The following is a 72,089-nucleotide window of genomic DNA, read 5'->3' on the forward strand; positions in this document are numbered from 1 at the left end:
CAGAGCTTGTGATTTCATTGAGCTTGGCTAAAGGGCATCGTTCAGAGGGGTTTTCCCTCAGAGTCACACGGGATCTTTCTCAGACAGACAGATCACCACATCTATGTCTCCAGATGCAAATGTGAGCGACAGGATTAGAAAGGCCATTGGGCCCCACTTGTGCCAAGTGTTCAAGAGACAAGTAACACACAAAGGCACGGTGATGACCAAACAAACTAGTAACCCCCAAGGGTCAACTATACCGAGGGGAACTACTAGTCATTCCCGCTTCAAGTTCACAGTGGTCTTGCACGCAGGATGTCGCTGCCAACCTTATTTTGTGGGCCAGAGATAGAAAACATGAAGCTATCGAGGTGGCACAGATAGATGGAGCGGAACCAACGTCTGGATTCACACGGGCTTCCCTGTAGTGCACTGGACAGCATCTGGTTTGGTCTAAGACTCACGTTAGCCCTTGAACGTGAAAATGAGAAGTCATGGAGACTTCTCCATATTACAAGATGGAGATTGGGTGGATGGACACGGTGCAGAAAAATACGTAAAAGGCACAATGAAAATGCGCAGCACCACAGCATAAAATTTATCATCAAAGTTGGGAGTAGTGACTCTATGGTTACTCATACAACGGCAAGACTCATTGCTGCTTACAGAGAGGTGACCTCCTTCCTCTATGCTAACCTGAGCTAACACAGAGAAAACACTAAAGAGGTGTTAGTACAACCTAATAGGACCTCCCCTGCTGTTTCTGGTTGGCACCCTCCCAGCACCTCCATTATTCCTGATTTTATCCTGTCAATGAACCTAGAGTTGAGAGAAACATTGTAAACCAAGCTAAGACTGTAATTACAATCATTATTAGCTTATTGGCTTAGAGCACAAAAAAATTGTTCGGTCTCATTATCTTGACTCACCATGGTGGGTGATAAATATTGTTTGGCATACGGAAAGTCACATTTATATCATGATTCCTTTTCAAAATTATTGAAATAATGTAAGATTGAACTCAAAATGTATTCAAAGTATCTTCATTTTCTTAATCATAGAAACATCCATAACACTTTTCCCTGTGCTCTGCCTCATGGGAAGAAATTGTAGGTAGCTCATGAGAAGTATCTGGCTATTTTGTTCACAGACCAAAAATCCTCATTTTAAAGAAGAAAAAGGGCAGAGGTCTTGAAGACTGCCGATTCTTCTGTAGAATGGTGGTGTGGTATAGGAGGCAGAGCCAAGTTGACATGCAGCCCTTTCCTTCTGGTTCATACACAGAAAACTCAATGGATCTATGAGCATGTAGAGAAGATTCATCAAAAATATACAAATTTTAGCATTCATCAAGTTCTCAGCTGAGGCAGGCACAAACATCTCACACAGTGCCTCATTTAATGCTTACAGCGTGATCTGATGCTATCACAATTTACAATTTGAGATCATTGGGAGCACTTCCTTCCATGTTTCAACACACCTAATAAACGACGGAGCCGAGATTTTTCAGTTTTGTTTTCACGGAAGTTTCTCTTTAACCACTTTTCTTCACTGCCCTTAACAAAGATGTGGAGTCTTTTCCACTGGCCAGCGCCTCAGAACATAGAAACAATGTGAGAAGTGTCAGAGAAACCTGATGTTAGTACAGGCCATGAAAACTAACAGTATTTGACAGTACTTTTTTTCTTTCCAGCCAAATTACACTTATTGAACAACACCTATAATCAGTAGTCTGGACAGGGCTCAGAAAAGCACACTGTTAGAATCTGAGGAATTTCCCTGTCTTAGGGTTTCCATTGCTGTGAAGAGATGCCACGGCCATGGCTACTCTTACAAAGGAAAAGAGTTTCAGAGGTTCCGTCCATTATCAGCATGGCGGGAAGCATGGCAGCATGCAGCAGACATGGTGCTGGAGAAGGAGCCGAGAGTTCTACATCCAGATCCACAGGCGGCAGGGAGTAAACTGACTTGAGCTTCTGAGACCTCAAAGCCCACCCCCACGGTGACACACTTCCTCTAGCAAGGCCACACCACCCAATAGTGCCACTCCCTATAGGCCAAGCATTCAAACACAGGAGGCTATAGGAGCCATGCCTGTTCAAACCACCACATTCCCAGTGTCTCCAATAGACATGATTGAAATGTAAGTTATGGGCTGGCAAGATGGCTCAGCAGGTGAAGGTAGATGCCACCGCGCACGGTGACCTGAGTTCAGTGCCCAGGGGGAAGGAGTGAATGTATTTCCACGGGTTACCTCCTGACCTTCACACATGTACTGTGGCAAGCACTTCAATATACATATGCTTTCAACACATTCACATAAATAAATAAATTTATTAAATTACGTAACTTTATATTTAAGCAGATTTTAGATTTATGTATAAGCTGTAATTGTTCTGCCAGCCCTTCCCAGACTGGATTAAAGGAGAGAGAGATAGAGAGATAGTGAGGCAGAGACAGAGAGAGAGAGAGAGAGAGAGAGAGAGAGAGAGAGAGAGAGAGAGAGAGAGAGAGAGAAGCACCAGCACTTCCTCTGCTTCCTGGGGATGCAATGTGACTGGCCACCCACCGTAAGCACTTGTCACCACACTGTCCCCACCTTGACCAGGAAGCTCCAACAAGCTGAGTCAAAAACAAACCTTCCCTTCCTTAAGTGGCTTCTGTCAGATACTTTGTTGCAGAAACAAGAAAAAACAATGAATACAGAAATTAAGATGAATCATCTAAACCTTGTTTCTTATTCATCGTTCTGTGTTTATGGTCACCTGGGCCCTCTTGGGGCACATTGAATATTTGCATACATGTGTCTCCTACAGCTGCCTGGTGTTATATCTGTAATCAGCCATGATGGTAATATCTGCCCCTGAAAGCCAGCAAACAATGTAAACAGAAGCTTGACATTGTTTTGTTGACCACCTGATCTTAAGAACGGGATGGAGGAAATGTTACTAAGTCGCAGTGAACAAAGAGTGCTGCCTTGTGAGACACAATGGTTACAGAAATCCTCCAGCATTTGAGCAACAGCAGGCAGGGTCCTGGTCATTAAAACAATGCTTCTGTAGCTGCACTGCGGCACCTCCTTCCAGCCAGTGTGACTCCACTTCCAGAGAGTTGTCCTCCAGCTTGGAAAACAAGCCTTCTTTGCCATGGGTAGACAGTATTTGCCCAGCCCAACAGACTCAAGGATGACATATAAGCACAGAATATCCCCGAGTCTGGCTTCATCTCTGTCTTTGATTATCTACATCCCAGTCACCTCTGCCCTTTTAATGCCAGGGAACACTCTAAATTCAAGCTTGTATTACTTTGGGGTGTTCACAGAACTGGGGCTTGGTAGGTGAGGAGAGGGTGAAGTGGAGTGGTGACTGAGGAAACACTCTGTGGTCACCTACTAGTGCCCAGAGCAGCTCCTGATTTACTTTTCTGTACCAACTTAAAGATCATAGCTTTGGGTGTGAAAAACCCCAAATTAGGTCAGTCCATTTGCTCAGTGTCTGGTGAGAGTGTGTGGCAGTTGTCTTTATAGTGGGAACCCAAGCAAAGGCCATCATATGGGGAAGGAGAAACAGGACCAGAGAGCTGAGAGGTCAGAAGCCTGAGGCATCAGCTCACTCTCTCTTAACCACTGGCTCTTGCAAAAACAACTAGAGCATGTACTAAAAGAGCATCATTCCCTTTGGACAGAATTCTCAATAACCAGCCCCCCCACCTCCAAGACCCCACCCACGCAGGGTCCTACCACCTCAGCATTGCTGCATTTATGACCAGCAGGAACTAACAGGGCCTAGCTGTCTCCAACCCAAAGTAACATTCTTAGTATCAGTGATGTGTATATAAACGCGTGTGCACACATACATGCCCAGCTCTTCCTGATAAGTCCCCTGCTCATCTTTTAACAGTACGCCACAACATTTGTAATGGCTGAACTCTTCACAGTTACCACGGTCTCCTCTCACAGGGCACGTGATCTTCAACTAGCTATAGGAATCTCAAATACTCACCCGTCATATATCATGTGCTCGGGGGTAGTGAGAGAAAGTGGCGTATAAAGCAGCTGTCTAGAGCCTTAAAGGTGGTGTCAGCAATCCTCACTCCTTTTTTTCCTGCTTTGAGCTTAATCTGAGATGAATTCTTGTAGAAAACACTGAGGTGGTTATGTGGGACCTCAGAGAATCACCGAGAATTTCTCTTTGATCCCCAGGAACTGCAGGGGTGGGGGAACTCTCTCATGTGTAAGGAGGACAGAGACTTGTTCTGGCAACATGCTGCCCCAGGCGGCCTAATGTGTGGACTGCTGGCCCTCCCTCTACAGCATAAAAAAGTAATTTTTTAATTGGACGCTCTAAGTTTGTATTTAAAGCAAAATGAAATGTTTCTGTTTTTACAGGGTAGGACTCTGTTCGCCTCCACACACTGGGATTCAACATGAAACAAAACATTTTACATCACCCAGTCTAATCGGTTTGCCTGAAGACGGAGCTAGAAAAAAGCTTGCAGGTCTAAAGGTCATAACTGGTTAGCATTCTCCAGCCCGGAACTTAATTAGCATAGATGCAAAGCTGCAGGCCTAGCTCGTGAGGTGATCTTTACCACAGCTAATGGCAAGCCTGTGCTGAGCTATCTTAGGACCATGTGGGAGCAGACATGCTTGCATGACCTTGCCTTCTTCTTCCGCACAGAGGCGCTTCCAGCAGGAACAGGGAGTGGGCCACAGTTCCTCTGCACTAAAGACATCACACACAGAGCACCGTGCTACACTGACCGAGTGAAAGCTCCCCAGTGCACAGAGGCCGCAGTGATGGTCAGTTTATGAGGGGACCACACCGGCGGAAGGGTTAAAAGGTGACAGCACAAAGAGACAGCTGGAAGCCACCTGCCAGCACCTGAAGGATGTTCACAGTGAAGTGGAACAATCGGAACGTGTGTGGCTCCACGTGACAAAGACCAGAAAGTGACCACTTGGGACCTTCCAAGAGTTCACATTCTGCTGGAAAGTGAAAGCGGAGGAGGTCGGGGCAGGTTCTCTGCAGCAGTCTTGGCTTCTGCCCTTCTAATCCACCTCTGTAAGGGAGATCAGCAGAAACCTGACCATTATTTTCTGAAGGCCTCAGAGACTTGAGAGATGAACCAGAAAGTCTGTGGTCCTTTCCATAGTCTAGGTCTGCCACTGATTAAAACCCTACTCAGACATTAGGACTCAGAAATGATCCCAGTGAGAGAGGGTGGTATTCCAGCTTGCTTCACTGGAAAGTTGGTATTGAACAGTGGAAGACAGAGGTTTGCAGAGCATACAGAGAAGTTGGAGGGGCTCGGGGTGGGGGAGAGAAAGACGAGGCCATAGTGAAGCAGACATTGTGGTATCCTGAAAACCAATGTTGAGAACCAGAGAGATGAGGCTATGAGGAGCAGCAGTACAGGGTTATTGTTGTGAGAGGTGGCCAGTGGCTAAGAGCTCACACTGCTATTGCAAAGGGTCTGGGTTTGGTTCCTAGCATTCACTGTATGTGGCTCACAGCTGCCTGTAACTCCAGCTGTATGCGGGTAGGATGCCCCCTTCTGGCCTCCACAGGCATCTGCCCTGCTCACCTACCCACACATACACACGTAAATTTAAAAACAGTGAGAGAGAAAGCCACAAGACATCCCTGCCCTAGTGTATAGAGCAATGGACCTTATTTAAAAGCTGGTTATGCCTTCTCATCTGCCCTCTGCTTGCAGATGACCCCTGGATGCCAGGCTCTGTTGGGATGATTCCTTATAAGAAAAAAAAAAAAAGATGTCACTCTGTACAAAAATAGTTGTTCCCCTTGAGTTCTGGCAACCCTGAGGGATCATCCATATCAAAGAAAAGAGCACACCGAAGTCTGAGTCTTTGCTGTTTAGGTGTGTGGTTTTCTCCACACACTGGGGGGCTTTCCTGTGCAAGTGCTTCTGCTCCCCCTTCCTGTGTGGTGTACCTTGTAAAGGGGGACTCTTCAGTTGCATTTTTTTCTGTGTGCATCATAACTACTTCCTCCTCATCTTCAAGTCTGGAACCCCCAGGGATCTCTGTCACTGAAGAGTTGGACATATCACCTCTTTTTGTTCTGATGTGGAACCCTGGCTTTTCTGGGTCATAAATCAGTAAAATGGGAAACATTACTCATCCTACCTGCGTCTTTCACCTAAACAGTGGCGTCTTGCATGGCATCTGTGTCTTGCACCTACCTGTAACTGTGTCCAACTAGCTTATGAGTACTCTACTGGGCTAAGGAAAGGAGTGAGCAGGCCTCCTTTCTCAACCTTTGTCAAAACTTGAGTGACCAAAGAAAAATGATGAGCAAACCACGTGACAAAGACCTGTCCATGGGCAATTCTAGATTGTAATACATTGGCCATTAAACTAACTACACAGGTCCTTGTTTAGTAGGGAAGGAGTGTTGAAGTATAAAGGTGTCTAGGAGCCTATCAACATTTCCTGCTTCAAGATATTTGGAAGTGTGACTGACGTGTAATAGAATATGTTCTGAACAATGGAACCACTGTCCCAAACTCTATGAAGACAAAGGTGACCCCTGTCTTACTGCTTTGTCACCAGTGTGTGTATGTGATAGGAACACAGTTGACTTATCCTTCATAAGTCAATTCATGGTATCAGAAAAGGGGCAATGTTCAGAAGAGCTGAACAGGAGGGCATTAAGTGTGAAACCTTCTCTCGTTTTGATTCCTGTCTATTCTTCTATATTCTGAAATCTACTTTCCTTGAATCCAGCTGTGACAGGGGGCCTGGAGCCCCAGGAGGTCAGGCCATTGGTTACTCGTGTGTTCTGTTTTTCCCCATCCTATCAGAACAAACTTCATGTTTGGATTACTTCCTGACATGAGGACTTTGGGAGAAGGAGCCTCTGTTCTCAGGTCCTCAAGCGGTCATAGAGCATAAATGCTCCCATCAAGCAATTCTCAGAACCAGCGTCAGTGATCCTGAAACAGGAGACTTCCCTGGGTATCGTGTTGTGTAGGACCTGAAGAGCAGCAGCTACTCATAACATATATGAGTGGTACATCAAAGACAATGTCAGAAAAAGGAGAATGTTGATGGAGAATTTCTTTCTCTCCAGCTCCCGCCGCCAAGTCCCGCCAGTCCCGGAGCCCACTTATAAAATAAACACACAGACTCTTACATTATTTAAACTGCTTGGCCATTAGCTCAGGCCTACCATTGTCTAGCTCTTACTCTTATATTTAGCCCATTTCTATTAATCTTTACTTTGCCACGTGGCTTGTGGCTTACTGGTACTTTACATCTTCCTTGTCCTGGCTGGCTGCGGCTCTAGGCAGTCTCTCCTCTGCCTTCCTCCTTCCTCAGTTCTCCTCTCTCCTTGTCCTGCCTATACTTCCTGCCTGGTCACTGATCAGTGTTTTATTTATATAGAGCGATATCCACAGTAGGAGAAAATAGAGACGGGGGTCACCACTTAACCTGACCTCAAAAGTTGACCCACCTCTAGACGTTCATTGACGTGAATACATCAGAGAAAATATCTCAACTGTTTCCACTTCAGTATGTCAGTGCCAAAGCATAGCCTGACAGTCATAAGGACCTATCTTTCTTCCCATCTCCATTTTTAACTAAGTACTGGAGCATGGAAACACATCTAAACTATTTGAGTTTTCTAGAGCACTTCGGGGATCATTTGCTGATGGACAGATCATTAACTTCTGGAACTTAGATTAATTCTCCCAAGATTTCAACATTAGTGCCTATTTAACTAATTTTAAACTCACAGTGCCAGATCTGCCTCTTCATTTTATAAATGTATCTTCAAATAAAACATTAAATAGCATTTGTTTGTCTCAATTCAGTAAATGTGACCTACCAACAAGCCATATTTATTAATAAATTTGACATTTTTATTTCTTTACATGCATAGGACTCACATTAAGTGATAAAAGATTGAATGAACTCATTCAAAACACCACATAAAATTAAGTGCTACTTTTAAAAACGTATTACTTAGATTATCTGATTGTGTGAAGGCTCCAGTCCCATATTTGTCTGATATTACCATGGCAAAAGAGTGTACCATTGGACTCTAGGTGGTTACAGAGCACACAGGCTCTCTTTTACATGGCTGGACAAGGTCTTTTGGTTATATGTGGGTGACCTCAGTGTAATACGAAAACCAAAGGGACAAGTCACCCTACCTGTCATAACTGTAATGTATGCAGTTGGTGCCCAATGTGTGAGCATTTCTTATGAGGATCAGAGACTTAATAGTTGGTAAGAATTATGCAAATGTTAAGGTGTTAGTACTAGGAGTAATGACCTTGAAGAGGCTAGAAAAGGCCAGGAAGGACTTGGGAAGGGCCTGTCTTAATTTTCCAGACCTTCCAGGGTTGGCAGAAGAGTCTTATCTTCTTTCACGCCACACTAGACCACAATTACTGGTGACCCAAAATGTCCCTTCTGAACCTTCAACTGAGCTCTACACTTTGTAAATATTGAGGTTTTGAATATTCCACAAAATTATAACAAATATACACACACCTAACACTCACTGTCTTGATAAACACACACAGGCAATGGACTCATTCAGATTCATTGAAGTCCTTGAGTGTAAAGGATGGAGCATATTTTTTAGATGGTATGGTTCATTTATTTGTTAATGGTTCATATAATTCATCTTATTATATCTCTCCACCATGAAAATCATTCCAGTCCCTTTCCCTAGATAAGAACGTTGTGGGAAGATCTCAAATCCTGCCTTTCAGCTCTGCTGGTCTCCACAGCCTCCTCCTAGGAGCAGCTGATGCTTGTGGGCAGGTTAAGAATTGAGTTGATCCCTGTGCAATCAGAGACAGTTTTCGTGACTAATGTAAAGATCACATCTGACAAATCCAGAGACTAAATAAATTTAAGGGGGAAAAGTGTCTTTAAACCATTTTGTTCAATGGTGATATTCAAACTCTCCCATGAGAGAAGCATGTCATTATGAAATCATGCGTTCGTAACCTTCTTACAAGCCTGCCTCCCTCCAGGAGCTGATCCACCCTCTTCCCCACTGTGTACAAAGCTGTAGGAAAGGGGAGGTTGGGGGATGAGGGATGCTGCAGACAGATCATTTGCATATCCTGCAGACAGTATGGACCTCCCTCTCCTGCAGACAATCCTCCTACATGACACACTGGCAGACATCAGCCACTGGGCTGGCCTTGGTCTCACTTGTCATGGAACAGCAGCAATGATAAGGAACAATAACCAACAAAAGCCTCACACTTGCTTTGTGTAATTAAGTAAAAAGCTATCTCATATTACTTTCTCTTCCCAACTTGAAAGAAATCAGTCTCGCCATCTTAAAGCACATATGAGGGCTCATTGCAAGTACACATGACAATTTGCTCACAATCATCCTGGAAAGTGGACGGTCACTTGCATTGCTGATAAAATAGGTCATTCTTTGCACAAATGTCTCTTTCCGTTGTTGAGTTCATTCTCTCAGAATGCAGCATTTTTTTGTTTTGTTTTGTTTTTCTATTTAGAAAATGTATTCATCTTTTACATGATAAGACACAAAAAGTCACAACTTCTTAAAACTTCAAAAGAAAAAAATATAACTCTGTAAGCATCAGCGGCAGTTTTCAAAGTGTAGAAGTGATAGGGAGACCCAGGGACAGCCATGAACTAGGGGCTGCTCAGGCTTGAGCCCCGGGTAGCGTCACTGGGAAGGGGCCTCCGTGGAAGGTGTCGGGCTTGAGGGACACAGCACAGGCACTTCTGTCAATCACCAAACACAATCAATGGCCAGGGCAGGGGAGGGGGGCTGCTTTGATTCAGAACAGAGGATCCAGGGCTGGAAGGGTAGGGTTTTCCAAATACAGACAGAAGCTCAGACAGCTGTGCTGTGGCCTATTATTCTAAGGTGTATTACTTTTGTTTCTATTGAATTTGTCTAGCTCTGGGAAGCTGTGTTACTGTGTCTGTCTGAAACACATGATGGTCTAATAAAGAGCTGAATGGCCAATAGCGAGAGAGGCAGGAGAGAGAAATAAATAGGCAGAGCTGGCAAGCAGAGAGGATATATAGAGGGAGAAATTTGGGATGAAGAAAGAAGTAGCCAGAGGAGGAGGAGAACTCCAGGGGCAGCCACTTAGCAGCATAGAAAGCCATGAGTAAGAGTAAGATTTACAGAAGTGAGAAAACAGGAAAAGCCCAGAGGCAAAAGGTAGATAATGGGATAATTTAAGTCAAGGAAAGCTGGCAAGAAACAAGCCAAGGTAAGGCCGGGCATTCATAAGTAAGAATAAGCCTCCATGTGTGATTTATTTGAGAGCTGGGTGGTGGGCCCCCCAAAAGAGTAAAAAACAACAAAGCTGGGTGTCTCAAGCTCTGTAACTGGCCTTCATGCCTGCCCTTCCCCCACAAGCAATCTGTGTCCAGGAGTAGGGCTCAATCAGAAGAGTTTACCAGGCTGGAGAACTAAATTATTGGACGGGGTCCACAGGAGGCCCGAGGCACACACAACACAAGAGCATAGAGCATAGAGTGCCTCACTCTGTGGAGAAAGGCAACTGTGCTCTTAAAGGCCCATCCCCACGCAGCATGGCCAGCTGACTGTTGGAGGTTGGAGGTAGCAGCCTGTCCCACCTCAGGTACACAAAGACCTCGAACAGTGTGCATCCCACATGGGGTGCCTGCGATCAGAACTGAATGGGGCAGCACACCCAGCCTAGGAATCCTAGCCTAACATGAGGATGGAACCCTCCAGTCCTCCTGTAAGGCTGGCTGGGAGGCAGAGTGGGGTCCTGGCTGAGGCAGGAAGAAAAGCAACTCATGGGCAGAAGACAGGCAGAGGCAAATGAGCACAGTAAATTCAATAAATGTGTGTGTGTGTGTGTGTGTGTGTGTGTGTCCCCGTCCCATTTGTAGACCAGGAGGGCCTCAGAGACCAGAGGACTTGAGGGCCCCAGCCCAGAGACCAACTCTTTGTCAGGGGGTGTTCAGGCCAGGTGGGAATAGGTTGGGGTACAGAGATGGGACAGGGCTGGCTCGAAGGGACTAGCTTAAGGAATGTACAGATTTCTGTGTTTTCTACACAAATAAGACCTTGATTCCAAATTTATTTTGTCCCTTCAGGACCCCATGGGGGTCTATGTGTGCACCTTCCACATGGACCCTGAACCCTTTTCCTGCCTTCCTGCTTGATGGGGAGGGCTGGGAGAGACAAGACCTCCTCAGGTTTATGCTGGTCACAGTGTTTTGGCCCCAGCGATGCCCAGGAAGTAGACCATCTGGGTGATGCCAAACAGTGGGCCAAGGACCAGTGCACAGAAGTATGCGCCTTTCAGGAAGGCTGAGGGGCTCTTATGTCTCCAGATCCTCTGGGCACAGTCTACAAACACCGACTAAGTGTCCTCATTGACGCCTGACAGGAAGGACACGCAGAAAGGAGACTTCTTAGAATATGGGTCACCCAGCTGGTTCAGGTTGGCAAATGGGGAAGTAGACATCAGAGAAGGGGGCATTCCTGAGCAGTGTGGACCCAGTCCCTTGTAGAGGCCACCAATGCCATGGTTCTGCATCAGGTCATGAGGTGAGCTAGGAGGCCATGGGCTGAGGAGTGGCTGGAACTTCTACTGAGGGCTGGGTACCTCCCTGGCTGACGGCTGAGCCTGGGTGCCAGAATCCTCCTCCGAGCAGCAATGTGGCCTGCATCTTGCAACTGGATCTTCAGCATCTCCAGCGGGGTGGTCACAATCGCCTGGCAGGTCCCAGCTCTGCAGCCTGCCAACATTTTCTTAGGCAGGGTCAGCTTTTGTCCATCCTTAGAGATCTGAGGTCTGAAACAGTCATTAGCTGCCAGCTTGATAGCCTTCTCACGGGTGGCCAGGGTCAGGTTTATCGCTGCTTCCCTGTATGTGCCGAAGGAGTCCTTTGAGTAGATGGTCTTGATGAGGCAATTAGACATGCTGGCATGTATGCGCTGGCCAGTATGCTGGTTCTGCAGCCGAGACTTAGCCTGGTCAATGAGGAACATGACGTTGTTGCTGATACCCTGTTTGGGAAGGATATGTGGGATTTCTTTGCTGCATTCCTGTCTTTCTACAATTACCTGAACAAAACATTCAATCAAAACTGAAAGGGTACGAATCAAGTGGGGTGGATCCTAGGATATTCTAAAAGAAGTCATGTTTAAAAGAAGAACCAGAATGCATGTTGTGTGGCTTAGGAGGCATGAGGCAGAGAGCAGAGCCATCTGAAGATGCGCTGTGTTCAGTAGCCAGGGGCAGGGCTGACCAGCAAGCTGGAAACAAAAGGATGAGCCTGACAGAGGTCCCTGGGTGAGTCTCAGAGAGCAAGGAGACAACACCAGAGAAGTAACGTGTGTTTTGCTTTATTTTTCTCCACTGGCAATTTATTTTAAGGCAGTCGGAGTAAGACAGTGAGATGAGTGTCTTTCTATTATCCCTCTGGCTTCAGAGTCAAGACTGGATGAGAAATCAGGGAATTGGGAGTGGGAGGAGGTTACTTCAGAAGACAGAGCAATCAGCAGGGGAGGCCTTGAGAAATGAGACAAGAGAAGTGGGGGGGGGGAAGTAGACTAGGGAGGGAGGTATTTAGAAGCAAGTGAAATAGATTTGTAGGTGAATGGAAAGTTTTGTTTATTGGTTGAAGGCTGGTAACGTTATTTATTAAAAACAGAAATACCTTAGAAAACATGGGCATCTTGGGGCCACTGCCTGGAAAATTTTTAGTGTCTTCAAGGTGTTTTAAAGTCAGTTTGCATGCTGAGTCTAAATTTTTTATTTCAGTGGGCAAATTTCTTCACAGCAACTCTTCTGGAGTTCTCCAAGTCCTTCTCAGAAAGATGATGAGTGGGTCTCTCATCTTCATCATCCACTCAGTGATGCCAGAGCAGGCAGGTCGCTGGTCCATGTTAGAGAATCATGGGATGAAGGAGACAGCTGCCGGGTTGGCACGGGTGGGAAGCTCCTGAGATGTTACTAGAAATCTCACTTTGTAATATGAGGGAAAAGTAGGTGTCACACAGTGTCCCCTTTAATTGTGGATAGTGTACAATTATTTAAGACTGACCAGCTACCTAAAGTTCCTCTTCTAGTAATAATCAACTTTTTTCAGAATATTGAAAATTTAATACCTTTCTGTCTCAAACTTTGGCCATTCCTTTAGTTGAATTATTCATGGTCCTTGCCTCCCAGGCTGACTGTACTTCAGTGTTTTCCTTGGGGCAATCCACGCACCATGTACCATGGTAATACTTTAAGTAGGACTCCAATAGAAAGTCTATAAATTTTAATACTTTCATGGAAATACTGCATAAATTTTGATACATGTTAACCCGAAGCTATCAGCCACCTTGTTATGAGTTTTAAAATAATTAGACAGAAGCCATTGCTATACATAAACAATGGCACATGCTTCATTTCAGGCTCATAAACTAGACACACACACACACACACACACACACACACACACACACACACACACAAAATAAGCTTTGATGTCTTATTCTAATCTTAAGCGCCTGTTCACAGGGTTCCGACAAATCACATGCCAGCATTTTTGCCTGCCCCTGTCTTTGATAAATGCTCTTATGCACCTTGACCATTGTTCCTAAAGTGTCATAGTCGACCCCATGGGGCAACCCTGCTCCTTCCATAACCAGCTTCTCCTGGGTTTTCAGGCCTCAAATTAAAGAAGAGCAAAATCAGATATGCAATAAACTGCTTAGCATACACCACTATCTGTCTATCAACACATCTTCATCTCTGTACCTATCTGCTATCTACGTCCATCTATCTATACTCCTATTTACTACCTATCATCTGCCCATATCTGTCTAACATTTATCCATTTATCTATCATCTGTGCATCTCTTTACTGTCTATCATCTATCCATTTATCTATTAACTATATTTATCTGTCTATCTACCTATCATCTATTGTATTTCTTCTATCCATCTGTCCACCTGTCACCTTTCTACTTTATCTATTTATTATCTATCATCTATGTAACTATTTATCTAACCATTTACCATCTCTCTACCCACTATTTTTACCTGTCTTTCTATCATCTATAAACTACCAATCAAAATACTCTACTTTGCACTGTGAAAACACAGACATGTTCTGTTTTCATTCTTCTCAGCGTTATACCCTGTGTCCCCCAGATTTAAATATGACTAAGCTGTTCAAATGTTAAACACCAAAGAGATGATATGAATAGATTAAACCCGTGGTTCTTCAAAACTTAGGCATGATTTTAAGTATAGAATGTTACATTCCAATGTGGATTGAACTATTTGAATGGAATAGATTTTCTCTTTTAGTCAAGGGGAAAACACAGAAAATAATGTTGTTGGCAGCTTTTATATTTCTAAGAAGTTCAAAGAAAATTATATGTGCTGCTTGCAAGTTATTACTCCCAAGAATATCAAGAGCCACCAGTAGCCTGTTTTCTTATGCCTAATGTCACAACGGCACCTCTCATTTGGTAGGTGGTGGTCTGCAGAATTCTAAGACATTTCTGGGGCTTTACCCTTGATGAAGCTACCAGATTATATGAGTGTTTCAAAGGGGGACTTGGCAGCTATAATTAAGGATATTAATAATCTAATACTGACACCAGAGAATATTTCAGACCTAATTTAATCTCCTGAGCTCATGGTAAGCCTGGAGGTTTGACTGAGTGGTGATGGGGCCGGGGGACTTCAGAGCACAGAGATGGTATGTGTCATGTGGGATGTTTTGGCTAGACACAGAGGAGTCATATGATAAAGAATGGGATCTCTGGGCACTGAGGGCACCAACATATGAATCAGAAAAAGCCATGAGGTACTAACTTTATTCAACAACCTGGATGAGTTTAGAAGATGGCTGAAGCTGCTGTTTGAATGCAACCCACAATGATACATGAGATGCTGAGAAGACCTGGAGTTGAGAAGCTCGCCCCAGAACTATGAGCAAACAGTTGTCATATTTGGGCGTTAAGTTGGAGCAGTTTGTTAATTACCAATCGGAAGGGCATGCGTAGTTTTAGTAGTGAGCCACATGTCCTGCCACTGTATTGTCACAAGCCTCACTCTTCTCTGTTCTAAAACTGGACCACTATTTTATCCTCTCATGAGCAACAGCACAGATATACTGTGTTCTCACATCACACCGAAGATTCGTGGCAGTTACACATTGCAAATGAACTTCTGAAATAGGAACTCACACAAAACTGTGGCTCAATTTCAGGTGTGTGTGAGTTTTGCCTGTATGTATTTATGTGCACTGTGTGTGAAGTGCTCGTAGAGGGCATTAGAGCCCTGGAACTGGAGTTAAAGACACGTGGAGCCACCATGAGGGTGCTGAGACTTGAACTCAGGTCCTCCAAAAGAGTGGCAAGTGCTCTTAACCCCTGAATCATCTCTTCACCCCTGTATCACCATCATTAAGATTTTAGTTACATTTGATGGTTCCTAATAAAATCCTACACACTTTGGTAATGAAGTTTATTGACTTAGGAGTTTTGTAGTTTGTAATTCATGATTCTTAAGTGTCTTCACGATATCATAGGTCAGCATCAGCATATATTTTCCACCATCCAGGAGCCGTCAGTACTTTATCGACTTTCAAACAACACGAACTTTTAAAGAAAACTTTCAGGCAAGGAAACAAATGCCATGTATCTTGGGCAACTTTGAAATGCTCCTACCTCTGTAGGGAGCCAGAAACAAAGACAACCATCAGATCAGATATGAAGATTAACAAGGCTACATAGCACAGCCAAGTGGTATAAGCCACATGTGGAAATAAGATTACACCTTATCATATACAAAACATTATAATCTACAATGTACAAATAAGAAAGACATACATATGTACTCATAAAAAAGGAAGTGCGCTAATGTCATATCAGAACACGCCACTTCGTGATACCGCACTGTGACGTTTGAGGAAAGAGAAATGGGGATGTCTTTCATCTTCCTTACTATTGTCCCCTGAAGTAACTCCCAGGATCTAAGATGATCTGCGTGTCCTGTGGACCACATCACGAGACTCTTATGTAAGGAGTTACCTTCTTGTGCTTGGAAAAAAGCAGTCAAAGTCACTGAGATGTCAAGAACTGGACAACAGGCCTTGCCGGGGTTCCACAGTGCGTTCGTTATTTTTCTCACAGCTGTGACAAAATGCCTAACAGAAGCAGCTTAAGGAGGGAGGGGTTAATTTTGGGTCACAGTTGGAGGGGAATTCAGTTCACCACAGCAGAGAGGCTTAGTCTGTGTCAACAGGAGCCTGAAGTGTCTGGTCACATTGTGGCAGGAGAGAGAGAGAGAGAGAGAGAGAGAGAGAGAGAGAGAGAGAGAGAGAGAGAGAGAGAGAGAGAGAGAGAACAGAACCAAGGCTAGGCTATCCCATATAAGGAGGGTCTCAGTGTCCCACCTCTGCCACTGAGACTCTACCTCCAGAAGGGCTCATAGCATCTCTAAGCAGCATCAACAGCTATCAGTCAAGTGTTCAAGCACACAGCCTGTGGGGCTGTTTCATACCCAACCATTCACACTCAGGTTCACCACCATCAGATACTATACTCCCCTTCCTGATGTTTTTATTCAGGAATCACCAGTGATCAACACCTAGTACTAAAATATTCAAGTTTGCTGTTCCTGAGGGTCTCCCTTGTAAAATGTCATGTGTCATACAAAACTTACATTAAACAAACCTGTACCTTGTCCTCTTGCTGGATGTCTTTTTTATGGGGTCTTTGGCTGTGAATCTGTAATATCTGAAAATATGTTTTCTTCCCCAAGCCTCCATCCTGAATGCAAAGTTCTAATTTTCTGTACCAAATGCCTTATTTCTAAAGAAGCCTCAGAGTGTCTGCAACACCTATCTGTGTTACAGTCACCTTATGATCTTTATCCTCAAATTCAACATCTTTGAAAATGATGGGCAAGGATGGTCAGAAACTGTACCAAGAATCTAACAGTGACAAGTGCCTGTCCTGGGAGAGCTGCTCGGGACATGTTGCTCTTTCATTCCCGGTGATTGAGCAGCCAGTTTCCTAGACCCCTCGGTGACATGTCTACCAAGGACAGAAGATGGATGGGACAAACACTGGGGACTAGACACTCCGAAGTACAAGAAGAGCTGCCTGGGCATGAGCGTGAGAATGCTGCATCTGGAGAGAAAGAAAACTGAAGACAACCCAAGAACAGGTCTCAGAACACAGAGCTGCTGTGGCCTAAGCTTCACGGTGTGCTAAAGAACAGACTGGCATCTGGTGGTCAGAAAGGAAAACCCTTGAGGGTCACTGGGCTCCTCCTGTGACAAATGTGGAGAAAAGGAAGCAATGGAAACTGTACCCACAATCCTTACAACCATACAACAAAGGCAGCAGCAGAGTTTTACAACCTTCTCAGTATGGCCCATGACAACTCCTTTAGATGGGAATATGGTTTAGACAGTGTTATGCACTGAATGTTTGTGTGTCCAAAAATGCATATTCTGGAGTCTTAATACCCAATGTGATAGGGCTGAAGGGGCTGAGGGGTGCTGATTATGGTTGCCTGAGCTCAGGAGAGTGGAGTCCTCATGATCACATCATTGGCCTTGAAAGAACCAACCAGAGTAGCCCTTTGTCCCCCAGCCCCTCACTCCCCCCACTCCACTCTCTCTTTACTATGGAGATATTTCAGGAGGGCAGGCCAAAATAACATTAACATTTTAATTTATGGTTTTATAGCATCATTGTCCACACAATAAATTTCTTCTGTGAGTTATTCTTTCATCCTTGAGAAACATAACCCACTTTATGTAGAATTGAATTATGATTAATGTAGCAATAGTCGCCTTTTTGGAGGTGAGCTTCTAGGCATATATCTCAGCTCTCCGAGGTTCTGAGAAGACTTGAGTCCTCAGATCTAAATAGGACATTCATAACAATCCTTCTTCAGCTCAGGGAATATTGGTAGAAGGAATGAGTAGAACGTCAGAACTACAAGGTATTGCAACGCGCTGTGAATGGCGTCTTCTGGGCACGGTACAGCTATTGCAATCCCAGCTGCATAGCCTTTGTGGCTGTCTGCACTGGGTCCGATGAAACTGGGGCCTTGCCACAGTCAATCATGGGTTGGGCAGGGCCTGACAGGGCCATACTTCTTCCTATGAGTAACTGGCTACTGATGGATTCTAAGGGCAGTTATTGCCTTTAGCTGTGGGCTTAGTGGCGAGTTTACCAGGCTCCAATGGACAGTTCCAAGATTATGATTGCACAGACTTCCTTGTTAAACCCAGTGGGTCAAAACAAAACAAAAGGGCACCAAAGGACTCATAGGGAGGACAGTGTTTGCTAAAGTAGGGAGATTGGAGGGAGTGGGAGTGAGAGCAATCAGCCAGCCTTATATCAGCCATGCACAGAATTTTCAAAGAGTAGATTTAACTTTAAACAAATTAAACTGTTCATTTTCCCCATTGTGTTTCTAACTCTTTTCTTCCACAAAATATTAATGAGTTTGTCAACACTCACACATACACACAAGCCAATCGCTGCAGCTAGACGACTTTCCCTCCATAAAGTACATTTTCTTGTTAAATCTATAATAAGACGGATTGCAGGCCAGAGACTTTAAGCATCCATAGCCCTGACAAGCAGGACACAGGTGTCACACGATTGTTTTACCTCAGTGCAGACAGGAAGTGAAACATTGGTACAGGAAGCAGGATGCTTGCTTAGTATTGCCTTCCCCCAGCTACTGCAGGGAACATATTGCCTTGGCTACTTCCTCCATCTTTGATTGTATGCCTTGAAGACCCACAAGGGTCAAACATCATATGGGGAAGTAGGCATGTCAGGTACATCAAAGATGCCCTCCATGTCTGTGTGAGTGGTTCTACTTCCTTTTGTGGAGAAAACACTTCACTCCTGTATTGATTGTAACCCCACTGACTTGGTCTTGGTGACATGAAGAGAAACAATGGTAATGATCAGACCTGCTAACACCAGAGCCCTAAAGATGGGAAGAAAAGCAATTAACAAATGCAAAGGACTTTGTAAATAAGTATAGTGTTATTCTCAATGGTGTTGAAGTCTATTTTTATTTATGCATAGGCTTACACACCGCATTATTAGAGTTGCTGTAAAATTCCCACCACATGACGGATAAATCAATATTAGAGAATCACACACAGATGATAACTGGGCTGAACAGTATTAACCTTTCTGTGCTCTCATGCACCAGATGAGAGAGAAGAAACCCTTGACACATCTGCCTGCAGACAGAGGATTTATTTCCCCACCACACAAAATCAAAACCTCTGGTTCCCACCAGAAAATTTGACATTAATGTCATGAAGACAGATGTTCAAAAGGGTTAAAAACAATCATTGAAAATATTGAGTTGGGACACCGAAGATGTTTACTCTCTTCTGGGGTGCAAAATGACAGAGCTCGTTTGAAAGAAAAATGACACCAGGAAAAGGAACAAAAGTCACGAATAAAGAAAAATGGTGAGGAGCATCCCAGGGAAATAACCAGCCTCCTTTTAGCCAGGCCCCACAGAGCAGAAGTGGGTCATCCTGCTCAGCGAGCAGTGCCATTTCCCTGCAGTATCAAGGCCTGCATCGGCTACCCTCCAGCACCACAGAGGTGGGGAGGTCCTTGGAGAAAGGTCTCTGGTGTTTGCAGGTGTCTGGAAGAGACTGAGAGAGGAATGAGCATCCCATGGCCTCCATGACACCAAATACGTACAAGTTTCTACCTCAGTGAATCCCGATAAGAGAAAGACCTGGCACTGCCATGGCCTCGTGTCCTATTTTAATTTATTTTTCTTAAATTTTAAAGGACGTTCCACTTTCATATGTAATGTGGTTCTAGGAGATTTGAACTTGTGCACACAGGTGCTCACAGGGCCCATGACCGTACTCAATTGCCACACATAATGAATACACAAAGGCAGGAGGAAGTCATGTGCTTCACACACACCTGACAACAGAACCTCATTCTTTGATGAAACTGTTAGAGTGTTTTAGGGCAACGTGTGCCTCAGTGGGCACTAATACGATGCCATGGAAAAGCAAGGAAGATAAGCAAAAGATTGGTCAAGAGTTTCTGCTTGCAGTCTGCTGCCCCTTCTGACAGTATAGCATATTTTAATTCTTGAGAATAATAATTATAATAATATTTCATTTATCTTTTCCTTTCCTCACTCCAACCCCTCCCATATAACCATCCCTGATCTCCTGAAAATTCATGGCCTCTTTTTTAAAACTAGTTGTTATTGCATGTATAAATACATATGTATAACTTTTATTCCTAAATATAACCTGTTCCGTCTGTATAATATTACTTTCATACATGTTTTCAGGACTGACCACTTGGTAATAGACAACCAGTTTTCCTCTGTTACCTATAGCTCTCTCTTCTCTCTTTTCAGGAGAAGTAAGTAACACTTTCAGAATGCCTGTAAACTGGACCCTGGTGTTGAATGGAAACCCTGTTGTAAAAGCTGGCATGGGAAAGGATCAGCCACAGGCTGTAGGAATCACCAGACCTGAGAGGACCTTGTCTGCTGGGACAGGAAATGATTAAGAAAAGACAGAAAGGTTTTGAGAAAGTTCCCAAGACCAGCAGGATAGTAGTTAGTGGTTCACAGGATCCAATGGAGGGAAAGATGGATTCAGAGACATCAGAATCTATTAAGCCTGTGCCACCAACAGGTTGCTGTGCTGTTCTTAGCCAAGGCATTGAGCAGATAAAATCGTGTGAAGTTTTCACAGTAGCTTTGTTTGCTTCAGAATGGTTTTATTGTCTTAAAATTCTCTGTTCAGTAGAGATTTTAATAAGTATGCTATTTTTTTAATAATGCAAATTCCATATTACCCTAAACTGTGTTCCATCCCAGAAGAAAAGGGAACATAAGATGCTTATTATTGGTGCTTCACCCAAAAGACCAATTAAAACCTCTGTCGGTAACCTGAGTGGAGTGTGAGGATTGCTTGGGCCCCCATCTAATTATTAGGGAGTTACTTCTTGCTCCCCAACAAAGTGGGCATACCATCCCAGCTTGAAATAGCAATGCCTCCCCACTCCTTGCCATTTCTGTAGAAAGGGAATCTATGAGAGATTTCACTGCTCCTCCAGCTCAAAGTATCTCGCCTTAATGGCTTCCATGTGAAATACAGACTCGGTTTACGTGTTAGGGAAGCAGCCAGTAATTTCTTGATGCTTAAATATCGTACAAGTACTAGCAAGATGGCCTAGTGAGTAAAGACCCTTACTTCCAAGTCCAGAGACCTAAGTACAGTCCCTGGGACCTCCATGGTAGAAGAACAGAGCAAACTTCCACAGGTTGCCCTCTGCCTTCCTCATGCACACACGGCACACATATACCTCATACATACAGCCGTGGCTACCGTAAAGAAATAGATATGCAGATGTTAAAAAATTATATGGGACACACTGAAACTTTGAAATGTGTTTATCTAAGGTTCAAGTTCGTCAAGTTCCTAAGTATACCATGCATTTGGACAGGCTGAACTCAATCATTTATACCATGAGTTGGCAGGAGATGCTGGCCAGGTCTGTAATACCCCAAGTTCTTATTGGAACAAGAGGAGTTTGTCTGAGCTTTGTTTCTGGAGGGTTATTAGTGTTCTGAGAGCTTGTGAGCAGAAGGGGCCTGTGTGTTCCCACCCACACCAACTCCTTTTCAGGTATCACAGATCACCTACACCGGAAGGAGAGTTATGAGAAACAAAGTGAAGGGCACACCATTGACTGACATTTCCTTTTGCCATGTTTTATTTATTTGCTAGGACTGAGCAGACAAGTCTAACCCACACATGGGAGCTGGTGGGGCATCATAGGAAGGCGTAAAGTCAAGAGGTCAGTGAACCTCAGGAATGTATATTCTCACAAGTGGGAAACTTATTCAGAAGAACTACTGAACACTCATGCCACCTTTCCCTTGCAATATGTGCCGATCAAGAAACAGACCAGACAGACCAACAGACCACACAAAGGACCAAAAAAAAAATCTACCTGTGTTTCAAACATTCAGAGATGAAGAAAAGCAAAACAGAGAAGAAGCTTGGCTGAGGATCATACATCTGAATTCTGGGCTGAGCGTAAAGGTTTTTAAGACATCATTTCTATAGACCTAGTTCAATAGAGGTATTTTTATGCCTGACATTTGACGATTATCAAAAGTCTTTGATATTCCATCTCATCTTTGTTATCACATGAAAGTAAGCTATCTAAACCACAAAAATATAAACACATCAATGATTAAGGAAACCAAACATCACGAATTTGTTTTAGATGAACAATCATCTATAATTTGAAAAACATATTTTAAATTTACATAATATAAAAGTTTTAACTCAATTCTGTTTTTTTTCTTACTACATGTATGGATGTCTGATTTGTTGACCCAACAAGTAGGTTTTAATCAAAATCAATAAAGAAGTAGAAAAATGCAAATGAAAATCTTCAAGAAACATCTCCAAATTAACAAAATGATCTTCCTCCCCTTATTTGGGAGTTATGCAAGATACAGAATGTTGTATTCACATTCTAGTTTTTCACTGAGTCTTGGAAATTACTTGAGCTTTCTGGTAATTTAACATAATTGTCAATTTCAACTGTCATTTAGGAATAGTGTATGCTGGGTATCTTCCAGAAAACATTCAATTTACTACTTTGAAATTACAAAGTCATTTTTTCCTTCATATCCACGAATTAGTTTGAGAACTCTATTTGTATATTACCTTCTTTATTTAAAATGCTGTTAATTATTAAGCAGCTAGGATTTTACTTAGCAAACACCATGTGACTCTCAGAGTCAGGGCAGAGGTTATTATTTTTAGCCTCTCCTCAGTTTCCTTCTGAGGAGAAAAAAGCCTGGCCTGTTCTCTTCTACTTCAAACCATTTCCTCTAAAAACTCAACCAGCAAGAAGCAAACTTTCCTATCCTGTCGCTCCATCAACTGCCGCTGTTTTAAGATATCTGCAAACCAGGAAGAGCCATTATGGGTGTCTAAATTTGGATCTTGGCTGTCAGGACTCTCATTAGTACTGCCTGGGAGCATGGCCACTTAAAGTCACTTAGCCTCGTAATACTGGCTTCTGAAGCCAGTGCCTGAAGGACATAACAATAGGTCCTATTTCAGGCTCTTTCCTTCTCCATGTCTCTCACTTCTTCTCTGGTCCCTGCCCACATACCATCAACCAGCTCATAGCACTCCCTGCCTGTTATTCCAGAAAGCATCAGCAGGTGTTTATGAGAAACCCCCAAGGACCCCATATGACATCTTTATGACAGTGAGCAAGCAGGAGAAAAAGCAGCAGGTAGGAGAGGTATAGAAGCACTGAATAAACATTATGTATTCTGTCCTGCATAGTCCTGGTGTGGCCCTCCTCAAGTCATTTTAGGTGGATAATGTTTGTCCTATTTATTTATAATGATGGTTCTAATTTGCTGTGCCAAGAATCAAGCCCATGCACATGTTAAGTGACCACTAGCAATCACTGAGCCACAGCCCAACACATGTCTTATTATTATTATCTCTATGCCTTTAACCCTGCTAATTTCATAATTGATGAGAAAATTTGGTCATAATTAACCATATGCCTTCATTTTATATTGTGATTTATAAGTAACAATGGTTTGTACAGGACACATAAAACTATATCATGAAATATCAGTCACCTCATTCATCGGAGGTCACGTTGATGTCAAGTCATTTACCAGGCCTATTTGCAGTTTTAATTGTGACTTGTGGAAAGAAAAGTCAGCCAAAGGCAAGAACGTTTAGTCAGGTATTTTACTCCTGCTCATGCTCTCAACCAAAGCACATGGGACAGTATCCTTCCACTGATCATCATCAAGGCAGATTTTCACAAAATTCATCAGACTCAATCCTCATCCATCAATGTAATTCAATAGTTACCCACGCAGGGCCTACAAAATAATTAAAAAAGCAGAGTAGGTAAGACAACAGGCTGCCCACTTTCTAGAGTTAGGAGTGCTATGTTTGCTTTCCCTCTCCTTTCTCTCCACCCAAGTGTCACGGATGGAGGAGTGACAGGCCAAGTCCATCACATCTCGTCACATCTCAGGAGGAACACAGAACACCATGTTTTCTAAACATACTCAGTAATGCTTATATAAAATGAAACCAAATAAAACACATGGATGGTCTTTTTTTTTTTTTCTTTTTTTAAAGTCTGGCAATGTTGAGGCTGTAGAGGAGGCTCAGGTGTTAAGAGTATTTCCTGCTGTTGCAAGAGGATCAGAGCCATGTCACGTGGCTCTCAGCTGCCTGTAACTTCAACTCCAGGGTATCGGTCTGTTTTTCTTATTTTCTTATCTGTTTTAAGTAGACTACTACATTTGCCCTGCTACACAAAAGTCTTCCTTCTACTTCATACAAAATTTCTAGGAAGCTCAGGAATAACGCTGAAGGCAAAAGAATGTCACCTGTCTCCAGTTATTCACCTGCTTGTCATTTTAGTCAAAACATCTGTAAACGTTGCACATCCCCAAGTTCTCAATGCTGCTTCTAACTCACATGAGGTCAATCTCATCTGTTTTCTTCTTCTTCGGTCTTAGTATTGTCATCTGCTCTCCTCTCCTCTCTTCCCAGATCCCTAGGAAGACAGACGCTCCATTCCACAGCCCTTACAAATGGGAAACCCTCCCCCAGTGCTCCCAAGCATGCCTTCCCAGGCACATCACAGACCAGGCCTTCATCCTTTCTATACTTTCTACCTTCTCATCTTGAGACTCAGTTCTAGCTACTAAATACTTCCTGGTTCTAAAATCATGGTGTCTTCAATCAACACGCTTTTTAAATTTCTTTCAAGCCCTCTCCCACCGCTATCAATCCCCACAATGCCTAGCTCTATTTCCTCAATAATTACTTGTAATCAGCCTCTTGAAGTTAACAGAAATTACTCTTATTAAGGTCTCTAGTTGTCTTCCAAATGCCCATAAGAACAATGAATCCTTTCTAAGTCCTCCTTCTCCATCTTTCTGTGGCACCTGGGCTATCCTTACTCTAAGCTATCCATTCTCTCTCCACACGGACATGATGGGAACAACACCCTGGAGCATCTCAAGGTCCCAAACGTCCCTCTTTACCATATAAGATCCAGGTCAAATGTTCTTTTCCATGAAAATGGGCCCACTACTCTAAAATCTCAAAGGCCTTAGTTTTATGTCTTTGAGAACGTTAATCATATTTTTAGTTATCTTCATAAACAGGATATCCTTTTGCTTTTATAGTGAATCTCTTGAGGGCTGTTAAGTTTTATTTGCCATTTTAAACACCATTGTATGAGTAGTGTGATAACTGAGATCCAAAAAACTCTCACCAATGTCCTATATTTAGTCGTAATACATTTGCGGACTGTTTAAATGAAAACGTAAACATTTATTGATTAACTTTTGAAATAAAATGGCAAGAATTGGCACCCAGAATAGGGGCTGGTTTTAAAGTCTTTTCTTAGAATTCTGCCTTTAAAATTGGTCTTTGATAGTTTTCCTGCCTTTATTTTGATAAAAAAAAACAGATGAAATTTAAGGGTCTTTATAATATAAATTGCTACCTATATCCAAATTGTAACCACATTTCATTAAAACAAATATGCACATTCTTTTTTTTTCCTATCTTGTTTTAAAGGTTTATTTATTTATTATGTATACAGAGGAGGGTGCCAGATCTGATTACGGATGGTTGTGAGCCACCATGTAGTTGTTGGGAATTGAACTCAGGACTGAAAGAGCAGTCAGTCTCTTAACCTCTGAGCCATCTCTCCAGCCCTAAATATGCACATTCTTATGAGGTAGACCAGATGGCAATTTAGTCTTTTGTGCAGTTTGCCCTAGAAATTGTAACAACATGAACTCTTGTGTCAAAAGTTAAAGTTTCATAAGTAGAAATTGTTTCCCTATTAGTGTCCTAACTGGCTAAAAGAAAGCACGTACATTAAAAATGAATGTTTTAGTTCTTTGTATCAACAACTTTGAATAACAAGTTTTATGTTAACTTACTAAAATATTTTTTACAAAATATTCAATAATGCATATACAACATTTTACGTGTTAGCATCATATGCAAATAAGTGTTCTGCCTACCCATGGGATACATCTCTAAGCAAATTCACTGGTGAGCATTTTATAATATTCTAAAATTATCTATTGGGTACCTGATGATGAAAGATACTAAAATACTGCTAGGCAACTTAGGGATATAGAGACAAATTAGACACAAACCCTGCTCTTGAGAGTTTCCATATAACAGGAAACATAAAAAAAAAAAGTCTGCAAATAACTCTGCTGCTGGGTTGACAGTAGCAAGTCCCATGAGGGCTTCAGAAAGGAGACTAAATGCCTTGGGAGTTCTTGAAATAATGAGATGCTTTCTGCTTCAGGAGAAAGCAAGAAAGGCATCACAGAAGGAGTACTTGAGCTTATCCTGTTATAACTTGTCTAGTCTGAACTTGAGAGCACAATGCTGAACTAGAGGAAATACAGCATGGAAGGGGCGGGAGAGCATTTGAGATCACAGTGAGTCCTGTTTCCGGCTCAGGATGCAGAGAAATGGAGCCTAAAGGCAAAGGATTGCAGAAAGTGGTAAGGATTAGAGCCTTAGGAAGTGAAGGGATATCTCCCCTGGCAGCGGTCCATCTTCCTGACTGCCTTGAGCCTGCTGGACACACAGAGCTCTTCTTGGTACAGTAACTTACTGCACTGACCCCTGGGCTGGTGTGTCTGAGAGACTAAGGTAGAGGTCATGGGGGACTGAAAGCCCTTCTGGTGGAAGGCACAGCTGGCTGTGCGTTTGAACAGGCCTACCTGATGACCATGTGATGGCAGTCATTACCAACATTCCGTTCCAGAAAAGTCTTCGAGGTTAGGCCTCACTCTTGCAGCAAAAGCAATCCTGGGTGCTTGCTCTCAGTAACCCCAGGTTCTGTACTGGGAGTTTTCAGTCATACAGGTAAGTGAGATCTGGATTTGAGTGGTAACAGTGGGACTATGCTACAGGGATTATTAGGAAAGGTAAAATTTTATGCTTGATGAAGCAATGTGATGCATGCAGGAGGTGGTGGCCACCCCCTCTCCAGCCTAACTCATCCTTTGCCTGACACTCACATCCTTACATGGGTTCATCCCATATCACTAGGGTTAGTATGTTTAATCTGGAGCACCATAATCAACAATGACAATGTGTGATTTGCCGTATTTTGGATCATTCACTCTGAAGGAATGCCACTTGTGGAGGATGTCCAAGCTGACCTCCAGAAGTCCCATGTGAAGGGTGTGTATGGCACAAAGCATATTGCCAGTCTCCAATCCCCATGAGTAGGTTAGCTAGGTGGAGTCTCCAATTCTAGTTAAATTTTTAAGAAAGTTTAACTTCAAAAGAAACCCCAAGACTGTGCTACTCAGCTAATTGGTTCCCTGAATCCCTACTCATAGATACTGCATCAGAAGGAAAATGTTTATGGTATATCTGATAGTATATGTGGAACAATGTGCTAAGTAGAAACAATTAGACATTATCCTGCCTCCTTCCTTCCTTCCTTCCTTCCTTCCTTCCTTCCTTCCTTCCTTCCTTCCTCCCTCCCTCCCTCCCTCCCTCCCCTCCCCTCCCCTCCCCTCCCCTCCCCTCCCTCCCCTCCCCTCCCCTCCCCTCCCCTCCCCTCCCCTTCCTTCCTTCCTTCCTTCCTTCCTTCCTTCCTTCCTTCCTTCCTTCCTTCCTTCCTTTGTGTTTTAAGAGGGAGAACTTTTTAATTACTGTTTACTGGGTTATACATCGTAGAAAAACTTAGCTATTAACTGCAACCATGCTCTCATGTTCCTTTTGAGATTATCTGTATTAGAAGAGGAATTCCGAGGGTCTTATGAAGAATCACTAGTTATAACAAGCTTGGTCAAACAACTCTGTCGCTGAGATGAGAGCTGGGAGCACACCCTGGAGAGAGAAGAGAAAGTCCGGGGGGAGTGAAGCGTGGCGGCAGGAGCTTCAGACAACTGCTCACACTGATCCACGGTCATGGGTCATGGGTCATGGGACAATGTCAGATGAAAGTTGGTGCTCAGCTAACTTTCTGCTTTTCATTCAGTCTAGAGCCTTGGCACATGGGGTGATGCAGTTCCCAGTTTGGGTGGGTCTTTGCACCTCAACTAACCTAATTTAGATAGTCTCTCACAGATGCTTCCAGAAACTATCCTCTGGTGATTCTAAATCCTGTCAACTTGATGATCAATCTTAACCATCACATTACAAGACATTTACATGATATAATACAAACATACATACATACATACATACATACATCACATAAATGCACATAGGGATGTATTGATGTGTTGAAAGCTATTTACTGGTGGTTTAGAGGCTAGAGAATTTGGGGATAATCAGCTTCCAATTTCCCCAAGCTTTCCTGGAGGAGACATCTGAGTGGGTGCACACAAATCCATCAGGCTCCATGGGCTGCCATCCAGCTGAGAGCCATTTGGAGATAAAAGGAGCTATTTCCTGGATGAATTCGTCACCAACACTCCACCAGAATAGCTTGGGGTAGAGATGTTTCAATGACTAAAAGAACATTAAAAAATATGGTCATTCATGTGACTCACAAAGCATACGTGAATAGCCGTTCAGGATTGAGTGACTTTAAAAGAAGCCGTTTCCTGGGACTGTAATGGACCTGGGCCGAGGGAGCTGAGAGCCAAATCTCTCGAAGGAATGCCCAGGGTAAGAAGGATGCTGAGAATGGCGTCATCCCTTCCATGCTCTGACAGAAAAATGGAAAAATTATTCATAGTCAGTGAGTGTGGAAGCGGGAGACTTTATTAGCAGAATGTCTTCACTGTGTTTTTAAATTTCTTAAGTGCTCATCTCTGTTCTCCATCTCTACCCTCACTTTGTCATCAGGGAAATGTGCTCTGCTAAAAACTGTTTAATGAATTCAATGATGATCATGATCATGAACTTTTTTTTTTTAGTTTAGCAGTCCATAGAATTTCCTCCTCACCATCCTTCTTATAAAATAAGAGTAGAAGGAAATGAAAGAGATGTTTTGGTCAACATGTTACTTTGAAATGAATTAAGTGCCTTGTAAGCAAACAGACACATGGAGGCATGTGTTCACATGTACTTTTCCTACAGTGCTTATGTGATAGTATTACCTCTGAATGTATTTTCAAATCTCCAGGTCATTGAATGAAGGAGAAAACAGTGAGAGTCTTATCTGGTACATAGAAAGTAGTTATTAGTTGAAGGGTTAGAGTACCCTGAAATCCTCACATAAGCCTGTGAAACAAATTTCAGAGAACAAAGGCCTTTGATGACTCTTGGTTTGGTAAGCTCGCTCTTAATGACCAACATGGCACTTCCTATTACTCATCTCCCCTTGGGTGTATTATCCAGTTTGCTGTATTTTATAGTTTGATTATGCCTAATACTTGTTTCAAATGTATAATCGAATATGTAAAATCATCTTTCCAAGTGCATTGCTTTATTCTGGAAGCCGATTTTTTTTTCCCATCGAGACAAACAACAAATGATAAATGTCGCTCAAATTAACTGCTTTCCGGTCCACCTGTTCCAGTGCTGAGTGACAACAGGAAGTAAATACCTCTTCACTGTGGCTTCTACTCATAAATGGTGACCTGAGAGCAATGGAAGCCCTAAGACTTGAAGTCACTCACTTCCTGGGGGTTTGGAAAATTACTTTTAATGAAAAGTAAAGAAAATGTTTTTATTTCTTTTTGTGCATGTCTGTGCAGATGTGCTTGTTGTGATTGTGTGTGTGGAGGCCAGAGGTCAGTGCAGACTGTCACCCTCAATTGTTCTCCATTGTTTTGAGATAGGGTCACTCACTGAACCTTGAGCTCACTTTTGGGCGAGACCGGTTGGCCAGCAAGTCTCTGGGCTGCACCTACCCGCACCCCCACACACCAAGTTCCCGTGTTTTTTGCATAGGTGCTGGGAATCTGAACTCAAATCCCCCCACTTGCTCAGTAAGCACTTTATCCACTGAGCCATCTCCCTAGTCCCTAAATTTGATGTGTGTGTGTGTGTGTGTGTGTGTGTGTGTGTGAAGAATTTTTCAAGTGGAATGTTTTTATTCAAAAAGTTTTTTCAAAATACTTTAACGTGAATGTACATTGTAACCTGACTTAAAGATCAAATAGGTCACAGCCACAAAATTTGGTAACTTCTCACATAACCTGCACTGAAATTTATAAACTAAATATCTCACTTGTGGTGGCTAACTTGACTACATGAAGACACACCTGGTGTACTGGTGAGGAACACCTTTGCATGCATCGGTGAGGGCATTTCCTGGGACGTTTAACTCAGGAAGAGGGAAGACTCACCCTTAAAGTGATGGTGGCATTGCCGTTGACTTAGTCACAGACAGAATAAGTAAGGGAAAAGGAGAAAGCCAGCTGGGTCTCAGCACTTCCCTTTCTCTGCTGATCTCCTATGGTTTGAGCAGGCAGCCTCACACTCCCACTTCCGGAGAGCCATCTGCTGCCAGGCCTTCCACACTGTGATGGACAGGATCCCCTCAAACTGTGAACCAAAAGGAGCCCTCACCCCTCAAGCTGCTTCTTGTCAGGTGTTGGAAGCTAGAAAGACACTACCATCCTTGATTTTCCTGAGGTAATAGGACTCTGAAAACCATGCTTTAATTTTATGATTGTTTTAGATTTTACCAGTGAAGAGAAAATACTCATTGGCAGAGATGTGCCTGGTCTCCACTAGAGGAGAAAACTCAGTGGAAAACTCACAGGAAGGGATCCTTATCCTAAGAACCATGTGGCCTGACCTTTACAGAAACGGTTACGTCAGTGTCTCTGAAACTGAACAACCTCTCAGAACTAGCCAACCTGTAAATTCTTGGACAGGACCCAAGAACCGTGTCCTCAGAAACTGCATTTGCAAGAACCCTAGAGTTGTGTGACCCACAGAGTTTCAGGGAGAACTAAAGACAAAACCCTGGCGTTTTCTTTTCTTTTCTTTTTTTTTTTTTTTTTTTTTTTTTTGGTTTTTCGAGACAGGGTTTCTCTGTGTAGCTTTGCGCCTTTCCTGGAACTCGCTTTGGAGACCAGGCTGGCCTCGAACTCACAGAGATCCACCTGCCTCTGCCTCCCGAGTGCTGGGATTAAAGGTGTGTGCCACTACCGCCCGGCTAGACAAAGCCCTGGCATTTTCTATATGAAGCATTTGCCTTATTTCAAGGCTGCGCGAAGAGACGGTTGTTGTTCTGTAATTGGAACACATAGTTATTTTGTTGTGTGTAGAGCAGGTTTAAAAGGGAAAACAAAGGGAAATGGTCACCTCTAAGCTCCCACCCTAGACCAGGAAGAAAGTGTGTCCCCCTCGTTTACCTGGGAAGTAAACTGGACGGACAGTGTATGACACAGCCCGGTCACGGCACCCACAGGGCCGCACAGAAAACCCTTCACACGGCACCAGGGAAGGCCTGGCCGGCCAAGGACCGTGCTGTTGCTTCTGACAGCTTACTCAAGCCAGGCGGTTTCTCACTTTTGACATTTCATCACGTTATCAAGCCTTGCATGCCTTTACGGGTTGGCGCCACTGTTTCCCCCATTGCAGCCCGACTGAGCCTGACACCGGATACCTTATTAGTGATTGCGTAGCAGCTCGCCATCTGGTCTAAAATTCAAACGCCATCCCTCACCGTGATGTGAGCTACGGAACCGAAGAGCCTCCGGCAGTAATGATAACAGAAGGAGCTGAAAACGCACCGAGGAATCCGTTCACCTCTCAGGGAGTTACTTCCTGCCTGCCTGTTTCAGGGACTCTTCTGGAACTTTGCACATTGGAATTCACACAAGCCGAGATGCCTTGGCATGGGTCCTCGGATCACAAGCATGCTAAAGACGTGGGAACTTGGAAACATAGGTCGAGTCGATGGAACGCGCTTGTCAGAAAGCCCAGGGTTCCAGGCTCAGGCACCTATCTCCATGGTGCTCAAGCTGCTCACTCCTTCCTTATGCTGTATGCACATAGACTTGGCTTCCTAACATCAGGGTCAGATTTTAATCTCTGGGTACTGTGCAGATTCCACTAAGTCAGGGCACAGTGTTCAGCACATTTTGCTGAGGGGACAGGGGCACTCAGAGAGGACCTCTTGCTGGGCTTCACTAGAGCCTGCCCAGTGCCCACCTCACAGTACCATCCGCCCCCGCCCCCTAGTGAGGGACAAGGGCAGGTATCACCAGCGCTCTCGTGGTAACTGCTAAAGACCTGCTAGAACTCATTCCAATGGGGGGAAGGGGCCGGGGAAGGAAGAGGGAAGAAGAGGAGACAAAGGAGGAAGAGGAGCAGAGGGAAGGGAAGAGGGGGAAGAAGTGAAGGAGGAGGATGAACAGGAAGGGATGGAAGAGGGAGAAAGACGACTGGGAGGAGGAGTGGGAACAGACATCAGCTGCTGGCTTCAGAATGGAAGTACTGAGGTTCTTGTGGCTTTGAACTGTTTGTTTTTTTTTACATCACAACTTACTACTTTGTTTTCAGACTGAAAAGCGTGGACACAATGTTCACCCTCACCTGCAAAGATTCAGAGCTTCCTCTTTGAGGAAGAATCATCTTAATTCCACCCCCCTCCAATTACTTACAGAAACCTCAGCTCTGCTGCAAGGTGAAACTCCGAACTATCAGTGTAAATTCTAGAAGAAGCTGACTGAATTCTTCAGAGTGCCAGAGCTTACAGGACTGAAGAAAATTGCTTGGCCAAAATGCATTCTGAAAATTGTTGTGCAAAACTCCGGGGAAACTCAAAATACACTGTTTAAAACAAACCATTGCAATTTGGCTCTATGTCCAATGGCATATGAATTTCTTTATCAGATTTTAAAAAATGGATTAATTAGACAAAAGCAGAAATACACACATCAAATAGACAGTAGCCCCAGTGACTATTCTGTCCGCCAAAATGCAGCACTGAAAGAGAACTTGGAGCTCACGGAGAGGGTCTCCAGTGCCATCCATGCCCACATTTATTTTTAAATGTGTCAGAACGATGGCCAGAAGATACACTAGCAAAGTACCATTAAAAACACTTTCGATGGAACCATTTATAGCTGATGGGATTGCTACAACTTTACAGAGTCGCTCCTGAGTACTCATCACCACATCCCCAAACCTGAGAGTCCAATATGCCCCTATAAGGATGATTGGAATGGGGGGGGGGAAGCTCATGAATACTCACTCCCAAATCTGTGAAAGTCCAAGACAGTACCTTAGGGGTGACTGGAATAAGGGGAGATGGATGAAATGAGAAACTTCAGTGATGAACCCGGGAACTAGCACTGATTGACACAGAAAAAACTCCTTCCTTTTCAAGTTTTTATTTTAGTTGTGAGTTTTCAGGCCCAGGAAGGAATTTCCTGAAACACAGTATTTCACAGACCCACGGGGATCAGCACACAGAGAGTAAGTGAGGGAGTATGCAGGGATCAGCTCTAACTGGGACACCCATGTCCTATTCCTTCTCCCAAGACTTGGGGGCATTGGACAAGAGGGCTAGAAAGATTCCAAGAGGCAAAAGGAATAGGCAACCTGCAACAAAACACTATTTGCTGGACTCGATCTCTCTGAACTTACAGCGCCTGGGACTGCACAAGACTCACACCAGAACAAGCCAGCCAAACTCCGGCATGGGTAGGGGACAGGGTCCTGAAGTCCTACTTCCATTTGGTGAGTGGTTACCAACAATTTATATCCCCTCTAGGGGTTACATTTGCTTTAGGCATGTAGACACTCGGAGCCACCCATGTTCCAGCAGATGGTCCTACACCTGTAGATGTACAGGCATCACTTAGGGGACTCACTGTTTGTCATTGTTGTTAAAGACAGAGAAAACACATGAAGTAGGGAGGGGGAAATGGGAAGAGGATATGGGAAGAATTAGAGGGAGGAAGTAGGATAGACCTGACCTCAAGACATTATATGCATGTATGGATATTTTAGAAAATACTTACAAATAAAGATTAAATTGACAGGTGATGAATTTGACCTGATATTAAGACCCTGTTATTTTTGCAAATGCCTATGAAGGATGACTAAGGCAATGTGTATGTGTGTGGTCACAGCAGTATGGACAGTGAAAGTCTGTGCTGAGGAAGCAACTGGGTGAAATATAGTCCCAGGGTGGCCAGAGCCGAGAGAAACGAGCTAAAGAGAGAGGAAATGAATATAGACTGGATATCAAAGTGGAAGTTGGTCCTCTGAGCCAGGTTGGAGCCACCCACTCAATGACAAGGACTGGTGGCCGTGGGCCGCTCAGGTGACACCCAGGCTGAAGAGATTTGCAGTAAGTTAGAGAAATGAATGCAGTGTTATTCGTCACAAGTCACTGCCATCTGCGTCAGAGTTTTGTGTCTCATTGATTCATAGAGCTGAGCTGGACATACCTTGGCTGGGCAACTGGGAGCCTTCAGCCTGCACAGGAGGCTTCTCCTAGATGCCCTGGGCTTCCTGATGTCAGTCCATCCATTTCTCTTTCACTGACAGCAGTCTCTGTGGGAGGAACCACCTTGTTTTCCATAGCTTTTTAAGTGTGCTGTCCTCAGTGCTGAGGACACACTAGGCATGGGCTGGACCAGGGCTGGATGTCTTAATGAGGACCTTGAGAATGGAAACATGTAGCATTTTCCTCTACCCTCCAGCATTCACATGGGGATCTTAAACCACGTATCTGAGTCTCTTAGGGAGACACATTTCTGAAAACTTACCTCCGAAGTTTCAAGAGGACATCTGGCCTCAGAGTATTACAGCAAAAGCTGAGCTTTCATCTATGTCCGAGAACGCTGTCTGTAATTCTCCAAAATGTAATTTGAAAGAAGAGTAAAAAAAACCTCAGAACCTCTGGAGAGACCACAGCTGTCAGACATTTCAGGGCGGGTCTAGCCTGGCAGCTGTCATTCAAACTTGAGTTAAACTGCCTGACCAAAGACTTTCTCACTTCAAAAGCTGGGTTTATTTTTATATTTTAATAATGTTTTTTTTTTCTTTTTAAGAATTTAACAGATGGAAACATGGAACAGACTTAATGAATTGTTGTTGATCAAACTCCAGGCACAGGGATGAGTGCTCTGCATACATTGTAACTAAAATGAGAGACCAGACATATCTGCCTTACGTCTTCACAGATCAATAGGGTCAAACAGCACTGTCTGATTCTGTGAAGAATTCTTACGCCATGTTAGGAAGCATGCATTATTGTAAAAGCCACTTATTAGCCATCCTAATATGTCCTGAACTGTGGTCAAAATTGTTTCTGTATTTATATGCTGAAACTTGGGGAAATTCAGTAAAGCAAATTATGGCTACTGTGAATCAAGAAACATATACAGGCCTTGTTACTTATTGTCATTCTTGTGAATTTTAAACTTGGAGGAAGTTGTGAAAACAGCACAAAGATTTTGCATATATCATTTGCTATATTGTATTTAACAAAAATTCTAAAGATAACAACTTATGCAGTTGAACTACTGTCATCAAGACAAGGTGATTTTTTACTGTTGAAGTAACATTAAGAATGTATTAGCCCAGAGGTGGTGATTCACACTGTAATTACAGCACTCAGAAGGTAGAGGCAGAGACATCAGGAGTTCAAGACCAGCCTGGGCTACATAACATTATGTCTCAAAAATACACACATACTCACACACACACACACACACACACACACACACACACGGGGGACGGGGGACACAGAGAGAGAGAGAGACAGAGGGATACAGAGAGGGGACAAGGAGGGAGAAAGAGAGGGAGAACTTGTTAGGGTGAATTCTCATTTCATTCATTATTTCTCTACCATATGCTCTCTGCTCTTAGAACAACCCAGGACACTACACTCCATGTAGTGATTAGGTTCTATTGTCCTTCAGTCTCTAATGGGTTCCACTCTGTCTTCATCTGGCATGAGGCTGACATCTGTAATTATCAGTTATTGCATGGATTATGTCATTGGGGGCTTTCCTGACATCTCTCCCAGCTTCAATGGACACTCAGCCAGTACAGTGAAGTAATGATAATATATCTTTGCCAGCGCCAGCACACTCCCCCCAGACTGTAGGTGATGTACTGTGTCTAATCCCAGAGAATGTTAACCTGGACTGTGGTATGCTGGGGAATGCACAGGAAAGTTATTGTTTTGTATATAAATGTCCTATTTTCCTTCAGATTTTCACCAAGGACTTCAGTCCATCAATGGATCCTCCCTGCAGTGGTTACTATCCCAAGTGTGACCAGCAATGACATTTTCCTCTCCTACCTGCAGACAAGGACATATCTGCGGAAGAGTTATCCCTCCTGTTTATTTCCTCGATTATTTACTTGTATCCTGGTTTTGTGTGGGGTTTGTCATTGCTTTATGAATTATAATCTAACTACTGTTATTTTTATTTTTCAATTGTTTTACCTTTGACCTCTAAGAATTTCCTACAGCTAATTTGCATGTTCTTTTGTAAGTTTTTTTTTTTTTTTTGACACTATTTTCTGCAAAAAGTTTCAAAGGACAGCTATATCATAGCCTCTCTTCCTAGGATTGGAGCCGAAGAGGAATAGAAAGAATGTAAGAGCCAGAGAGAGCGGACATCTGCAGTGAAACATTATTTGCCTGATGTGACAGAAACTCACAGCACAGGAAGTTCACATCCCACCACTTCACAAGAACAAAACAGACAAACCCCAGCCTGGCAGGGGAGGGGCTCATGAAGTCCGACCCCTAGCTGGGGAGCTGTTATCAACTGATAGATTTTGGAGGAGGCTACCCATGCTACAGGAGGTGGTCCCACACTCATCACACACAGGTAGCACTGACTGGACTCAGTGGTTTAAAGAAGAGCACTTGAAGTTGGGAAGGAGAAACGGTGGTGGGGGTAGGTTAGGGAAGAATCTGAAGTCGCGGGAAAGGCGGGTAGAATCGATGAAAATGCCTTATGTGCACTACGATATTCTGAAACGGTATGAAAGATAAACCTTTAAAAAGGAGCATGTCTCAGACTCATCTTACATGTCCACATCCTAACCCTAGACTCAGTCATTTACCAGAAGCCTCTGGTGAATGGGGAAGCATATGGAGGATTTAGAAATGTGGAATTTACATTTGTAAAAACAATTTATCTTTCCAACTTTTTATCTACTTTGGGGCGTGTGTGCGTGCCATGGCCACTGTGGGCAATTCTCTCCTTTCACCGCATGTGCCCTGGGGATGGACCTCAGCTCATCGAGTTGGTGGTTCTCACTTTTACCTGGTGAGCCATTTCACTGGCCTTGAGGCCACTTATTTACAGGGACCTTGCAAAACATTCTTTTGTCTTCTTCAGATTAGATATTGTGTTTTGAGTTAATAGTCAACCAGCATAATAGCATAATTATGGTATTTGCTCCAATTGGAAAGTCAAGAGATTTTTATATCTGGCTATGTGATGCAAGCCTTAAAACTAAGTCTAAAATACTGAAGCATTGTGGGTAAATCAAACAGACTAATGTCAATATTATCCTAAAATACTGTTTTGTTGATGAAAAGGCCTTCATAGAAGCGATTTAAACAATGTGTTACTGGATGTGTAGGTGTGTATGTCTGGGGGGAGGCACAGGTCCCCATGAAAAGCATGAGTCAGGAAGTCAGGATAAATGGCCTCCGCCTACGTTAAAAACACTTCAGTTATGTGAAGGAAATGCTCACACCAGAATGGCTTTTTTTTTTTTTTTTTTTTTTTTTTTTTAAATTCCCAGTGAGGGAAAGAAAGGCTGCCATCCCTCTCAAGGTTCCTTTAAATCTTGCCCATTTTTATGCTGAAGGTACAGGGCTGACCCAGCTGTGCCCCAAACACAGGGGACCTTGGTGGCATTTGTGGGCCAGGGGACTTGACACTTGAGGGAAAAGGTTTTATTTCTTGGTCTCTGCCATAGTTTCAATTGTCAACCTGACATAATCTAGAATCACTGGAAGAGTCTATATGATACATCCGGCCGTGGTGGGTGTGGCTGTGGGAGATTGTCTTGATTATGCTAATTGATGATGATGGGATATGGAGCCTAAATGTGGGTAGCACCATTCATTCTCTGGGATTGGGTCCTGAGTTGTGTAAGTTCAGAGAGGTCCAGGGCATCAGAAAGTATGCATGCATTCATTCTTCTCTGACTGCAAATATGATATTAATAGCCACTTCAAGGTCCCGTCTTGACTTCCTTGAAACAAGGGACCATGACATGGAATTATAAGCTGCATAAACCCTTCCCCACCAAATGCGTTTTGCCAGGGTTGTCATAGCAACAGAAGTTAGGGCAGGACGGTCTGTATGCAATGACCCTAGAGGCCTTCAAAAGGTATGCAGGACTGGAGTTCTGCTGGGATAAAGTGACTTCTCAGTTGTCAGAGTCTCCCCCAGTGCCTGACAAGGGCCTGTAGACACAATATTAAATAATCAAAAACACAGCAGCCAAAGCTCCTGCCCCGATGGGTTTCCATGTCACAGTCCTGCTCTCCTGTCTCCTGCCAATGAGACAGTGGGGTTTAAACCTGATCTAAGACATCTACAGCACAGAATAAAGACACAGTGTGAACTCTCAGGCCCAGGCTCACACTTCAGTCAGGTGTGTGCTTGTAAGTTTCATTAAACAGGAGAGCTGTCACTCACATGGCTGCTTTAATTGATACCATTGAGACAGTTAGAATGACTCACACTGATATTTGCATTCTACTAAATGGAAGGAAGTGAGCGGACTTTCCAAAGACCCTTGTTCTATACCAGGCTATCTCTAAAGGAACTGCACTTGGTTAGTCATGATAAAAAAATAAATAAAAAATATTAAAAAAAAAACAGGAAAAAATTACTTCCACCTTCAATTTTAAATGTTGGCTGAAATATTTTTGAATGTTTTTTGAAAATTGCTATTTCCTTAGCAATGGATCAGAATCATATATTAAAGCATCGCTTCTAAAGGAAATGGAAAACAGTGTGATTTACTTACTGAAGAGCTCCTTGAAATGTCTGGCTTTCATAAGGGTTTACCTTCCACTGGCTGTTTTAAATATATTTGCTGAAGTGTGGTCTTAATGAGGAACAGATTAGCTGTTCAAATGTTAATTTTTTTTCAATAAATCCCCTGAAGCTGGAGGAATAATCATCTAGAGCCACCAACATTCACCTATGTTCTAAAGACATTGAAATCACATCTTCCGTGTGTGTTCACAGATAGATCAGATTAAAATATGACAGAAGGCAGTGCTGGGGTGCAGATTTGGATGGAGCCAAGGATGCCTACAGGATCTATAACCTTCCCTGAACCCTTCTCTTTCTGCAGAATTTCGCTGTAGAATTTAACCTGGTAGTTGGAGGTGTTCCCGCCCATTCCTGAAGTTCTCACTTACTCCCTTGGCTAGTGTCCGTTCATTTATCATCCAGCCACTCATCTGGTCATCTGTTTATTTACTAATTCTAAAACAAAGCAGAGCACTACTGAATACCAGGACATGAAGAACTGAAGAATGAAAATTGAAATACACGTAAAAGGATGACTTTCAATCTGTTAGTAAATGTAGACAGCTGTTAAAATTACTAAGTATAACCAGAAACATGGTATGCCCTCCAAACACAGACAACAGCAAAAAACTCAAGAGAGCTATAAAAAGCTTAAAAAAAAAATAAAAACCAAAACCAACCAACCAACCAAACAAACAAAAAACTCTTGCTTTCTGGGTGTAGTGGTTGCATGTGTTTAATCGTAGCACCCAGGAGGCAAAGACAGGTGGATTTCTATGAGTTCAAGGCCAACCTGTTCTAACAGGTCAACCACTGCTAAAAACTGAGGTCTTGTCTCAAAAATTAAAAACTAAATGAAACAGACAGGATGTGGTCCTTGCCTCTGGTACTATTGTTTATTATGGAACCCAGAAGAGGCTGCTTGGCGTTTGGTCATCAGGGCCTGGGGCATCTAAGCAAGACTCTTCTCCCCCAGCTGCAGTCCCAGCACACTTCTTATTGTTTTGATCTCATGAGCTCCAGTACGGGACGGCACACTAGGAACTCACTACAGACTAACGTGAGATTGTTTGTTTGGATGTACTTAATTCTTACCTGTCAACTTATAGCATTGCACTCTGTGGTTTTTTTCTTTCAATTCACATTTTTTGGCTACTCTTCTGAGAGCCTATATTTAACATGCCCTATTTGCACATATTTTTCACAGTGAAGTAACCAAGTATACAAGGGAAGAAGAAGGAAAATCCCTGTGATCAGAGTGTGTCGGCCGGTTGAGGCAGTACTCCAGTCCAGAGAAGCTGGAAACTCTGGAAGGAGATCTGCAAATAGCCATCTGACAGAGCAGCCAAGGAGCTAGCTCAAAGTCTTCGAAACGCTACAGAAACTGAAGTAGTTGTGTGTGTGTGTGTGTGTGTGTGTGTGTGTGTGGAGAGAGAGAGAGAGAGAGAGAGAGAGAGAGAGAGAGAGAGAGAGAGAGAGAACATGTGGGGAGGACAGCTCTCAGGATTCTGTTGTCTCCTTTGACCTCCTGTTAACTTCTTGTGGGTTCGGGGGAAACAAGTCTTAGGCTTGGAGGCAAACGCCTTCAGTAGCTCATGTGCCAGCCTCATGGACTATGGCCTTCATCTTGAACCCTATCCAACTAAGCTTCTAACCTGTGGCATCCAGCGGCAATGTGAGCAGAGCAGAGATCTGAGAATTCCTACACAGCTGAGGAAAAAGCAAACATTAGAATCTAGCAGGAGAAAAAAAAGCAAAATGGAATAAAGCGATAAGCCTGAAACCCATGCTCCAAGCAATTTAAATTGATTAAGGTGGCTCTCTTAGAGCTAACTTGTCCACCACAATAAGCAAAAGTAAACTTAAGAATCAAGTAGAACTGATTTTAGCATTTGCAGGCTGCCTACAGACCTGGTCACACGTGGACACACACCTCAAATACGTTTTAAGATATTCTCAGTTTGAGGGCTGTGAAGACAAGCTGTGGGCTAGGTACTTTCCATCTGATCTGAAAAACCAAATAACAATCTCCCCTCCCCTCCCCCTGCTTCTGCTCTCCCTTTCCCACCTTGCCCTCATTCCTCCCCCCTTTCCTTTTCTCTCCCCCTTACCAAACTGAATTTGTGGATTGCGCTCCACATGTTTGTCTGCTGCTGGAGTGCTCATTGACTTTTTACTGCTGTTATCAGGTCACCGTTATCCTAACTGTTCAAATGAGATTTCTCAGTATTTTAAAAGCCACGGCACTCTTGAATTGGTGTAGACCATGACGTGTCTTCATTTCTGCTAACTCCTAACAAACAAATTTCCCCAAACTTCCCCTTGTTATATTTATTACTTATTTACTTGCCCTTCCTTGGAGGGCAGGATTAGTCTCTGTTTGTCCACTTTGACAAGGTTTTCTTTGCGAGTGAACAACTGGACTAAAACAAAGGGCATTTATAAAACACAGCTCATGCTGTGAGCTGACTGAATTTTTCTTTACATTTCCAAGTGATAAACTCAGATATTTGTACGGACTAAGGTTCATAGAATTTTAGTAAACAAATGTTAAATTGTTTCCAAGTTCTACCATTGGTTATCAGAGTCCTTTGAAAAAACGCAATCGGGGGCGAGAGAGACAGCTCAGCATCCACGAGCACTCGCTGCTTTTGCAAAGGATCCAATTTTAGTTCCAAGCAGCTAGATCTGATGATCCACGACTGTCTGTAACTCCAGTCCCATTTCCAGTTCGTCAATAAAGCAATGGGAGGTGGAACTCTGGGAAGAAATGTGATTGCCAAAAACCCACAGAGAGCAACATGGTGCCTTCCACCCACACCACAGTCTAAGGAACTCAAGGCATTTGGAGTGTTGGGTCTATCTTATCTCAATGGATGTAGACAGCAGTCTTCCTAATTTGGGGAGGACCTATAGATAGACAGGTGCTTATTTATATTTACCTTTTCCCAGTTAAGAAAGACTTTCACCATAAATGTCAAAAGTGGAGCTCAGGTCTATAACTTTTATGTTCTTGTTCCTAGCCTGCTGTTCCTTAAGAAAGCTGAATAATAATTACACTTAATAGCAGGAGAAAAATCTAATTAAAGGAGGCAGAGTTAAGTGAGACAACAGACCCACGCGGCGTGGTTAAGCCAGGGAGAGGCCGTGTCAAGGCGAAGGCCGTGCTAAGAATGCCAAACACTAGGGAGGGTCAGAGACTGTCAACCCCATAAACCGTTGCCGATGTTATCCACCACTAGTCACTGATATTAGTATTCAACCAGCATGCCGAGGACCGTGAGTTAATTACAAACACAGGCTAACCCCGGGAAAATAAATTAGAGAGTCTTGGAAGGTCTCCCTGAAGTTCTTCTCTGAATATAGAGTGATAAGAACCAAATAAAGTCACTCAGTATGCACCACGATGATGAATATTTCACTGAAGGTGACCACAGTTTATAAAATAAAATAACACTCTTCAGGAAAAATCACCATTTCTTTTTGCCCCTTTCCCTACTATTCCAGGTCAGAGTCTTACATTCAACAGTCAGGTGGTCTCCAGTCAGCAAATCACACCTCCTCCTATGCCCCAAGAGAGGCACTTAGACATTCAGGCACCCTCAGTGGTGCACTAAGGACCAAACAGTAGCAGCAGAAAAATTCTTCTCATTTATTTCTTGTTTTGAATTGATTTGAATGCATAGATTTGTTTCTGGTTTTATTAAGACAATGTTTTACTGCCTAGTCAAGGCTGGCCTCAAACCTATGTTAATTCTTCTGAATGCTGGGATTGTCAGTGCCTATTAAAAGCATCAATTAGTTGGGTTTAAATAATAATGACATTAATAATGCTGTTTGCCTGTGTACCTGCATTAGTCACTTTCTTTTGGTGATAGAGCAATTTAAGGGAGAGAAGACTTATTTTGGTGCTCATTTTCCTAGGGATTTTTAGAGTGCCTCAAAGGGAAGGCTGGCAGGGTGGCTCTGTCTGTGGTGCTGGATTCTCAATGGGCAGCCAGACCAGGAAGGAGGGCTAAGGGGCTGGGATATCAGCAAGTCTAACCTGCAAAGACTTCTGACAGCTACCTACCCTCCAAAGACTCCACCAGCGGGGGACCCGGTGTGCACCATGTGAACCTGTGGGGATATTTCAGCCTACAGAGTCAAGGATGGGTTCTGACAAGGGGTCATTGGCAACCCCTCAGGCTGGAATGCTCTGTCTTTCACAATTATCCACCATAGCACTGGAGCCACAGCCGGAGCCACGGCACCAACAAGCAGTGCGGGCTGGATTTACTTATTTTTTGACAAATTGACACAAGCTCAGGTCACTGGGAGAGGAAACCTCAATTAAGAATCTGTCCCCACTAAGCAAGTCTTGATGAGTGATTGATGGGGAGTGTCCAGCACCCGGTGGGTGGTGCCATCCCTGGGCAGCTGGTCAAGGGTTCTATAAGAAAGTAGGGTGAGCCAATCAAGGAGAGCAAGGCAGTAAGTAGCACTCCTCCATGGCCTCTGCTTCAGTTCCTGCCTCCAGGTTCCTGCCCTGACTTTCCTCAGAGATAGAGTGTAACCTGAGAGTTTTAAGATGAAATAAATCTTTTTTCCCAAGTTGCTTTTGGCCATGGCATTTATCACAGAAATGAACAACAAACAAGTAACAACAACAACAAAAATCCACCTAACTTGGGCACAGGGGTAGTCAGTAGTCAATATCTGATATTCAAGAGCGAATAGAAAAACATTGATATCTTTTTGCCTTCAGAATGAGTGGAACTTCTGTTTTTAAAGTGCCATGTCTTCCCCATGTTAAGTCTCATCTGGAAGTTCTGACAGGACAGTCATTTTTTTGACAGAGTGCTTTAAGTCTATACCTGTAAGTTGTATCTGTAAGTCTCTACTTTAAGTCTCTACTTTTAAGTCTCTACCTGTAAGTCTATTGTAAAGTGTAACTATTCATTCTCCTAACCAAAGACATTTGGCCCTCTGTCATTGTGAACTACAACTGCATAAAAATGAGCTGTAAGCTTAAGACAAGTTGTTCCACCCTTTGCTGTGACTGAACTCACTGGAGAGCTCAGAAACCCAAGTGTCTAGCTGCACCCTGTCAAATAAGAAGCGCATAAGCCAGGATCTCTGGCTTGGGACCAGACTGGGACAGAGACGGAAGCTCCCTGTATCACCTCAGAATGCAGCTCCAATGGTGAACTATTGGCCTCTACCAAGCATTGTGCCCCACTCCCAGTTTGCAAGGATGTTTTGTGCTCTGTTCTGTTTGCATGACAGCACATGATTACCTATATGAGGAACATGCATTCACCTAAGACAGAAAGAAACGTCTAGAGAGAAGGGGAAAGCAGAAGTTTAAATGAATGATCAGGAGCAGTATCCCAGGGGTGAGACTCCAAAGTCAGCTGCCTAAAGAATAGGACCTTCCCCCAATTCCTTTCATTGTTTGGATCATGTTTTCATGGTTCTGTTCTGTTTTTTGATATTGTTGGTGCAACAATGGCAGACATTGAACGTGATGGTGGAACTTTAAGCAAGTCTCTGGTGTGACTTGTTCCCTCAGCTGGGTCATGGCTGCAGAGAGTATGGTTAATCAACCCTTCACAGTTGAGGGAGTTGAGTGCTCTTCATTCAACACAGAGAGGTATTAGGACTAATCACTAAGGGGTACTCAGGTACATTTAGAAAAGAGAGATAATCGCATGCTTTACATAAATGCTGTCAGTGGATGATGGAATTTCGATTGATGACAGTTAATTATCAAAAAGTAATACATTAGACTGACCTCCATGACGTCAGTTATAAGCATCACTAGTGAAATTATGATTATATTCAAAAGAGACATAAGTATTATGAAATACTTCACATTATACACTCACTGTAGTTGTGTGAGGGGTATTAGTTGGGACAGTAAATGCAGTATTTGGGCGGTAACGCCTAACAGTTCCTTGTATTGTTTCTTACCCAGGAACCACACTCCTCTCATTATGTTCCTGTTTATTTCCTTCATTTTGATATTTAAGATCCTCCTATGCATCATTCTTTTAATGTCCACAGTAATCATAAGCTAAATATTACAAAGAGCTCAGAACTGTTGGTAACAATTTCTGTGATAAAATACCCCGACAAAGAGCAAGCAGGACAGAAAGGGTTTATTTCAGCTTACAAGTCCAGGCTATAGTCCCCCACTTGGTGAATGGGAACTTAAAGCATCCGGTCACACCCACAGCTAAGAGTGAGAGAATAAATGTGTGCATTTTTGTTGGGAAGAATGCTTTCTCTGTATGCAGAAATGTTCACAATGGTGAACATTTTCCAATAACTTTCCATACATTTAAAATAAGTAAGACACTCTCCAAGTGCCCAAAAATGTATAGAAGAGAACAGATGGTGATCATTGCATCAAAGGGGTCACAAGCACCAACCACCTCACGTCCGAGAAAGTAATCAGTCTCAACTGAAACCACAGACAGAAGTGACGCATTGCCTTACTGATACAGCTGTAAATATTCAAATGATGTATCACTTTACCAACACAGATATAAATATTCACATCCTGCCGATTACAGGTGACCGCAGCACCAGAAAAACGGGTGAGCAGAACAGATCCTGGGATACTTTTTCAGGGAGCAATTTGTAACATGCACTGGGGGATAAGTTCATAGTTGTGATGTGTTTATTCGCCCCTTAAGTTCTCTTTTAAAATTCAGCCCTGAATGTTAAAATACCCATTAGCCAAGGAATCCTCTTCAATGTTTTCTGTATTAGCAAAATATGCCATGCTTGATCAAGGATGATATCAAGCCAATGTCCATCCATTTACACCAGACTTTCTCCTTAGACCTTGGACCACTGTATTAGCTTCATTTCCATTGCTGTGATAAAATACCCCGACAAAGAGCAAGCAGGACAGAAAGGGTTTATTTCAGCTTACAAGTCCAGGCTATAGTCCCCCACTTGGTGAATGGGAACTTAAAGCATCCGGTCACACCCACAGCTAAGAGTGAGAGAATAAATGTGTGCATTTTTGTTGGGAAGAATGCTTTCTCTGTATGCAGAAAAGAGAAGGAAGGTAGACTTGATCAGAACAGTTCCTACGATGACATCACTCAGCACCTCTGACTTTCACTTTTTGTTCATGGGCAGGTGGGATTCCAGACCACTGGAATTGTGACCAGACATATATGCCTGCTTCACCAAATGCCATTTATCACCATTCTTTTATTTTTCTCAAAACTCTGTGGAAAAATCCTGAAGCAAGTGAGTCTCACATGCTGACAAGAAAGGGCAAAGTTTATGAGCTGACATTTAATACACAAGAGAAGCACTGATCAGAGCTCAATGTAAAGACTCCCAATGGGCATGGGAGCAGGAGAGGTGGACCCAAAGACCATATTCAAACACACATAAAGGTTACTTAATTGTAAGGAAGTTGGGGTCTAACCAAGACAGTAGGTTTGTTTTATATGACTGCCCTGCAAACCACAATACTGTATCACAGCTGGAATGGAGCAAGTCCCTCATTGGAAGCACTTAACTAATTTGGGGAGTATGTAGGTGGCTCACATTTCTCCCTTATGTCTGCTGAAGTTGAAGTGGCTTCCTTTTGTTATTATGGCCATCATAAGCTTCGTAGATATGAGGATCTCTCCTCTTCTCAGTCATCTTTAAAAGCAGAGCAGTTTCAAGGATCATCTTAGGCATCCCAGGTGTCAGCCTGTATCCTGCTCAGAAGCAAGGGTTCCTGGCAAGTGACCATACAGACAAGGTGCTGGTCTAAGTTCTTAACATTTCAGGTATTATGACATCTCACCTACAATATTAAAAAACAAGTGAATTCTCTTTTTTCCCTGACCAGTGATGTTTTTTAATTCAAGTATCTGCACAGATCTTGCTCTGTCAAATGTAAAGTAGGAAGACAGCTCTCCTGAAACAAAACTGATGTTATGAAAACAATGAAAAGTACAAAGGAGATCTAGGTTTGCCTTACTTACTGTGAGCTGTGCACAGTGACCACTCAGTCAATAAGCATGGTAATATCATTTGTGATTAGTGAAAAATACACATAAGTTTAAAAAAATCTAGGGAGACATGAGAAAAAGTGGCTACAGAAACAGAGGTATTAATCAGATAAGGAGACATCTCCAAGTTGGCCAATATCCTGAGTGGCATGTACTTTTCCTAAGAAATGAGCTAGCTGCCCTGCCTGCTCATCTCCACCATCAGTGCCGTTTGTATTAATTTTGCAGAAAGGATCTTTGTCTACAGCCTGCATGAAGAATGGTAAGAACTGTCTAGAATGGAAATACAGCTCCTGCTCCTCACACCACACCTCCCATAGAGATAAACGTGTCCTCCACCCGAGATTTAACTGCAGGAAAATCCACCCATCAGTTTTAGAACTGTCTGAAGCCTAAACAGTTGATGAGGCTCCTTTATGCTGGACACTGTGGGATCTTAAAATACACAATGTCTGATGATTTATGAGCTCCCCGGTTAATAAAATGTACCTCTTCCATATTTATAGGGTCAACGGCTTCCACAGAGACTGTGGTTCATTACACAAAAGGTTTTTTTCAGCTACACAGTATTCAGTAGTTTGCTAAATTTTGTGATGTTTCATCAAAATCACGGTTTGGTTGCCCTAAAGGTACTCAATGAAAACCTAAAAACGATTAAGGCACAGTCATCTGGCTCTAAAGCGGCAAAACTCTGAGGGTTTTTTTTTCTTTATGTCATCTTTTAATACTTATGATTCTTCATTAGAACAATATGGTTGTTGACAGTTGTTTTCATTTTGCTATGCATACCTTTACAAAACTGTTTCCTACATTTAGAAATCACGAAAACGAGATTCAGAAGACTCAGAGTGAAATGCACCCCATAGCCTGTTTGAGCACCAAAGCCCCCAAGACTCAGACTCAACCCTGAAAGAACAACAGCAAATGAGGAAGGGGTTTGCCAGCCATCCAGAAAGAAAGCCTGACCATGTTAGCATCTGCATGGACAGACACAGATTTCTGAAAAGACATCTACCCCACAGAGACTAAGTTACCATTAGCGTCTTAACCAATTTTAAAAATTACATCTGACAGGCTATCTGGAGCAATAGTTCACCTTGATATTATTACAACCAAAGCAATACAAGAAGAGAAAATGTGGAGAAATTCAACCCTACATGAAGCAGAGGAAAGTGCTAAGCCCATAAATGTGATCTTCTCAAGAAATAAAAGAAAAAATCTGTACTTATAAAGACTAGGGTGCTGTGAATGGAAAATAAGGGAAAGATATTTTGAAATTTTAAAATATAGTGGCTGAAGTTTTAGTTCCTTTTATATGAAAAGTTTGAAGATGAAATGAGACAATATCTAGGAACTAACAAAGAGGAAGACAAAAGAACGGAGAAAGAGGAATCACCTTGCACCACACTGAGAACAAGAATAAATAGTCAACTAAGGAACCCCACCTCCTCTCAAAGAGGAAGCATTGGTAATAAAGACAGGAAGTACGCAAACATAATGCAGTGTATTTTCCGGGCCTCTGGGCACAAGGATGTGGACTGTGCCTACAACCTTACTAACTCTAAAGCAAAACTAGACTCTTCCTATCACTTAAGGGCTCATAATTTCTAAGTCTGACCCCTTTTCCCATGGACTCACATCAGCTCCTGTTTCCACCATGCTTAAATGGCATGGTTCCCTTCTTAGTTATTTTTCTACTGCTGTGAAAAGGTAGTACCCAGGCAACTTATAGAAGAGTTTCTTTGTGGCTTACAGTTTCAGAGAGTTAGATCTGTGATCATCAGGCTGGGAGCAAGTCAACAGGCAGGCAGACATGGCTCTGGAGCAGTAGCTGGGAGCTTCCATCGGATCCACAAACACGAGGCAGAAGACAGTGAGGGCTGAAATCTCAAAGCCCATCCTCACTGACACACCTCCTCCAACAAGGCCACACCTCTTAATTCTTCCCAAACAGTTCCACCAACCTGGGTCGACGTAATCAAATATGTGTGCCTACGGAGGCCATTCCCATCCAAACCACCGCAGCTCCCATTCCAGAGCAGGAGGACTGCTTTCCAGTCAGACTGTGGTTCCCAGCTTTCCTTGCGTAATGTGTCTGCTAGACTCTCACAGCTGCAAACCCTTCTGTCTTCTAACGGCCCTGGGGCAAGCAGCCGGTGCGTCCCTTCTTTGCACCGTTTTCCTTTCCTTTATCCCGCTCTCTAAACTTCTGACTTCTACTAACACACGCACTGGTCTTGCTTCTGCACAACTCATTTCCTCTATCTCCTACTGAAATAATAGACTCCTTCCTCTCCCATCTCCTCATGTGTGACTTTTCCTCTCAATATTTCCCACTCTTGTCTCTCTCCTGTTTTATTCATAATTTTCTTGTGTAAACCCATCCCCTCCCACTTCTTGGTTAGCATGCACTCTGTTTGCCTTTCAGCCCATCCCGCAGGGCTTACTATCTCCTCTTATCTGTCCTCCCATTAGATTCTCAACACAGAAATCACTGTGTGCGTTCCTGCTAAAGTTTCACAGCAAAATGTATATTATGAAATGCAAAACAGTGTGCATTTAAAAATGTAGAGTCATTGCCGGGCGTTGGTGGCGCACGCCTTTAATCCCAGCACTCGGGAGGCAGAGCCAGGCGGATCTCTGTGAGTTCGAGGCCAGCCTGGGCTACCAAGTGAGCTCCAGGAAAGGCGCAAAGCTACACAGAGAAACCCTGTCTCGAAAAACCAAAAAAAAAAAAAAAAATGTAGAGTCATTAGCCGGGCGTTGGTGGCGCACGCCTTTAATCCCAGCACTCGGGAGGCAGAGCCAGGCGGATCTCTGTGAGTTTGAGGCCAACCTGGTCTACCAAGTGAGCTCCAAGAAAGGCACAAAGCTACACAGAGAAACCCTGTCTCGAAAAACCAAAAAAAAAAAAAAAAAAAAAATAAAATGTAGAGTCAAGATAAAAATCAGTGAATATAATTGTCCCTTCGGTCTTATAACCTGCCTAGCCACAGGTTCTTGGCCCCAATGAGTGTGCCAGACATGGGCTTTAGCTTATAAACTGGGCCTTAAATCCAATCAGAGAGTGGTTGGTTATTCCCTTGACAGTCAAACCAATGTTTCACCAGTGGGCATGTCTTTCTAGGCTGGTCATTCTCACAGCTCATTGGTTCACAGCTGAGTGAGGTTGACAATTAATTTCATGCAATTAAAGTACTGGAGACAAAGCAATACAATTGTTGTGGGTGGAATAAAGCCCCTTAGTTGAAAGTGTCTCATTGTGTTTCTTTTCTCTGATTCCAGCACAACAGCCCTGTTGGATGCTTCTGGATTGCTGTAATCCTTGGATACTTGTATGTGAATTCCTTGATTTCTCCTTAACTTGAATAAGAAGAAAGCTATGACATCTCTCCTCATATTTATTCCTTTCTTCACAATAAAAGTGATGTTAAGAGCTGAGGAATCCCAGTTTTGTATATGTGGCTCTTATCAGAAGTTCCCTGGTTTTCCACCATGGCCATGCCCTGAATCTGGCTCTTGGTGGGGATCCTGAGCTCCCACCTTACCCACTGAGAGAGGAAGCTATCAAACTCACTTTCTGATGGACAGCTTTTGATAACTTCCCCACACTGCTCGTGGGTGTTACTTCCTTCCACTTTAAAAGCTGTCTGTATGGCCACCTTTATTGCCTTCTCTTGAAACTGATTTTGTCACAAAATGGAAAAGAAAAATTATGAACTGTTTCATCCTGGCACTGAGAAAATACAATTTCCAGGGTGTTCTTTTCCCCTTTGGAGATTTCCCTTTATTATTGTTTTGAATTTATTTTGAAACAGTGACTTCCAGTTGAGAAATTGAAGTCCTGTCTTTCCCCATCTTCCAATCTCGTCAAGAACTGAGCTATGAACACTTCTGCAGCCCAATCCTGTCTAGCTGGAATCTGCTTTTCACTCTGGGGTGTATTAAAAGTGCCCAGCATCTTTTCATGCTTAAAAATATTTATTGTTGTAGTTGTTTTGGCTTCTTCTTTCAAGAATAGTAGAAGTTAGTATCTTCTCTTTCCAGTTAAATGATGTAAAAGTAAAGACCTCAGTATCACAAAATATAGGTAAGGAAACTGTGCTTTTCTGGTTTTGGAAATTCCCTTTCTTTGCACACGGCTTACCTGTTGGGAGTTGTCTCCTTTTCCTTTTTTTTTGTTTCCACAGATTAAGGCCCTGTGGCCACTGTCACACGAGCAGTGAAAGTAAACACATTTTAAAATATTGTTTTACAAATATAAATGAAAGATATTTAATAGGGAGTGAGGAAAGACATTTCTCCCCTGTGGGCAAGGGAATTAAATAGGCCTACCACCTGTGTAAGGTGACTTCTGATAAGCCATCTTCGACACAGAGATGAGCAGTCATCATTATTGGTAATTTTCAGTAGCTTGTTCAGAGTCATGCACAGGTACCTGGTGTGCTCAGGTGAGGACATGCTGCATGCATTTCACCTCCAACTCTGCTCACATCCCAGCTTCCCTGAAAACTGAGCAACTATGATGTAGGTTAGACTCTACTGTGTATGGCGCCTGTTAGGAAGCCCCTGTGACATGCTCAAGTGACAGGCTTAGCAGAGTCTTAGGACAGAGGGGCAGGACACCACAGCAGAAAGCTAATCAAGCCTCTTGGTGTCACATACAAAAAGACACAGGCAGAAAAGGGATCCCTAGGAAAGGGGTTCCACTGTCTGATCTGTGAATATCATGCCATATCTTCCACTTGGGACACGTTCCCTGACATTGTTTCCCTCAGCCTAAGAGAAGCTCCAAATGCACACCATCATGCCCCATTCCTGAGTTACCTCACTGCTCATCAAGAAGACCCATGACGTCTCACAGGCTCCTTCTAAATGTTGAAGGTGCTCTCTCCCACAGCCTCACACCAGCCCCCTTGTCGAGAATGAAGTCAGGGAACCACAACAAAGCTAGTTAACCAGGAAGAGGCAGGTGGAGGAAAAAAACAATGAGAACTAGACACTCAACCTTGGGCCAGTCTGCAAGTATCTCTGCATAGAATCTCCAGTTATTAATATTTCAGGACTCACAGCTCATGTGCACCAAGAATCGAAGTTTAAGGAGAGCTCGCTAACTGTTCTATCCTGGATGCTAATCTGTGGCAACACAAGCTCATCCCCGTCACTGTAGCTGATCGAAGGTTTCCATCTTACGGGCTGTGCTGTTTAGCAAACCTATGCCTCTGAGCCTGTAAGGTTGTGTTAACAGGACTGTGATACCTTTAAGGATGTTATGTCCTATCAATATTTGTAAAGGAAAATCTAGGAGACTGAGGATTACTAAAACTTTGGGGGAAATTTACAATATTATCTGACACTTACATAAAAAGTGTATAAAGGATACCTAGGGGCTGGAGGGATGGGATCAATAGTTAAGAGCTGGTTGTTCTTCCAGAAGACCCAAGTAAAATTCCCACACCCATAGGGTGACTCATAACAATCTATAATTCCAGTTCTAGGGGATCTGATGCTCTCTTCTGGCCTCTGTGGTAACTGCATGCATACAGGGCACAGACATACATGCAGGCAAAACATGCATACACCTAAGGTAATATAATAATTACAAAAGAAAATCTAGAGGACATTTGTTTAAAAAATGATGCATGTTTGTATTTTTCCTGATAATGTATGCATTTTATTTTCCCCATCAATATTAAGCATCCTAATTATGGGTTTTTAAATTTGAAAAGTGGAATTTCCAAGATAAATTAATGAGTTGAAGAGAACAGCCTGCTTGAAAGAACAGAACAAGCAATTTTATTTTTCTGAATATTGAGACAAAAATCCAAGAACATTGCTAGAGATTGATAATGAGTATTAATCATTTTCCCTGCAGTTTGTGCAATTTTCCCTACTAGAAGAACATCTCGAACTCTACTGGAAATGTTAAATTTGCTTTGTGAGTTGAAGAAAGAGCTTCACTTTGCAAGTTTGTTCCAAGTGTTTAAATGCTGATTTCAGGAATAATTAGTGTGATGACACTCTGAGGATCTGGACACTGGCCAAACATTGTCCATGGAAAGCAGCTAACCCTTGGAAGAGGGTGAATCTTGCCCTAAGCCTCTCCCCGAGATGGGCATCTGTCACCTAACACTGTTAACTCACACCTACATCCAGAGCTGGCGAGGCTGAGGAAGGATGGTTACTATGAGCCTGAGTTCAGTCATGTCCTGCCTAAATGATGTATTATTACAATTCACCCGTCTGCTTTGTAGCTTCATTTTGAGACTCTCTACTACTGATCTCTTTTAAATCTGTCTATATTTTTACTTTAAATCAGAAGTCTGTGAATTTCTGTTCAGCCTGGCCATCTCAAGATGGGTGAGATTCACCGCCCTGTCCCCACCCCATGCATCACGCCTTCACCAACTGAGCCTAATATTTTAGTTCCACTGAGTTTTGTGGCCACGCTGCCCAGTCTCTGTCTTCTGATAAATAGTTTCTGTCAAACCAGGTCTCCTTGCTTTGTGTTTTAGAAACTGCATTCAAACTTAGGTGGGGTCTTTCCTCCTCCTTCTAGATGACCTGTCCTTCATCTGGGTGATAAAGATAAGCCTTTTTTTTTCCTTTTTGGTCCTGAGGTAAGAGTTCCTTCTTTCCTACGGATTAGAAAATTTTACCCCAACACAACAATCCTAGGGAAGCTTTAAGCAGCTGTGAGCTCAACTACATGTGTCATGAAACAACTTATGTGTCTATCCCTCACACAACAGACTGTCCTAACACTTCTTAAGTGCTTCATTAAAAACAATGGAGAAAGCCTGGCCAATACACCTCCATGGCATCACATTGCATAAACCAATAGTTACACTGGATTCTCGTGACCTGAGTCTTTGCTGTCCACAGAGCAATCCCCAACACTGGACAGCCACTGGAAATCCTCACCAGGCTCTTTGCTTGCAAATTCCTTGTGTTTTCTCAGTTCTTCTTGCTCTGACAAAATAACTTTTAAGGCAAGAGGGCTTACTTCAGTTTAGAATTTGAGTGGATATAGTTCCTTATGGAAATTTAGTCTCCTTCTGGATTTTCCTTTACATGGTTGCAGGTGTCTGAATTTCTTCCCTTGGTGCTTCTACAGCAAGCAGTGCATTCAGTGAGCCCTCTGTCACTGCCCATTGGCCTCCCCCACCCCACAGGGTGGAGGAAAGCCTGCATGTGCTCTGTACCCAGAGCCAGCAAGAAAGTATGCTGAAAACGCAAAGGCTTGATACCCAACTGAGAAAACTCACTATTGCGTCTGCCATGGCCTTCTGTTTAATTTATTCAAGAGCCTTTTTTCCCTTTGAGATCGTAACCTATCAGGGAGAACTCTGGGGTCTGTCTGCCCTTTACTATCCAGGAAGTTTCAGAAAGAAAAAGAAATAGCTTTAAATAAATTTCCATTTTTTATTATCTTACTGTCCTAACTCTTTGAGGTATTTTCTACTACTTCTTGTTTTCTGAATCATAGTACTTTTTACTTATAAAGGCCATTTTAACATGGTCTTCTCTTTATCCATGAAATACTCTTAAAGATGCCTCTGGTCTTTCTCTCCCTGTTCATCTCCATTCACCAGAGGCAATGTCAGGTTTGCATTTCTGAGATCTGTTTTTAAAATATTTGACCTTGTAGTTAACTCCCTGGTTAGAATATTAGTACTGCATGTATGGTGGGGGAGGAGGTGGGCTCCTTTACAATCTAAGCTAGTGCATAGTTGTAATCTTAAGTTATGTGCTCTTCCATGCCCCTGTCTCCAAATGTATGTATTTTATGATAGTCATTTGATGAAAACATAAAATAGGATCAAATTGGCCTTATAAAATGAATATTCATTGTAGATGTGGGTGTACCCACATGGTTATTGCTTGATGGTGTTTGCCGTTTGTTATCTGGGTCTCTGAACCAGAGACTTAATCCCTTGTTAAAGTTCGTTCGAGAGTTCTTTCCTTCCCCATGTGATGCTCTCTGTGTTGTTTAATAGCACAGAGCAAAGCCCTCTGTTAAGGACAGACAGACAGACACAGGTACAGGGACAAGTTCACAAGATAGCACTCAGGAAGGCACAGATTCAGACTCACACAAGACAGGAACAATGGAAGACACAGAGAGAAGCGGAAAATTCAAATCTGGTCTCACCCCTGCTTAATTAGACCAAGGGAAGTGCTTTTAAATTTCTTTTCCTTAGTGAGACATGGATGCCTTACTGTGAATTTGTAACTTATTGTGAATGAGTTCAAACCAATGAATTTTGTGCCTTGTGTGGGAATCTCTGATACATTAAACCCACGCACAGGAGCAGCCACATGTGCCTTTCAGTGTGGCACTTAGGCTGGTACTTCCACTGAATCCTAGACACAGCCTTTATCAGAAGCATCACTCATGGGACCAGTCCTGGTCAAGTAGATCCCATCATTGAAGTGTCCTCTCATGACAAGCTCTCATCAAAGGTTGTGTTAACAGGACTGGCCCAGACAGCTGGGATTTTACTGGTTTTATAGAACAACCAGTATGATTCTCCTTACGTCCAGTTGCCTAATGACTTCCTTAAAAAAAAAAAAAAATGATTCTATCATCATAGACTCCCTGACAGCAAAGTTGAAAGTTCTTTGGAGGAGTGAGCAGAGGTCACTGGAATCTAAGACACTCATCCAGGAACTGGCTCAGGTCCATGGGCTGTACCAGGTGGGCTCCTTTCCACACTCCATGGCAGGATTTTTTTCATTGATATAAAGAGTGTTGGCTGATGCATTCTTCCAACCTGCACCTCTCTGGGACTCTATTTGTTTCAAAGGAGATTGTTTTGTAAAACTAAAGTAGGGTGGATGAGCTCCTTGTGTCCAAATCATCCTGTCATAGGTGCTATTATAATAAGTTGCCATCAGCATGGTCTAACATATTCTTTTCTATTATCAGGCTTGTGGCATTGGGGCCACTTAATTAGATGTCACCAAGAATCTCCATAAGGTAATAAATCAGGCTAGGGAATAATTCCAGCTTGATGGAAGAGGACAACAGCGGCACTACTGGAACTTTCACTGACCAAATCCTTGGGGTCTTGGATGCATCTCAGCTGAGCCTGACCCTTGCGTCATTCCTCTTCCTGACCAGTATGGGACCACAATACTAGCATGAAATGATGCAGGCCTCCTCTTCAGCCCTTGGTCAGTAGGATAAGCAACTATCATACATGAAAGCCATCCTGGTGAATGTTTGCAGGTGGTTGCATGCACAGCTTTGCCATTATTACCCCATCGTAGTAGAGTGTAACTCCTTTCACCTACATCCTGGCATCCTTCAGATCGTAGCCAAAAAGATGATTATTTTTTTCCATTTTCTTAAGATTTACTTTTATCTTATTTTATGTGTATGTGTGTACCTGTGCAGATGTATGCCACATGCCTTCAAGTATGCACTGAGGCCAGAAGAGGGTGTCAGGTCTGGAGCTGCCCAGTGTGGGTACGGAGGTCCTCGGGGGGGATTAATAAATACTCTTAACCACTAAGTCATCTCTCCATCCCCGATTCCTGATTTTTTTCTTTTTTAAAGATGCCTCTTCATGACTCCAACAAAAACACACACAGAGACATACACACACACACAGAGGCATGCTTGCACACACCATACACACAGAGGCATGCTTGCACACACCATACACACAGAGGTATGCTTACACACATGCACACATGCATGCACACACCCCATATACATCTTTATTTATATTTAAGCTAGTCTCCCTTCCTAGATACATCACACTCATCTTACTGCCTGGCATACTGTAGGTGCTTACAACACAGTCTCCTGTAGTTTGTACAATTTTTAATATCACTTTAACTGTCTCAGTGCAAAATCGAAGCTCACCCTAGAAAAGCCGACACACACAAAGCGTTTGCTTCATGCCACGTCCCAGCCGCTCTGATAAGGGATTTTGGTACACTCTTGTGTCTACCCTCTTCCGTTGCTTCTACTGGTTCACGGTGTTTGCAAGAACAGAATGCCCTTAAGTGAACAGCACAGTACCTCATAAATGTTTGTGCCTGGGTTCTCAGAAAACAATTTTTCTCATCATTTTGACCTTGCAACCCACACGGCCCAGTGTCCGCAGTCCCAGCAGGAAGTAAGCTAGGCCAGGCTTCCTGTTCCTGGGCTTACATACAGTAGCTGTCTACAAAGCCAGGGACTTATCTCCTTTGAGAATCTGGAGCAATGACAATCTCGATGTCAGTAATAAAAAAAAAAAAAAGCTTCAGAGGACACACAGCCAGCCAATATGCCTCCTAAAATACCATTTTAAATTCCAGTTACAGAGCCTCTAACCTTACAGACCCGAGACACAGTGAGCTCTGTAATGCAGAGCAGCTTCTGTAGGGAGCTGAGGCTTTGGTTAAGGTTCTAGAACATACCATACGGCTTTCAGACAAAAAGTGTGCCATGCATACAAAGTTACTCTATTTCCCTAATATTTTTTTAAAATATAGATTTATTTTGGAACCAGAACTATGCCTTGTGGAATTTAGAAGTCGCATCTTAAAAATGAATGCTTCAAAGACATAAAGTTTGATTTGATAAAGGGACAGACTTTGAAAATTTTCTCTAAGGATATGTGTAGAAGTGTAATAACCCAACACCATGGAAAGGAACATTTTATAGAGGTAAGATCATGTGGTAGTTTGGGTGAGATTGACCCCATAGGCTCAGATGTTTGAATACTTGGTCCCCTGTTGGTGGAACTATTTAAGGAGGATTAGGAGGTGTGGCCTTGTCAGAGACAATGTGTCATTGGGGTGGGCTTTGAGGTTTCAAAAACCCATACCAGACCCAGTCTCTCCCCACCCCCTTTGTGTGTGTGTGTGTGTGTGTGTGTGTGTGTGTGTCTGTGTGTGTGTGTCTGTCTGTCTGTCTGTCTGTCTCATGGTTGTTATCTTAACATGTAAGCTCTCTCAGCTATTACTCCAGTACCCAGCCTGCCTGCCTGCTTCCATGCTCCCCACCATGATGGCCATGGACTGAAACCCTCTGAACCTGTGAGCCTCCAGTTAAATGCCGTCTTTTATAAGTTACTTTGGTTACGGTGTCTTGTCACTACAAAAAGAAAGTACCTAAGACAGGGCACTGTGATGCCAAGCATCAAGACTGGTTGTGTCACTGTGTAGGTATTTTCTGTTGTCCTATCCTTGAGGTGATACTTTCACCCCAGGAAGACCAGACTTGATGGATTCACTTCACAAGCTGAAGAAACGGTCCCCATGGGTTGTTGTCAGCAGCTTCAACTTTTGCTGTTTAGACCACGTCTTCCCTCACTCCCTTTGCCTCTATGTTATAGGACTCGAGAAATGAAGCTGGGGACAAGATGGCTGCTTCTGGCTTCAAGCCATGGTTGACTATGGAGAGCCCTGGAACTAGAATGAAAGCCTTTGGGGTTTCTTGTCCAGGTATACTCTAAGCTCAGGATTCCCAGGGAAGGCATGTCAATAGTGAGTTCTCCCTGGGGAAAACTGATGCCTCTCCTTAGCAGCAATTAGTTGTCCACAGCTCTTCATTGAGGGGTGGGGTTGTATGAGAGTTTCCTTATTCACATCAAGATGCCAACTGGTGTTGTCATTGTGCAGATGCCAAACACAGACACATGAGCAACACTAAATGCACTGGAGATTTATATATAATTAAAGAAGTCATTGCTGTGAAAGGGAGTGGGAAGGAAGAGAGTCGGAAGGAGGGGAATGTGGGGTTGAAATGATATAAATACAGAACCCTTATGTGACAATTCTCCACAATACTTAAACGTTAAAGAAAAAAGATTGACGTTATCATGGAAGCTTCGTGGATCTGACAGCAATGCTCACCCAGTATTACAATGAGGTGATGGGGAATGACGCCCTGAATGAAGTTAATTCTCATTTTATTTTCAATTAGGGTTAATATCATCTGAGTATTTATGAAAAGAATAGTTTATCTTTCTAGAACAAAACCAGCAAACAGAAGCTAACAGGGCTGCCTGGCTTGAGGCTTGAGTCCATTCTGGTCCATCCTTTTCTGATGTAGTCTCTCGAGCAAGGATTCCTGCAGGGGCCTTTTGCCTGAGACTGTGTCACCATAGTTACAGAGGATGCCGGGGTCCGTGTGCTTCCAGCAATAATTGTTTCATTTTTGTGTACAAACAGCTGAACTGGATTTTACGATTTCAAATGTGATCAGTCCAAATTCAGACTCGGATAAGAGCACCGCAGAATGCTCAAGCAAGGGCAGAAACGCAGATTTATGCTGGCGAAATTCTTCTAGGAACAGAACATCTCTCCTCTATTACACCACCTTGGGCCACGTCCTTTCTTGTTCCTAGACTGACACTTCCTCTACTAATGCGTCTTTTGATGGCAAATTCTAACCTGTACTGTAAATTACAGAAATTGAGGATGGCCTCAAATTATATATAATGTGATAATTATAATGTGCATAGAGTACACAGAGTGGTTAAAGGTATTGATGTTTGTAAATACATTCTGTAAAATGTTTCAAACCAATTTTATAGGACAACAATGAAGGCTACTCCAGGAGCTTTAGGTTTATAATGGTGAGTAAAAATCTTGTTTCATTTTCGTATTTGATAGTCAGATAAGAAGTCTCTCATCTAACATTGTGCCCCACTTTCTCAATAATATAATCTGAACACTGAAACTCTATTCATAACTAAAAATAATTTTACATATAGTATAGTGGTGCATGCTGAGACTACATATAAATTATAGGAATTACAAATAAACAAATTAATTAAAACTATATAACTATGTACACAGAAAGACATACATCTCCATTTGAGGCAGGAGCATTGCCACAACTTTGAGGCCAGTCTCAGGCCAGCCAGGCCTGCTGAGTGAGACTGTCAAAACAACACAACACAACACAAAACAAAACAAAACACACAAACAAATAAATAATTAAATATGAATTAATTTGTAAGTTCACGTGATGTGATTATTTACTAAATTTACATCAGTGGTTTTTCCCTCAATGGTAAAACCACACACAAAACTTAGACTCATCACCTCAGACCTTCACACTTAGGAACATGAGGATCACAAAAATCAAGAGACCTGGAACTCCCACCCACCCCAATCCTTAGGTCCTTCCTCTGTACTTCATCAAGCACAACAATAACTTCCAGTTAATTACTCATTAGAATGTGAAGCAGTTTTTACACAATAGAAACAATTCTCTTTCAACTAATAATTGGGAGAGATTATTATGCATAATTTAAAGACCCATAAGGGATCATACGTTTTAAAAAAAGAGAATTAAAATGTTTATACATGTTTTCATTAGACACTGTAATTCCGTATGTCCCCAGATATTAACTCTTGGGCCCTGAAGAACATGTGGTTCAAAAGACATCAAATTAGTCCACGAAAGAAACATGAGCTGAACTAATTCAGCACCTCATGCTTGTTGTCCACCTTAGAAAGGGTGTTACTCCTCAAATGTTTCCCTTTGAAAAAGACATTTGACAGTAACTTTAAATTCCAATCAAAGAGGACGCCACAGTCTCTTTTTCTCTGCACCTTGACCATGGGCGGGTCTTCGTGCTAACTGCCATCGACAGAGTAAAGAGGGTTCTCTGAGAGTGTTGAGAGATGTGCTAAGCTACAGGTCTGACAGGAAGTCATTAGGAGCCAGTGGAGTATTATGTCCGTTAGTCATAATCGTAGGTTATCCCCTAGGGCCTATTATCAGTCTAGCCACAGACTCTTGGCTTTAGCAATGGTACCAGGTGCGGGTTCCATAGTGTGGATTGGGCTTTAAATTAAACCAGAAGTAGTTGGTTGTTACCACAACATTTGTGGCACTGTTGCTAACGGTGGGCATGTCTTCCCAGGCCAGTTATTACTATAATTCACCAGGTTCAGAGCTGGGTAAGATGGATGATTCCTTTTTCTCCTTCAGTAGCACATACAGCAGACTTCCAGTATTACGAATGCTAGCCAGTAGGGATGAAGCTTCCAGGTCCACACCAGCTTGATTTCTATCTTTAGCAATAAGGCCTTAACAGCTCAACACTGAACATCTGTATCGCACACCAGGCTTCCTAAGGCGGAGGGATGGGAAAGACGATTGTAAGAGCCAGAGGCAATGAAGGAATATAAGGAATCTGTTTCCATACGTATTAGACATATCAAGGCATCTGAACAGATGAACTCACAGTGACTGAGGAGACCTGTGCAAGCTCAAGCCAGACAACATCCCAGCATGGAGAGGGGGGTGGGTGCAAGTCTCACCACCAGCTGAACTGGTTGTGGTAGTGGGTAGCTACTGGGGGAGAGAGAGTCAGAGTTCTCTAAGGGTATAGTCACTGGTAGGTTGATCACACGCTAATGAATGAACATACTCCCAAATATCTTAGTGTTATAATATAAATGGGACTTGATGGGCTTTAAAAAAAAATAAAGACACAAAATTGGGTGGGGTATGGAATAGTGGAGAGGAATTGAGAGGAGTTGAGGGGGTTGGGAGGTAAATTTGACCAAATACCATATGTGAAATTCTTAAAAGATGTGCTAAAAATATAAGACAAATAATACACAAACATAATCCAAGTTGTGGTGCCAGCCTCTGTAATAAAATGAATACATGCTTGAGTTATAATTTCAATGGAATGTAATTGTTATACAAGGATACTGTCCTTGGTTCCTGGAACTGGGGGAGGATTGTAGCATTTCTACACATAAAAGAGTCTGTTCTCAATATGTAGGTTTTCTTAAAGTAATGGCAAAGTGTTCGTACTCAGAAGTGTTTGTTAGGGTACAAGGGCACTCTGCCGTGACCCTGCCCCATGCAAGTCGCAGCATCTGTACAAGAGACAAGAAGCAGTACTGTTCAACCACAGAGCCCTCCAGCCTGCAGATCGAGAATATAAGCAGGGACGGTAACTAAAAAACAAATGTTGAACTCGAGGGAAAATGAAGGTCTGCCAAGGGCGGCAGCTGTAGGGCCACAGTGAGGGCATTTTCCCTTTGACTGTGAGCAGGGGCTCCTCACAGACAGCGGCAGAGAAGGAAGTGCCCTCAGGGACGAGGGTCCTAGTCTCCCAGGATAAAATCCCAGAAGAGCAGAGCTGGTCCTGTGGGCAGAGCCGACTGTCCCATCTCAATTCCCACCAACGTCCAAAAGGGATTTGAAAACCATAAAATATCACATATAGACAAAAGCTGAAAATCTCTCCAGTGGATGCTGCTCGGTGGTGGTGGTTGTTCTTCACAGAGGGTGACACTGGAGATTCCAACACTGAACTGTGGCTCCTGGGGACAACGCCCAGTCATTCCTACCACTGGTGGTCACACCGGCACCGACCGACCGACCGCGCAGCACACAGCCCTGTTCCGTGCCTGCTTCTGTTTACAGATTCCGCCATTTAGCAAAGCCCTCATTCCTCAACAAGGATCCTAGGCAAAATTCCAGAACTCAGCTTGAAGAAAGCTGTGTCTTAGCTCATGCATTTTCTCTGGGACATACATGGCTACCTTCCTGAGCTTAGGGACTAGATAGGCCTTGGGCAAAGAGCTTGGGGGCCAGGCAAGCAGTGACATCATCAACAAGAAGCAAATGGAATGTGAAAGGACAGCACCAACTAAGCCACAGAATGGATGCGAGCTTGCATGCAACAGGGTTGAAAGAAAAAAGGCTGTGTGGGCTGGGGATGTGGGCACAAGGACTCCAATTCCTCTTGCCCTCAGGATGGATGACTTTGAGCCCCGGTGCCCTGCCCGGAGCAATGCTTTGCAGGGAGCAAATGCACTTCAGCAAGGAGGTGAATTTTGAGTTTGCCAAATCAGCTGCTAGCGTGCATGAGCCGTCTCGGAGAAGCCTGCATCAGATAAGTGGATCGTGGAGGGGATGAATGCCTTGCTCCATACAAAGCAAACTGTACACAGTGCGCTCCAGCACTAAACAAGGTGAGGTCAACCCAGAGACCATCAGCCACCTTCCTAGCTTGTTCCAGGGAGGAGTGGAAACCTCCCCATCCATGATCAGATGCTATTTCCCTTGCTATTCAGAGATACATTGTGTTGTCCAAGTTTCAGAGATTTCCCCACTGATGAATAATTCAGAAAAAAAAGGATGTGTTTTTATTTTTTGTATATTTATTTTCTTCTAAGTTGTCTTAAATAAAGGAAATGCATTCTGTTCATTCATGCCACTATTTCATTTATGAAGTTATGCTCAGAAGTTAAGAAATGTCTCAGCAAATTTAAAAATAAGCACCCTAAAGGAAATTAAATATAAATATCCTCATTATATTTCAATTAACATGATAGCAGATTGAGTTCAAGGAATTCAGTTATTTTCAGATTATTTTTAAAATAGCAGCAATATTCCAGAGGGATATTGTTATTACTTGGGGAATCATTTCCATAGTAGAAACTTCAGAACATGCATATTATGAAGCCCTCCACTCTGGTAGAACTGACTAACTCATAGGAGCGGGGTCTCCCCATCTGGTGGGACACCTCATCTGTAGGCTCTGTTTTATATTCTCAGCCCCTTCCCACCCCTCCGCCACCAACAGTCCGCCAGATAGTTCTGTTTATCCTGAAATATTCTTCCAGAAGATTCTGTTGCCCTCTGTGAAATCTTTCATCAGTTCACACGTTGTAGGGTTATTCCTACAACTTCACAACTGTAGAAAACTTGCATTTAAAATTTTCCTGGAGATTTTGTCTACATTCAGTTCCATGCATTTGAAAAGAATTCTTCTAGGCTTCTTACAGAAACCAACAGCAATATTCTGGTGTAGAAGGGAAGCGATAAATTCGCCTGAGCAAGGCAGGAACATGGTGGTGTTCTGTTTTGATTAGAGAAATGAGTAGCGATATTCCTAACTCAGGCAGCATTCAGGTAGGGTGGGGAAATGCTTAAACTGCTTCTTGTTCCTGATAGTGAATGTGTGCATACATGCGTGTGTGTGTGTGTGTGTGTGTGTGTGTGTGTGTGTGTGTGTGTGTGTATGTGTGCATGCATGTGTGTGTGCATATGTATGTGTATGTGGTGTATGTGTGTGCATGTGTGCATGTGTGTGTGCATGTTCATGCATGCAAGTGTCTTTGCATGTACACGTTGAACACTGAGATTTTTGCAAGCTTCCCTCACAGATAAAAAGATCTAAAGAAATATTGTGCATTTGAATCCCAGCACCTGAGCCAGGAGATAATGCAGAGGATGGGGTTGGAGAGAGTGCTGTTTCCATCACATGGTGGTTAATCTTGATTGTCAACATGATGGGATTTAGAATCACCATGGAAACAAATCTCTGGGTATTTCCGTGAGGGATTTTCTAGACTAAGTTAATTAATGTGGAGAGACACACCCTAAGTGCACCGCTCCCTGGGCCCTGAGTCCTGGGCTGCATAAACAGGATAAAGCATCCAGCTCCTCCTGCTTCCGAATGTCGGAAATGGAGTGGCCAGGACCTCGGCTCCTGCGCTGTGATGTCCCCAGCTGTGCTGGACTGTACCCCACACAGTGAGCCACAGACACCCCTTCCTTCCATCCCTTCTGTCAGGTGTTCTGTTATACCAGCGAGGAAGGAGAGCGACACCCACCACACCTGTCCTGGACTGAGCATCGGTGTGTTGGCTCCCCCAGCACAGCCCCAGAGACGGAGAGAAGGGGACAGGGTCCCGTCCACCCCCTGATCAGGAACCCTGGAAGTTAGCGTCAGTGTTGCTGACTGTATGGGAACATTACATGCCTCAGGCTTTTGTGACAAGTGACCATTTTTGCTGGGCAGTGGCCCTATCACCTCAGCTCCTGAATCTTTAACTCATGTTATACATCCTGCAAATAAAACTGATCCAGTGTTTTGAGGCTTTGGTTGATCCCTACCGGGATTCGTCTCAACTGGAGGAAGTCTTGAGTCATATCCAGTTCCACAGGGCAGCAGCCTTTCTCTTTATTTTGTCTAAAAGGGAGCATATCCTTCTAATTTGCTGCCCCTTTAAAAGCAATTTAAAAATTCTACTCTTGAGGTGTGTTTGTGGCTTCGCAGCTGTCTCCAGGTCCATAGTCACTAAAACATATATAATTGGTTGCATTTCCTTTCATCTTGAGCAGGTGTGCTGTTTTTCTGTGAGTCTCTGGTCAACTACAAAGCCCTGCCTTGCTCTGAGTGGTTCCTAAGGGGACCAGGCAGCTGGAACAGGAGACAATGTGCACCCGCCCTCACTCCCTCCACCGGCCTTTGAAGCACGTGCTCTCCACAGTTGGATGTTTGACCCACGGGAGAGGTAGGAATTCACTTTCTTCATTATCAGAGGTACAAACTTCCAAATTCGAACATGCATCCCTTTCCTGATTAATAAATTGGCATCCCTCTGAGTTTTAGCAGGTTTGGCAGAAAGCTGGGGCATGCCCCTGAACACTGAAGCTGTTTGTTTTTTTTTTTAAACCCCAGTTTGTGTCTTTCTTGCACAATTGGTTTCTTTGTGTTTAAAATCTAAACAGGTCTTTCTAAGTAGGTAAAGGGTATTTTAGAAGCTTCCTGGGGCAGATGTTAAACAGTGGTGTTTCTCATGTTTGTTTTATTTGTTGGTTGCATCTGGAGCAATGATCACTTAGATTCCAGGAGTACATCCACATCCTGTGGGGACAGTGCTATTCCTGCCTCCCAGATCACCATGGGGGATGTGTGGGGAGCACTCATACTGTCCCTCCCAAGGCACTCTTTTGTATTAAAGGTATATGAACATTCATTTCATATGCCCAACATCCGTGGTAAAGATCATTAACAATCACAGAATTTGTTGTTTTTACTGGAAAATAATACCAAAGGATGTTGTAAAAAGTCATGCTTTGTCCAAGGGCCTGATTCAAGCAGGGCACCCCCCCCCCAAAAAAAAATGAATAAATCATCTCAGATTTACATATGAGCGAGAAATGTCTCCAAGACATTCTGTTTTCTGTTATTTTATAAATGACAGTAGCATCAAGATGGAACATTGGGGACAGTCTTTTGTGTTGTGATTTCTAATCAGTATTAATCCATTCCTGTCAATCACTAGTAAAGAAGAGAGCCTTACAACAAGTCTAAGGTGGCTGTTAGAGACGAGTGGCATCTGCCTCAAATAACACATTTCATTTTCTGGAAAAATAGAATACTATCTCTCGTTAGCCAAGGAAACACTTCAGATGAGTAGAGATTGTACTCAGCAGGATGCCCAGCGTGATAGGGCCTACACCTTGGCCACACCCATAGCATCACACACACACACACACATACACACACCTCTGGCCTACACCTTGGCCACACACATAGCATCACACACACACACACACACACACACACACACACACACACACCTCTGGCCTACACCTTGGCCACACCCATAGCATCACACACACACACACACACACACACACACACACACACACACACACACCTCTGGCCTACACCTTGGCCACACCCATAGCATCACACACACACACACACACACACACACACACACACACACACACACCTCTGGCCTACACCTTGGCCACACCCATAGCATCACACACACACACACACACACACACACACACACCTCTGGCCTACAGCTTGAGCACAAATTCATTTCGTTAGAGCGGAAATCCGAGGGACCAAGCTCCACATTGCAGGTGAGATGGTCTGTGCCAGGTCTCAGCAACACAGGACTGCATACCTACATTATATCTTAACGACAGATTCGTTTACAGCTGAACAAAATTGACTGTAAACATGTCGGGACTTAAACCTGGAGGTATGTTAATATTGCTTTGTAACCTCTCCTCTTATTTTTAGATTAACCTCCATCTGTTTAATTTATTGCATGTCTTCCTGGTTCCTGAGGGAGTGAAGACATCTTTCCAGCTCCTTATAGAGTTTGGGCTTGCTGGCGTGTGACTTACTTCCTGGATGCACGGAATACTGATGAAGAAAGAAGCGTCTCGGGGCCTTGCTTTGCTCCCTGTACTTCACTGCAGGACCTTCCTGTCCCTTCTCTTCCTTAATCCTCAAAACCTATTTCAGGCCATTATTATAGCTATTTTTCTGTGAAAAATTCAGAATCTGGGACAGACCACCTTGCACAGAGAAGAGTTAAGAGAAGTGTCCTAAGATGAGGGATTGTTGTTGTGACCTGGCACAACACAAGGAAAGACTTCCATCACAGGACTGGACCACTTAGCAGTTTGACTTCCATGAGTGTCTGAGCATCCATTGCTTTGCCGGTGCAACAAAATCGCAATAATATCCACGCAGATGGTTCTGAAAACTAAAAACACACGTACGCGCCTCCTGCTCTGTAATGCACATAATAGCAGCTCTACGACATGGTGGTTAAGGTTTGCTGGGAAATCTGACACTCGGCGTGACTGACAAACCATCAAGTATAGAGTGCGCACTTTACCCATCATATGGCGCATGCATTTGCATATTTTCACATCTCTTGAGTTGAGATATGCCTTACTGAAAACAGCTCCAGAAATTCAATGAACTTCGGTGTGATCATATTTTTCCTTTGCTTAATACAGCAACAAAACAAAACAAAACAAAAACCCACCTTTGCCAAATGTGAACACTTGCTATGTGCTAAGTACTGAGTGTTTGGTATGGGTCATTCAACCCAGTTCTTACAATAACAAGGTTATAGAACTATAGCCGTGATCCCTTTATATAAGAGGCTGCGCACCTTTCACGTGGTTGATACTTGGAACAGGAGCTAAAATGGGAGTCTAAGTGTAGTCTGTGAGGAGGGATTTGACCTCCCCCTCTCCCCCGCCTCTTCACTCTCTGTGACTGAGGCTCCAGAGCCAGTCTGGCTGACTTTGGAGTCCTGTGAACGATGTGACTTTGGGCATTTTCTCAGCTTGGTCTCTGGCTTGTTTTAATTATTTACAAAGTGGCAAAAATAGTAGAACCTGTGTATATAGTAAAGCTTAAGAAACACAAACAAGTTCTTCAAGTACAAGTGTACATTGCATATATGTATGTATATAATATATATATATATATATATATATATATATATATATAGAGAGAGAGAGAGAGAGAGAATCATGTAGCTGTGTATCTGCTCTACAGATGTATGCATGGAATACACATTAGCCACCGCCAACTCAATCAGCCCTTGATAGCTATGAGGAAATGGTTCCAGGTGCTCCAAAAAATGAAAAAAAAAAAATGAATGCTCAACTCCTTTATACATAGTGAGGAATATCCTCATATCTACTTTAAATCACCTCTAGATTAGTTACAATTCCTAAGACAGTGCAAATCCTACATAAAGAGTTGGTATATGGTACTTTTTTTTACAGGATAATGTCAAGGGAAAAGGCACATTTCCCAAATGCAATACTTCCCAAGGGTGTAGACACCAGGGACGCTGAACTGTCAGATATGCAGCGCTTACTGCAAACACACACACACACACACACACACACACACACACACACACACACACACACATACACACACACACACATATACACACACACAGACACACACATACACACACAGACACACACATATACACACACACTTCAGTCTTACCACAATCTGAAGGAGATATTAGTTTAAAATGGCCAGGTGGCTAAAAGGTATTAACTTTTAATTTAAGGTAACTAAAACCTTCAATTGTTAACAGAATTCTGCTCTTCTCTCTCTCACCTATCTGGTGTTACCGAGGCCACGATTGTCGATTGTCGTCTTTATTGAGGAGCGTCCATTTCAACAGGGTGCTCTTATGTTTATGCTTCTCTAGGATCTGAAACTTCACTTCTGGATTCTGAATTTCTCATAAAGGTATTTTGACTCACTTGGGAACAAAGACTGTGGTGATATTTTATTTGTATGTTAATAAATAAAGTTTTACTGGAGATCAGAGGTCAAACAGTCATAAACAGAAGTCAGGTGGTGGTAGCCCATGTCCTTAATTTGATCACATGGCAGGCAGAGTCTCTGTATGGTCAAGGACACAGCCAAGCATGGTCACACACATTTAATCCCAGTACTAACCATAGAGACCTGGAGGTCTGTATAGACAGGCAGTGTTGCAGGAATCTTAAAAGTTCTTATTAATAAAATCAAACCCGAGGCCAGTTATCGGGGTCCATGCTGGTAGATCAGAGAGACAGAACAAGCCACAGCTATCTCACCTCGCCGGATCCTCAGCTGGTCTTGTCTCCTCAGACTGGAGGCCTCTGAGTCCTCATCCGAAATGGGTCTCAGCTGAATTACTGCTCAAAAGCCTAAATGCTTATCCAGCCAAAATCTTCTAGCCCAATGCTTCTAGTTTCTGGTTCTCACGCCTTATATATCTTTCTACTTTCTACCACCACTCCCTGGGATTAAAGGCTGGCTTTCTGGGATTAAAGGCGTGTCACCATGCTTGGCTGTTTCCAATGTGGCCTTGAACTCACAGAGATGCAGAGGGATTTCTATCTCTGGAATGCTAGGATTAAAGGTGTGAGTGCCACCATTTTCTAGCCTTTGTATCTAGTGGCTGTCTGTTCTCTGACCCCAGATAAATTTATTAGAATACACAATATTTTGGGGGACACAATACCCCCACATCTCCTCTCTTTTTGTCTAAAATTAAAAAAGCTTATAACTAATACAAGAAAAACTATCTTCAATAAGTATATGCAATATACATTCAAGATTACATTAACAATGTCTAGTCCATTAACATCTGACAGATCCAGACAAAAAAACTCCATTATATATATTAACAATGTCCAGTCCAGTAACATCTGATAAACTCAGACTAAAAAAATTTTTCATTACTTATCTTATTTAAAACAAGTAGTTCCTTTTTAAAAGTAGATTCCATAATCTCCCTTTCTATCTTATCATATCCATATTTTCTCTTTTTTCTTTTCATAATAGATTCAGTAGTCTACCTTTTGTCATTTTTATATCTTCCCCTTTTTCTTCAGTGTAGATTCAGTGATCTACCTATTTATCCTATTATTTCTTTATCTTTTTCCTCAGAGTAGATTCGATGATCTATCTCATATCTATATTCTCTTTTTCTTTTTGCTTTCCTGGGGTGAAGATATCTTTAGGGAATCTTGAAAAGAAAATTTTTGGGTTAATCGTCAAGTCCTGTATCATTTGTCCATTCTCTGCATAAAAGGAAAGTTCAGGGCTTGTTTCAAGTCCTTGTTCGAGTAGTCTGTCAGGCTGTATCATCTCAGCTAGTCCTCTCGAAATTGTCCTGACCAGTTTGTAGTCCAAAGTCGATTTTTCCATGGTGTTAATCGGCTTAATGGCTTTATCATAGTCCATGTGGAATCATCATTGTAGGATCCTGTCATCTTTTTGAAGATTTCAAAGTCACTGTTAGGCATGGTCATGGTTTCCTGCAGACTTTTTTTTTTTTTTTTTTTTTTTTTTTTTTTTTTTTTTTTTTTTTTGCCTCCTCTGTAATTTGGAGCAATCATAGTCTGATAAATGTCTGTCTCTCTGAACCATGAACATTCTTCCCTAGAACAGAAAATCTTCACAACAATTTCTTCCCACCATTTGTCTTGCCAAACTTTTCCAAACTGACCTTTGCCGATGCTTTCTTGTAACACGATGGTCCTGGCAATTCTTCTCTGAACCAGCAACAGTAAACCCTTCATCCCAGGTAGCAGCATCACCGCAGTCACCAACATGATGAGAAGGAGCTGGCAACGTGGAGCAGTAGCCACTGCTTCCATGGTCCCACCACTGTTTGTGGTTCAATCCGGGCCAAAGCTTCTCCCAAGCCTCCTAGGCCGGCCTCAAACTCGGGATCCTCCTGCCTCTGTCTCCTTCAGCAAATCCTACCGGCGTGCGCCACCACAACCGGCTGAGTGTAGCTCGGGCCTGAGCTGGGGCTCACAAGGCCCAGGCAAACAGCTTTTTCATGAATTCGTAACACGAACGTTGGGCGCCAGATGTTGCAGGAATCTTAAAAGTTCTTATTAATAAAATCAAACCCGAGGCCAGTTATCGGGGTCCATGCTGGTAGATCAGAGAGACAGAACAAGCCACAGCTATCTCACCTCGCCGGATCCTCAGCTGGTCTTGTCTCCTCAGACTGGAGGCCTCTGAGTCCTCATCCGAAATGGGTCTCAGCTGAATTACTGCTCAAAAGCCTAAATGCTTATCCAGCCAAAATCTTCTAGCCCAATGCTTCTAGTTTCTGGTTCTCACGCCTTATATATCTTTCTACTTTCTACCACCACTCCCTGGGATTAAAGGCTGGCTTTCTGGGATTAAAGGCGTGTCACCATGCTTGGCTGTTTCCAATGTGGCCTTGAACTCACAGAGATGCAGAGGGATTTCTATCTCTGGAATGCTAGGATTAAAGGTGTGAGTGCCACCATTTTCTAGCCTTTGTATCTAGTGGCTGTCTGTTCTCTGACCCCAGATAAATTTATTAGAATACACAATATTTTGGGGGACACAATACCCCCACAAGGCAGTGATGAGGAAGTGATGTGACTGGGCTTAGAGCCAATGAGAAGGCAGAACAGGAAGGCAATAAAAGCACAGGTTAGACAGGAAGAAGCTCTCTCTTGGGAAGCTACAGCGGGGTGGTAAGTTAAGGCTAGTCAGTGACTCTTTGCTGTTTCTCTGATCTCTTTGGTTGTTACCCATGTATTTGGCTCTGTGTTTCTTATTTAATAAGACTGTTTAGAAATTCGTCTACAAAAGACTAAGGTGTTTACTTCTGCCATCTTATGAAGGGTAAAGGTTTTAAAACTGGTCACATTTTAATACATAGTATATTCAAACCTTTTAGCTAATGTTACTATAAGCTAATGTAACTTAAGCTGATATATCTAAACCTTTTAGCTACCTTAAATTAGCCATCTTGATGGGTACATATCTTGGCCAGGACAATCAGAAATTTGCATCGACTGCCAAGCAGTACATTAGCTGATCGCTTACTTGGCTCCCAGGCAAACCGAGAGAATAAAGGCTAAGGAGATACACGACTGTTGTGTACTTTCAGGGAATGTTTTTAAATGGTGGTTGTTTATTGAAAAATTAATCCATGGGATGCAGCTTA

General features: G+C 43.0%; 1 pseudogene; it reads right to left on the reverse strand.

Moving 5' to 3' along the window:
* Nucleotides 1-10,274: 10,274 nt before the first annotated feature.
* LOC114695114 lies at nucleotides 10,275-16,306 on the reverse strand (annotated as a pseudogene).
* Between the last annotated feature and the right edge of the window lie 55,783 nt (nucleotides 16,307-72,089).

This window comes from Peromyscus leucopus, chromosome 16_21 (assembly GCF_004664715.2).
Source record: "Peromyscus leucopus breed LL Stock chromosome 16_21, UCI_PerLeu_2.1, whole genome shotgun sequence".
Taxonomy (NCBI): domain Eukaryota; kingdom Metazoa; phylum Chordata; class Mammalia; order Rodentia; family Cricetidae; genus Peromyscus; species Peromyscus leucopus.